Consider the following 72089-nt stretch of genomic DNA (forward strand, 5'->3'; position numbering starts at 1 on the left):
TGCTTTTACTGAGTACAGGGAGACCCTACGTCATTTTTTCCCTGTACTTAGTCAACCAGACCTGAGTTTCAGCAGTCCGGGGCTGGTTCTATTTTGGGGGGAGACCTCACGTTTTTATTTTTTTATTTTAACTCTTTAGTCACTTTTTCCAGGCAGATACATGCAGGCATCTCACTGATGTCTGCATGTATCTGTGTGAGAACGAACTGCTCATGCTGAAAGTGAAAGCATGAAGCAGTTCTAACGTGTCAGGGATTTGCAGTACGTTTTGAAGTGTGATTTGCCGTTCGATTTGGACATGAACATGCCAAATCGAACATCAAATCACTGTTTAAAACCGACTCAAACGGAATTTGTTTTGCAAATCACAAAACAAATCGAATAATAGTAAATGCAGTGAAAAAACGGTTTTCACTGCATTCGATTTCAGTCGATTTCAGAATAGCTAAATCACTCCTCAAATCGACCTGCAAATCGACCTTGAGTAAATTTACCCCTAGATTTCTATCCAACGCTGCAGAAAACCCAATATCTTCAACTTAAACCACAATTCTTTCAAATCTTTCACATTTTATTTGTATTAAGGCGTACAATATTAAGGGGTCTATTTACTAAGCAGTGTTAGGAGAAGTGAAAAGTGAAGAGTGAAAAGTGATAAGGTCCCAGCCAATCAGCTCCTAACTGCCATCTCACAGGCTGTGTTTGAAAAATGACAGTTGGGAGCTGATTGGCTGGTACCTTATCACTCTTCACTTCTCCTAACACTGCTTAGTAAATAGACCTCTAAGTTATTAAATAATTGAAAAAAAACTTTTAATGGTTTAGATACAGTAGATGATAAAATGAAACTTTTGATTGTTTGAGAAAGTAGAACGGTCAAGGTCATCTATACCTCTATAAAACAGAAGGAACTGTTATGTAAGCTATTTTGACATTGAAAGATCATGTATGCCCTTTCAGCCAGTATCAAATATGGCTGCCTGTGCTTCTCATACATGCCTTCTCCTACTGACAGCCTATGCCATTGCAGTGACTTATCCACGTCATCCCCTGGCGTCGGAAGTAAGCGGCGTGCTTTTTACACTGGTAGCAGTGTGTGAGTGTGGTCGGTGTGGCTGTCGGGAGCTGGGGAACATGACAGCTTATGTGCGGCTGTGGAGTAGCAGCCGATGTCTCGGACGGTGCAGGCTCGGGTCGCTCGGTGCCGCCAGAGAGACGGAGGCTAACTCGGTGATCAGAGGCAGGCTGTACTCAGTGGGAAGGGAGAGCGGTACCCGCACAGCTTACACTGCGGTTGCATCAACCGGGACTCCCCTGAGCCGCAGCATACGTGCTGCTTGCACCGCTCCCCCGCTGCAGCGCCCCGGTCACTGGCGAGCGCTACATGGCTATGGTAATCGGGGCAGCGGCGCCTTCTCTGGGGACGATGGTGCGCAGAGCGGGGCAGCAGACGGGGAGGATGAAGGGGACAGAGGGGAAGGGGGCGGCGGCGGTGTGGGTGATACGGTGTATGAAGCGCCCGTTGTGACCGCTCTCGCCCCGCTCACAGTGCCCGAACTATTCCCTAATGTCCCGGTCATACCCGTGTCCAGGAACCCCGTGTTCCCCAGGTTCGTCAAGATAATTGAGGTAAGGACCGGTGGTGTCACCAGAATACATGACTATCGCAGTCTAATGGGCTGCGATCACTAATGTGCATATGTACAGTATACTGGAATAAGATGCACAAGTGCATAGTTAGTAACATCGTAAACTAAACCTTGTGATATGTTTATCTCATTAAGTTTTAATGTGGTTTTTATAATTTTGAAATACTCCTCATCAATAACAGCCCAGACAGTTAGTGTAGTGTGTGAGAATGTCATCAAAATACACAAAGCACACACAGACATACAGTATTAGTGCATGGGAAAAGGTAAACCTATTCTCATGGGGATATGTGTAATGGGTTACAGGGTGTGTGGTGCACAAGGGCTCCAGGGTCCAGGGGTGTTCACTCTGCACAAATACCATATATTTACCTCTACAGAGTTTGGCCCTGCAGATATCAATGTGAAAATGGCACTGTCATTATTTTCCAGAAGTTTTTCACATGCTTTAGAGAAATCATTGGGGACATGCCATGGGCAGTAGACTGGCACAGTGCCACTGGCAACAGAGGGGTGGCACGCATGGAGACTGCACATGGGCCCCCTCCTTTCTCCACCCACACAGGCATCTCACAACCACAAACTGTGTTCTTCACATCCAATAGAATTGCACAGAAGATCTGCAATGTTGCTGCACCAGAGATGTCCACAGCCACACATCATTGAATAACCCATGCAGAGTGAATATTAATTATATAGATATATATATATATATCTATCTATCTATCTCAGACAGAATGTAGATGTACAAGTAAACATCCTGGAGGCATATTGGTCCAAAGTTTCAGAGCCATATATAGCATCAGTTATATTACAGAGCGCTATACAGATAATGAACCTTTGCATCAGTCACAGCTCCATAGGAGCTTACAGTATGGGGTCATTTTCTGGTTCAGTTTTTGCAACCTATTATGATTGACTTGCAAAGTTACTATGTGCAAAAAAAAAATTAAAATTAGCTTAATTCCCCCTGTTAATGACTTGTCATTTTTGGGTCGAAAATGTAAAAAGTGTTGGAAAATATAATTTTTCAACACTTATGCAAATATGCATATAACAGCCCTTTGACTCAATTTAAGAACACAATATACTATTATTAAGGCTATTAATACACTTCTATATGGATTTCCAGGTCAGTTAGGCTATTTTATGGCGATGTCCCTAAAATATTCTGTACGTTTCGCCATTCACATTTTTCGCACAAATGTGTTTTCACCTGTTTTGCAATTGAATAGGGCGAAAAGCAGGAGCGCGCATTGTGAAAGTACGCGAAAAGTATGCTTCAGAACTGGCGAATAAGGCGAAAAGATCGCATCGGCGAACGTTTTCGCCAATCGTGACTTTTCGCTCTTAATTGAATTCGGCCCTTAGGGGTTTATGTAGTAAGCCTTGTGGCTTGATTCAATTCAACGCGTATTGAATAGCGCTGGGAGGGAGCTCCCGTAGCTATTCAACTCAGCACGCTGTTAACCCCGACCTAAGGATTTCTTCTCGCATACCTCCTGGGGTGCGAGCAGATATCCGACAAAACTCCTGGCGCAATGCTGTTTTTTGCCTTTAGCACCGCGGACACAGCATCGCACTGGGCAGTTCAGTCGTAGAGTATCGGTTCTCGCAACTAAACACCATGTTTAAGGCGCAAGAAATGGCATTCTCTGATAAAACAGTACGCTGAATTGAGCTTCCTCCCGGCGCTATTCAGTTCGCATTGAATCGAATCGAGCCCTTGGAGAGAGATAAAGTGGACATAGAAAAAAGTACCAACTAATCAGCTCCTCACTATAACTTTTCAGACTGTTTGAAAACTGAGTTAGGAGATGATTGGGTGGTACTTGACCGCCTTCCGCTTTCTCTTTCTCCAAGGCTTAGTACACAGACACGTGTGTGACTGGCAGCCATACTTTTCTGTCTTGCAGAGAGATTTTTAATTGGATATAATGACTTGTAGGAGGACATGCATAAAATGTATTTAAAGTAAATAGAAAAGCATCTATTGGAGTTTGTTGCTTTAACTGTCTGATGACATGTTTTCATAGCTAACTAACCTCACTAAGTCACTTGTGACATTTAGCCTTGGTGGGACGACCTTGGCATTTGATCAAACCATCACAGATGCTCTTTGCCTATGTGTGCAGTATGTTATTGCTGGACACTGAATGTGTTTTCTGTTTCTGATTAGACTAATTTAGCGAAAAATAGATTTTTAATTTTCTAGAAATCATAGGTAGTTTCTACAATCAATCACGTTTCCTCACATCTGGCCACATGCTGACATTTTACACCACTTAGTAAATATATTGCATATTGAAAACAATAGAAAGTAAAAAAGGATGGAGAAAGTGTAGCGTCTGCATATCTTAGACAATGTAATATTGGGTACTGACATCTGTGGTACGTCAAGAGTGGAATCTGTGATATTGCACAATGTTTGCATGAATGGTAACATTGATTATTTGATTTTCAATGGACTTTTATTGTATACTGGAAAAGTAATTAAAAGCAGCTGATAGTTGAAAATACAAATAACATTTTAATGTCACTTAATTAATACTAAACATTTTATCTTTTATTTTCTAATCCAAGGTGAAGAATCCAAACTTAATAGCCCTCCTAAGGCGTAAAGTAAGGCTGGCACAGCCGTATGCGGGCGTTTTCCTCAAGAGAGATGATAAGTAAGAGATGGTTTTGTCCTCCAGAGTCTTTATTTTTTTTTAATTAAATTAAGTCTTAAGGCGTGTATCCACTACCCGACAGTGACAAGACTGAACGATAACAATATCGTTCAGTCGTTCACTACACTGCAGGGTGCCAACACTGAACGATATGTTCTACAGTGCAGGCAGAATCGATCATCTGCAAACATGCTGAACCGTTATCGTCAGGTTGACCAGCATGTTTGCCCAATGATAGATGTCTAAAAGACCTAATTTTCAAATGATGATCGAACGATATCGTCGCTCATTTTAATCATCTAGTGGACAGGCACCTTTACACTGGAATACTGATCTGTTAGTAGATGTCTGTGTTTGTTTAATGTGGCAGGGTGTATTGATTTTGCAGAGCAGATTTTTTTTTTTTTTTTTTGGAGTATGCTAGCACAAAGGTGTAGCATTATATGCAGTGAACCACATATGGTATATATATTCTGCTATTAATGACTCTCATTGTATTTGTCTCTGTCAAAACATATATTTTTTTCTCTTTATTTCCCCATTACACGATAGTAATGAGTCAGATTTGGTTGGAAGCCTGGATGAAATCTACCACACAGGAACCTTTGTACAGATACATGAGATGCAGGACATGGACGACAAGCTGCGTATGATCGTCATGGGTCACAGGAGGTACTTTGAGAAAGTGGTGCAGACAATAACCTTTGTGATTACAATTTAAGCCAGTTAATAAAGGGAGCTTCATAAGTACACATTAAAGGGATTGTCCATTTAGACCAGGGGCGTCCAACCAAGGGGGGTACAAAATGTGGCCCGCCACCTGCTGTAATCTGCACCACTGATCTGACTGCAGATTGGACATTGTAGTGGTGTTTCCATCGGTAGGTGAGCACTTAGAGGAGATTACTAAAGCTGGGTACACACTTGTCCAATCTTCAGGAGATCCGACTCCCGACTGAGCGGTCTGCCCGAAATTGGACATGTGTCGCCACCCTCCGACCGACCGACCCGCACACCTGATCTTTGTCGCGTGTCTGATCTCCTGGTTTTTAATCATGCTTCAAAACTAGGAGACCCGACTGCCAACCAGGTGACCGATTTTTGTAGTGTGTAGTTTACGGAGACCGGAGGTGGCGACCGGTCCCGGAAGCCCAACACACCATCAGTGTGGCGGCAGTGTAGGGTCCCGCACCATCCGCCACTGCTGCGGGTCATGGCAGTGGGAGGTGGCAATAGACGATGGCGCGGCTTCCCATTTCAAAAATGGCATTGCGGCTGGATGGGCGTTTGCCATGTAAGAGAGCTTAAAGGTCGCCATCCTCCAGATGAAGACTCCGTGGAGGTCCTGGGCAAGGCAGCAGCCATGTAAAAGAGCTTAACAGTCACTACCTCCCAGGTGAAGGTGCAGCAAAATGAATTAAAACATTCAGTGTTTTGTTTTTATTTTCATATTTCTTTTACAGGGGTAATATAGGTACCAGCGGGTCCTTAATACCCCGCCTTATTTGTGGTTCTCCAAGTACGAGCATGCGGGGGAGGCCTGCTTGAACATGTAGTTACACCTATAAAAGACAATATTAAACTTTTACTAATGAACTATTAACTCTGCACCCACAGCCCAGGGGTGCTGGGCATAGCCCCGGGGGACCCCTACTACTTTGTTTACTCCTCCTATTATTAGAACCAGTGCCAGCTCCAAGAGCCTGGTGCTGGTTCATCAATTATGGGGGACCCCTACACGTTTTGTTCCCTGTATTTTTTGAACAAGGGCCAGCTCAAAGAGACCGGGGTTGGTTAAGCCTCTGTGGGGGGAACCCCACGCCCTTGTGTTTAGTGTTTATAATGAATTAAATTCCTCATTAATAAATCTCCTTACCTGAATGTATTTTTTCAGCAGACAGATTGGAGGTCTGCTGAAATTTTGGACAAGTGAGTAGCGAGAATTGGATGTAGAATCTGCAGTAGGATTGTATAAACAGTCTGATCTGCCGTGGATTGGATAAGTATGTACCCAGCGTTTAAGAGCAGCAGAAAGGGGGTGGCCTGCTAGTGGCGCGAGTGACAGAGCCGCAGACTGTTATTGCAGTCGTGAGCAAGATTTAAGCTGGGTACACAATAGACGATATGTTGTCCGATCCGGCGGGTCAGAGGAATATATCGGGCACATCGTCTAGTGTGTACCCACTTGTCGCTGACGAACCGCGCTCCCGCATGCATTTCCGACAGGTGATATCGTTAGCTGGGGCCATGCTGCTGAAAAAACCATTGCCGGCGCTGCCAGCATCGGCAAGTGTGTACACACTTGCCGGTGCCGGCACCCCGCTGCGTCCCTTCGCCAACAAGGTCGGTACATACTAGACATTGTCTAGAGTGTACCGAGCTTTACAGCTCAAGATTGAAATCAGTGCAGCGCCATAGCAGGTATCAGTCTCCACTACCCACTCTCCTATTCATACTTCCACCTCTCCTGTCTCTAATGCCCATTCTCCTCTCCCTTCTTACAGCTCTCCTATCCATACTGCCTACTAGGAGATATCTGTGCATGAGGGAAGTTAAAACTGGTCACTTCATTGGGCCTCTGCTGGTACCTGTTGCTATGATCCAGATTGTGCAATTTATTAGGAGACAGCCAATGCTGCTGTCCATGTTAGATGATACCCTGGAAAGTTAGTAGATATATTGTCAAAGGACGGTTATCAGAAATGTGTATTCATTACATCACATGATAAAAGCTCATAGACAGTACTAAATATAAGAGTCTGATTCATTCTTATGTTACGCAATTTGCAGGATCCGTATCAACAAGCAGCTTGACATTGAAAGTGATGATGGTAAAACTGAGGAGAAAGTAGAAGGGAAAAAGAGGAGAAGAAATTTGGCCGCCCGGCACATTAATGATGTGGAAAAGAAAACGCAAGAAGTGGTCAGTTCAACCCCAACCCCTGAGGTTCTCATGGTCGAAGTGGACAACGTGGCTCATGAAGAATTCCAAATAACCGAGGAGGTCAAAGTAAGAACAAGCTCATTGTCTGTAGGGTTTTCCATTCTCCTTTGTCCCACTTAGGGTACTTTGTGGCTCTGGAACTGTTGCTGGACTCCAATGTCATTTTTGCTGATTTGATCTCACTATACTGTGCAGTGGATGAGGAACTTACAATTTGATAACCGTATAAAAATTCAACTAGTTATTGTTCTTTTTAGGCTCTCACTGCTGAAATAGTAAAGACCATCCGTGACATTATTGCACTAAACCCCCTGTACAGGTATGTGTACCTTTCTGAAAGTTTATGTAGAATCTTCAGTTTATTACATTTCTACATTTCTTTTGTTACTTTTTCTAGACTGTTGTTTTTGGGGGTTTTCGTGTAATGGTTTCTGTTGCTTTTGTTATTCATGAAAGGGAATCTGTAATGCAGATGATGCAGGCTGGACAGAGAGTGGTTGACAATCCTATTTATTTGAGTGACATGGGCGCAGCACTAACTGGAGCAGATTCCCAGGAGCTTCAAGATGTCTTAGAGGAAACAAATGTAAGTCACATGGGCTCTGTGGAGTGACTTTGACTAGGAGTGATTTCTGTATTTGAAGGAGTACTTATTGCTTATATGGGATAAACCAGGGGTCTTCAACCCCTGGCCCGCGGGCCATGGGTGGCCCGGTAGTTGTTCCCCGTGGCCTGCCGTTGGTGTGCAGGCACACCCTAAAGTCACCCCCTCCAGGTCCATTTCAGTAAGTGTAGTGCGGACCGCAGTGAGTGCCGTCCGCACTACACAGTAACAAACACATCGCTGGCGGCAGCAGTGTGTTTGTTTTGGCAGCCAATGAGAATCGGACAAATTCTCATTGGCTGTTGCACCGACGGCCGGAGCCTGGCTGGAGCACACTCATAAACTCCACCTTCCGGCTCCCGCAGTGGGTGATGGGAGAGACGTCATGACGCATCACCCATACTTCAGAGCGGACCGGGAGGACAGAGGAGTGGACGGCGGCGGGTGCAGGGATTCAGGTAAGTGTTTTGTTTGGGGGTTTTTTTTGGGGGGGGGGGGGGGGGTTGTGTCTTTGTCCTATATATGTAAGTGGCACTGACACTACCAGGGGCACTGCATAGGAGGACCACTACTGGGGGCACTGCATAGGGAGAACCATTACTGGGGGCACTACGTAGGGGGGACTACTGCTGGGGGTACTGCATAGGGGGGGGACTACTACTGGAGACACTATATAAGGGGGACCACTACTTGGGGGCACTGCAGAGGAGGGCAGTTATGGAACATAATTGTTTGAGGATGGGGCAACTGTCTGACATAATTAATGGAGGAGGGACATAATTATAATTGTGGGTTTAATGCTGCATACACACGTAAAGATTTTCTGTCCAACCATCCAACTAGTTGATTGATTGGAATGAAAATCTGGTAACGTATGGGAGTAACTGATGTTCAGCAATTTGCTCCTAAATGCCAGAAAACAGATGAAAATGGTCGTTCAGACAAGTTTGTTAAATGTTTGATCTAAACAATTTGTTCAAACAACAGTTTTTGTCCATTTTCCGGCGTTTGGGAGCAAATTGCTGATTGTCATTTGCTTTCATACCTTACCAGATTTTCATTCCAACCAATCAACTAGTTGGATGGTTGAACAGAAAATCTTTACGTGTGTATGCAGCTTTAGGGTGCCATTCTGGGACCTAATTAAAATTGTAGGAGGGGGCAGTTATGGGACATAATTGTGTGAGGAAGGGGCAGAGTCTAAATACCGCAGTATAGCTTAGTGGCCCTCGGGCTTCGTTGAGTTTTTTAATGTGGTCCACACTGTCTTAAAGGTGGAAGACCCCTGGGATATACTAAGCTATGAGACTTTACTGTCATGCCTACAATTACCTTCAGATGGATATGGTTGGTGTACAATCCCTGCAGTGACTTCTCTTCTCCTTTTTAACAGATCCCAAAGCGCCTGTACAAATCACTGTCATTATTAAAGAAAGAGTACGAACTCAGCAAGCTGCAACAGCGTTTGGGTCGAGAGGTAATCTAAGATGTCATAATATTTTTTAAGTGGTTATTAAAGTTGGAAAAAAATAATACAAACGTCCATGAATTCCAACCATCTTTAATATGGGTTAGCAGCAGTGATCCAGGAGACTTAGAGCAAACCCCAGCGAGGCAGCTATCAATACATCATTTCATCACAAAATCAAAGCCCTCCTTCCCTACCCCCTAAATAGCGATTTGATTAGTTTCCTGGAACAACCTCCCTTATAATAAGCTCTAATAATTAGCTAGATATAAAATTTCTTGTGAAAAGGAGATCAAATCCATATTTAGATCCATGTAACGTATTGGCCATCACCACATCCTTTGGGAGCATCCCGTAGTCTGATTACCCTTACAGTGAAGAACCCCGTACTGGGCTGATGGTGAAAACGTCTTTCTTCTAGATGTAGTGGATGTCCCCTTATCACCTGGACCGTTCTAGGTATGAAGAGATTGGCAGACATATCTTTGCATTGACCATTGATTTATTTACACCTGTTAATTAGGTCACCTATAAGGCACTTTTCTACTTCAGGGTCCATAGGGGGTCCACAGGGTTGACCTTGGGGTATAGGTTGGGAACCAAATCCGGGCACCACGCAGTTAAAGCTTTTAGCTCCCAGGATGCACTGGGTCCACTCTCCCTATAACCCCACCCCCAAGCCAGAGGCACCTCAGTTTAAGTTGGTGCCCGGCCGGAGTCGGGTCACCGTTAGCGCAGGGGGAGCTGATTAGCAGCCCCTAAGCTTATTTTATTTTTTTAGGGACAAAGTTTTTTCCATGGACTTTGGACTCTTCAGAGCGGCAGCGTCGGACTGTCCATAGGACGTCTAAGCTGCTGCTCCGTCACCCCGCTGGCGCTGAGACGCCAGTACAGATCTGGGGATCTCAGCGGGACCCCAGAGTCTGTACTAGCCGGACTCTGTGGGCGCCCAGGACTGCTGCCGGATCCACGGGGAGCAGGTAAGGTCGCGGATCACCGCTTGCGGTGATCCGCGCATTTCAAATGCAGTCCTGTGCCTCCGGTCTCAGGGGACAGACCGGAGGCGCCGGCAGTGGCGGCGGGCCCCCCATACCCCGTGTGTCCACTAGACCACCAGGGACTTAACGATCGGTGCAGGGAGCCGGCGTCCCGGGGGTTAATAGCCGGCCAGGGGAGGCAGCCTTCCCTGTTACAGCGGCTCCTCCCCTCAGCTCAGCGCGCCTTTCAGTATCCATAGTCTGGCGTCGCTGAGCTGCTTCCTCCGCGGGCCACGCTTCTTCTGAGGTCTCCAGCGGCCATTTTATCTCTGTGGTGCAGCAGAAATCTCTCAGGATGGCAGTGAGTCCAGTCCCCCTGCGTACCTCACCATCAGGTCAGTGTACACAGCGCTGTAGCCTTCCCAGACACTGAATCTGGGCAGTTGAATGCAGTGTAATAGTGCAGTATATTATATGACATGTTTATGTATATATGTATATATCTGCATTGTATGTGACTTATGCTAGTGCTGACTGTACTTTATTCTCTCACCTGTCAGTGTATATCTATCCCTTTTCTTTATCTGCCCTAATACAGCTGTACTTAGGGTGGTTCTGAGACCTCACATTTATATACTTGTTAATATTTGTGTGGTTTGTCACATACTGTTGCGTGCTGCACGTTGCCATATTTTAGATGGAACTGTGTGTTGCATACGCTGAAAATGGGTCCCTGCAGCTAATTTTTGGCATCAGTCAGGACCAGTATAGCGCTGCTTAATATTTCCGCCAAGATTGGTCAGATATGTCTGACCAGGAGATAGAGCGTTATACTGCACCCATTTTTACTATCCTGCAAGTCATGTGCTGCAGGTGTTAGTGCGGAGGATTTGACTCATAAAGGGTTCTGTATGTGGCGTCATCTGGTGCTGGCCTCTTTCACGACCCCCTTGGGCGGTTTGTTTTCTCGGGATCCTCTCAATTGCGGATCGCCGGGCGGGCCCCATTGTTGTACCTCACTTGGGGTTACTTCACCATACTGCCCTTTTCATCTCAGGGTATCTCGCAGCTTCTTGCACTCTTCCCCTGTGACACAGACTACCGCTCCCTGCAGGGGTTTTTCGCAGTATATGAATTCCCCCTGGTGCCACAATAGTCTGTCATTCCCCTTGCAGGGATTACCACAACAGCCACCCTGGGTGGATGTCGTTTTCTACGAAACGCTAATTGGCGTGGTTGACGCCCTGTGGTTACTTCCCAGTTGGCTCTGCCGTGAACTGGGTACTGTTCGGGGCTCTTTCCCTCTTACACGGGGGGAAGCCTATTTCAGGTATTATTATCCCTGCTTTAGGGCTGGTAGCAGGTCCATTCTGGTTAGAGTGAATGTTGACCTGCACCTGTATCATACACCCTCAGTATTGCGTGCCTTCGGGTTCCCTGTTGCTGACTAGCGGGTGGATCGCATAGCGGGACTCTGGCTGTTGCCAGATAGGAGGTGTTACAACAGTGTTTGGCCTCCTGTCCCAAATTCCCTGAGGGTCATCACGAGCCCCTCCTGGGGGGGATGGGCGTGTTACTCGTCTGATTACAGACGTTACTACGCCTCCCATTCCTGCGTGGTCGGATTCTTCGGATCCGTAGGTGGTAACTCTGCCTGAAATCAGTATACTTGCTTTCAGGAGTTGTTACCCATCCTACCATGGCTATAGCATGGTTGGTTAATACTATTGCATATTGGGTTGATGCATTTGTAACGTTTTTTCCCCTCCAACACGTCGGGGGTTCAAATGTATTTGGTCGCTCACGTAATATATGCTGTTGTCATAGGTGGAAATGCCTATATTGGATACCAGTCTCCTAACTTTCAGAGTTCCGGCTGCGACTGTATCCTCCGTAATACCCTATGGCTGCGCTCTGGGAATGCAGAGGTGCAGATACCATCTTTAGGGTTGATATTGTTTGGTCCTGACCTTGACAAGATTGTAGTAACATTGGCAGTATTACTAACGACAAGTTTACCGCTTTCAGCTATGCCCACTACAAGGCCTCAGACTAAGTCTGTTAAGTCTTTTTTGTCCTCTGGGTCAGCCTAAAGGTCTGTTTCTTCGTAGACTGTCGGCATCTACAAGGGCCGACATATCCAGTACCGAGCAGGCCTGGACTGCCAGCCGATCCTGCTTCTGAACCTACGGATATCTCTTCAGCCTGACGGGACAGGCCTACAACTGGGAGATACCGATTTTCTCAGTTCGCCCGGTATTAGTGTCAAGTTGCCGCGGCTACGTGGGTAGGAGGGTACGCCCTCTTTACAAGGGCCTTACAGATCCAGAAAGCTATGCAGTTGTTGCGGTAAGCGGAGCTAATTAGGCCATCCCCACTATCTCAGTGAGGGACTGGTTGTTCTGCTTTCTTTCTGGTGCGGTGGCTGAATGGTCCTCTTTGGCCTATTCTCTGTCTCAATTCCCTGAACCAGTTCCTAAAGCTACCTGGGCTCAGGAGGAAATCCCTATGCTCCATCATACGATGTTTGGAACCTGGGGACTTTATGGTATCATTGGATATACAGGACGCGTGCCTACGGGTACTTACAGAGACCTTTCCTCAGCATGGGCTGAGGTTTGCTGTATCACAGCAACACTTACAATTTTTCGGGCTCTGCCTGTTGGGACTGTCCTCAGCCCCACAGGGGTTTACCAGCGTTTTGGATTTTCTGACAGTTCTTCTGTTCAGTATATCCCAATGCTCCTGTACCTGGACGGCCTCCTGCTCTTAGCGGGATCACCGGGGTACTTTACGGCCAGGTCAGGATGACTGTGGCTTCTTCAGGGTGCAGACGTTTAATCAACGGGGAAAAAGTCCTCCCTGCATCCCTCTCTGGGTATTCTTCATCTAGGATCCCTGCTGGATTCTCAGAATCTGAGAATTCTTCTGGCGTAAGACGGAATCTCCTCTCTTCCATTAGGAGTACATGGTTGTCTGCGCAGTCGACAGATGTCTTTACACTCTGGGATGCATGGTGGAATGGGCTCAGTTCCATTCCAGGCCTTTCCATAATTGGCTCATCTCCAGATGGAATGAGTTTTTTCTGTCGGATAACTGTTCAAACGATGATGCTCTCTCCGGAGGCAAGTCGGTCCCTGTCCGGGTGGCTATGGCCATCTCGTCCAGGGTTTTCTTTGCTATGTACAGTGTCTGGATCGAATCCTTTTCAGTGCAGTTGGACGTCTGTCGATTCCACCCTGTCAATTAACTTACTCTGGCATAACTCTTGTTTCCCGGTGAACCTGAAAAGGTTCAGTCCGACAGGGTCAGGACAGTGGCTTCCTTTTTAGCAACACTGTTCGTTGGGTGGCAATGACAGGTATGTCACATATTCGGACATAGTCCGAGGGTCTCCTCCCGACCATCTCGGCAGCGTTCATTTCAGGAGCTCTCCATTGGGAAGCGGGAGTCCTCAGCCGTCACGACGTGCATCCCGGGGACTAGTCTCTTCCCCAAGAGAGGTTTCATCTCCTGGTGAGCAGGGGGGGCCCCCCTGAGGTGACCCTCATGGCCTTCTGACTTTATCACACTATGGTGTTACAGTTCAGCTTTGGGGATTCTGAAGCAACCTTCAGCGACTCTTTGTCGGTGAAGTGGTCCTTCCACTTTGTGTACCTGTGTTCTCCGGTCTCCCTTCTTCCTCAAGGTCTTTGGAAGTGTTTTCAATCGAGACGGAGATGCTTTCCTGCTGGTGGCTCCTGATTGCCCCAGATGTCAGGGGTACTTGGATCTTCGGAGTCTCTACATCGATACTCCATCCCTGATGCTTCACTGCCCGGACCTGTTGTCTCAGGGTCTTTGGTTTTGCCTTGGACCTGGGTCGTTTGTCTTTGACTGTGTCCTTACAGTGGTCTTACGGCTTCCCTGGCTTTGTCATCGTTGGAATGATTAGAGCACATGGATCAGCTTTTGCTGGGACCTACCACAAACTGTGGCAGCCATAAATCTTATGGTATTGTACCTGTCGATACAATCCTCCGGTGTCCAGGATTTCCAGATATTCTGGCATTCCTTCCGGCTGGCTTGGGTTTCACACTTGGCCTGGTCTTCCTGACAGTGCGGATCTCTACACTGTCAGTATGGTTAAGATATGGAATTGCTCCACTCTGGTATCCAGTTCATCCTTTGGAGTGTTTTCTTGATTATGCCTCCATTTGTCCTCCCTAGGGACTCCTGGGGAGTAAGTAGTGGTTCTTCGTTACCTCCGGGGACAGTCAATGGAACCGCTGGTTGTGATAGCCATTACATGGTCTATTGCTTAGGCTCTCTCTTTCTCTCAGGGTGTTTATATCAACCAGGAGAGTGTCTGAATTGGGAGCGTTCTCATGTGGCTCCCTCTTCTGGAGGGCATCATGTCAGGGTGGGAGTTGCTCTCGCCCTGTGTTGCTTCTTAGTGGTTTTCAGGTTCCATATTGTTCTGGAACTTATGGTACGGCCATTCTGTCCCCAGTCCTCTCGGCTGGTGTGGCCTCATTGACTGTGGTCTGGCCTCTTTGGATTTTTGTGATCCGTTCAGGTTCCTTACGGAAATCGGACTCCTTATTGGTGGTCTGAGATTTCTGGTTTTCACAGGAAAGGATGGCCGGCCTATAACCAAATGTTGGCTGGATGGCCTCGTAGGTCTTCCTCAGGGGCCTACCCATGGGTAGGCCTTCCTGTTGTTGATGCTTGTTTTTTCTCGGGCCATGTGTGCGGCTCGCTGTGGCGCCTCGGCTGTTTTACCTTACTAGGTGGCCACGTGGTCTTCTGTCCACACCTTTTTAAGGTTCTAGGCATTGGTTTCCTTTGCCTCTCAGGATGCTTCCTTTTTGGCGACGGATTCTCCTCTCAGCACAGGAGCGTCCCCACCCTTGGTTGAACTGCTTTGGGACATCCCCAAGGTCAACCCTGTGGACCCCCTATGGACCCTGAAGTAGAAAACAAGAGATATGGTAAGAACTTACCTTTGTTATCTCTGTTTCTACGAAGTCCATAGGGTCCACAGGGCGCCCGCCCTGACGCACCTGGCTTCATATGGGCTGTGTGGCTGGTCACCGGTTTTCCGTCTCCCATTTCGGTGAGTATGGTTATTGAGTGTTCCAGTTTTCTCTCTCTTTTTCTCTCCTCCTCCGGCCTTTGGCTACTTACAAACTGAGGTGCCTCTGGCTTGGGGGTGGGGTTATAGGGAGAGTGGACCCAGTGCATCCTGGGAGCTAAAAGCTTTAACTGCGTGGTGCCCGGATTTGGTTCCCAACCTATACCCCAAGGTCAACCCTGTGGACCCTATGGACTTCGTAGAAACAGAGATAACAAAGGTAAGTTCTTACCATATCTCTTGTTTTTCCAATTTAAGAATAGTCCAGTTTTGTCCAGTCTTTCATTATAATATAAGCCCTCTATTCCCTTTACTTAATAATGTTGGCTTCATGTCAACTTCTAATATGTCCTTACAGGCTGTATGTATCCCAGATGCAGGATGTGTTCTGACAAGTCATTTATACATTGGTAAAGTTAAATTTGTAGCATGTGCACTTCTTGTTTCTCAGCATTGTATTTGCTTTAGCCTGAGTGCAGTTATTCAGTTTACCCTCTACTAGTATTCCTATTTCCCTTCTCATCAAATATTTCCCTTATTGTATCTAATTTAGAGTGTAAGTAGCATTGCTCTTTCCACGGCTCAGTGGCATAACCTGAACTTTATCTGTGTTTAATTTCATCTGCCATTTTCCTGATACTATTCATTACTGTGTTTATAGCCCTATATAGTTTAATGTAATCTGCAAGTATGAACATTTACAAGGTCGTTAATAAATCCATTCAAATGAGCAGGGACAAATACTGATTACTGTTGTACTCCACTGATGTAATCCAGGTGTAAAGCAGCAATCCCACAGGGTTTTAATTTATTTATTTATTTATTTTTCTTCAAATAGCAAGTCAAATATATTTTTTAAGCTTACAGCTATTATTTTTCATAAGTATTCTTCTATATAACAGTATCTCCATTAAAAATTTCTCTGGATGCAAAACAACTATAGTTACCAGACAGACACAGACTGCTGCAGAGACTTAGGCTGGCTGGTATCCAATTATCCCCGAACATAGTTTGGGCGCTAATGGATAGCCGCGATCGGCGAAAAACGGGGATTATCGCCAATGTTTTTTTTTTTTTTTTCATCCTATTATTTTGATCTAAATAATACGATAATTCTCACGAAAACACATAGGACCCGCAATAAGTTCGCAGTCCTATGTGTTTTTGCCATTTAGGTGGTGAAAAAACTGCACATATCGTGGATTATATTTCGGGACACATCAGGTCTCAAAAAATATCCACGATGAGTGCCGGCGTCGGGTGGCACTTCTGGGCTAATGGGATAGCCCCGCCATGATCAATTAGCAGCGCTACTTTTCATTGGATTGCTGTTTTAATATGTTCCATTTCTAAATCCCACTGTTCTTTGTCTTTAAGCTAGTAATATGCAAAGGTAATATTTTCCCCCTAATCTTAGAATTCTCAACTATGTATCAATGTGTTATGTGGGACGTAACCAGATTTAGAAAAAAAAAAAAAATCCAAATCGATTACATCTTCTTCACTGTAGTAGACAGTGATTTGGCAAGACAAGTCCTTTATGAGCTTCATTACATGTTTCTACATTTTTATGAGCATTCCTTAAATATTTAACCTAAAACTGATTGACCCATAACTTCTTGGCTCTGACTAATGCCCGAAGCCGTGATGCAGTTATAGCTTGTACACATCTTTGGTAGTGTAGCTTACTGGCAAGTAAAAGCCACTATACGATATTAATTTATAGCATGTGTGAAAGGGGTATGAGCAAGCATAGAATGAGGGACTACTTTTCAAACTTGCTCTGCAGAAAAGCAACAAAGCAACATTGTGTTTATGGATTTCATTACACAACTCTTCTAAAGATGTGGAGCGTCAGCTGTTTCTCCTTCATCCACTAGGGGACACTGGAGTTCAAGACAGTGGGGTATAGACGGTGGTAGAGCAGAGCCTGGCACTTTAAATAATTCTGAAGTGTGACTGGCTCCTCCCCCTCTATGCCCCATCAGCCCCAGTTTTTAGAATGTGCCCGAGAGAGCCGGTCACATAGGGCTGAGCTCCAGCCCACACTTAGTATTTTTTCTTTTATTTCAACTTTACTTTAATTTCTAGCTTTCACAAAGCATTGAGGACAGGCTGACAGAGTGCTGCGTCTGTCAGCCTGCTACATGGAGGCATCAGGAGACCCGCCACCACTAAATAAGAGTGTGTGTCGGAGTCCAAGGCACCCTGGCAGTAGCTCAGGGAGGACACGCCACAGCTTAATATAGAGGCTGTGTCCGTGCTTCCGAATGCCTAGCCGCAGCCCTGATGCCAGCAGCTGGTATGTATAGCTCTGTTCCCCTTATGGGGAACGGAGTTTAATCTGCGGCCCCTCTGCCCCCTCCCAGGCTCAGGTGGTATACACTGTAGTATAACCCCTCCTGGAATCCTGTTAAAACGCCGCTAGCGTTATTACAAGGGGCAGAGCTACCGCGCATAGAGCGCGGATTCATGTACAGGGAGACTGTTCAGACAGTCTGTAATGTTGCTGCCTAGCAGCGAGCCCTGATATCCTGCTACTGAGCGCTGTCTGACTTAATAGAGCTGACAGCGCTCTGTTTGTCAGCTCTCACGAGAGCCGAATCCTCCCTCTTCTCTATCCCCACGGGGAGGGAGCCTGCGCGTCCCGCTACTCCCATAAGGGAGTCTACATTGCGCAGCAGCGCGGCTGTTCCCTGCCGCGCTGGTGCTTGAAGAAGCACTGGCGCTGGCTTCTGCAGGGGGAGGAGCACAGCCGCCGGAGAGCGACTGTTATTCACAGCGCTCTTGGCTGCTGGTTGCGGCGCCGGTGCTTGTATGAAGATTGCACAGGCGCTGCCTACAATTGGCCGCATGGCGGGGCTTAGGAAGCTGCTCAGAGCGGCTGTTCCCTGCCGCGCTGGTGCTTGTAGAAGCGCTGGCTTCTGCACACAGCCGCCGGAGAGCGAGGCTGTTATTCAGCGCTCTCGGCTGCTGGTTGCGGCGCCGGTGCTTGTATGAAGATGCACCGGCGCTGGCTATTACGTTCCCGCTCCCCCACTCGCGCTGCTATACCAGCCATTGTGTGCGCCCCGCCCGCTTATTGATAAGGGGCGGAGTCTAGTCCATGCTGGCGTGCACAGATGCCGCCATTACCTCCAGCGAGTATTTTAAAACAGCATATGCACCTGCCTTAAAAGGAGCTGGGGCTTATTGCCAGCATCTCCTGCATCCTCACTCTGGAGTTCTGTGGGGGGTGCAACCCTTAAAAGGGTTGTGGGTTTTATTCCCAGAACGGCCCTAGCTGTTGGGAGTTTGTATGTTCTCCCTGTGCTTGCATATGGCCTCTCCCGTTTTTTTCTTTACTTAAACCTACAGCACTGGTCTTATTAGGTTTAACGACACAACTGTGGAGTTTGTAATTTAATCTGCAGTCTTTATATAGATCTGGCTCTGCCTCATCTCTGTTATATTGCACGTCGGTAGTTCCCCTACGGAACTGGGCAGTGTACTGGTTTAATATTATATTTAAAAAAAAAAAAAAAAAATGAAGCACAGGGAGGAACATGCCACAGCCTAATATAGAGGTTGTGTCCATGCCACTTTGCCCACCACATATCTATCAGCGCCTATGGCCACACGCCCGATCTCGTCTGATCTTGGACGCTAAGCAGCGCCAGGCCTGGGTAGTACTTGGATGGGAGACCGCCTGGGTATACCAGGTGCGGCAGGCTTATTATATTGAACATCTGGGGCAAATATGCTTGATGTGTAACAGAATAATGCAGTGTGTTTCTTGCATCTATAGCTGCCAGAGATCACTCTGCCTAAATGTGTATGGTATGCATAGTCGGGGCCACTGTTCTGGCTGCTGCCAGAAATTACGGTTATTGAATATCTTTAACTCAAGGTTACAAAAAGGGTGCGTCCCATCCTCAGGCTTATGCCTCACATTGGCTCACCTTAAGAATGAGCCGTACTGTTCTCATGCATATATGTGGCTGCACATATGTTAAATCTCAACAGCCTTCGGTGCTTACCTTAGAAGGTATGCATCTATATGGATTTATATCTTATTTATTCCCTTCGGCAGCACACACAACACGAAGTAGTAACATATGGCCGTTGTGGTGGTTGGCATTGCTGTCTCGCATCACTGAGGTCATCTTTTGATTTCCATCATCTGGGGCACACCTGATAAGGCGAGTACACCGGTAACGGAAGGGTCCCAGGATCGCAATCAGTCTGGGATAGTACGTTGCTAACATTTCCTGCCCCAACGCCGTAGCAGAATGACGGCCACACGCGGCACATGAGCAGTCTCCCTGCGTGGAGGTAAGCCACATGTATGTATATACTTGTATTTTATACTAAACCCGGCGTTAAGACCTGGGGCTCAGTTCCTTCCATGGCTCTAACTATTGCCCTTGTTATATTTTTCAAATTATATCGTCACCTACTAATCTTGTATGTAGGTATGCGTAGGCATGTGGGGATTTGTATGTGTATATATATATGTATGTTGTGTGTGTATATATATGTATGTATGTGTATATATATATATATATATATATGTGTGTATATATATATTGCTTCTTATCCTTACCATTAAAGCAGGGGTAGGATATGTTCTTCTCAGTTTTATGTCTGATACCTAGCATATTTAAAGAGGATGCTGCGATGAGAGGCTGGACTCTCCTGATCCGGTAGTTTGTTCTATAACTCCGCTTACACCATCTCTCCCTAGGGATTGGGTGGTGTGTGTGTATATGTATATAATTATGGATATGTGTAGGTATGCCTATACTTCCACAATCATTAAGGTACATATTATTCCACGTCTGGAACGCTGCCAGGGTTTACCAGAAGCTGTCTGTTATATACATACATATTATATGGTGGCTCTATAGACTAGAGTCATGTTCTGCAGCTTACATAGGATAGTCAGAGGCTCCTACGGCATTGCTTCTAGTATGGACTCTATACATGTCCTGGGGCCTTCCTGTATGTCCACACATGTATATAAGGATATGTACTTACACCCGCCTCGGGTTATAGTCCTGTTTCCATCAGTCTATATCTACGGCGTCCACTTCGGGGGACCTATTAATTACAAGTACACTCTAGGGCGCACTTAGTAACCAACTTGTAAGACAATAGGAATGCAGTGTGTGTATATATAGATATAGCATGCTGATCTCCTATTGTGGGATATATATGTGTGTGTGTGTGTATATATGTATATGTATGTAGCATGCTGATCTCCTGGTGCAGGAGTTTGACAAATGACTTACTATGTCGGTACTAACTCTTCCTTTCAAAGAGTTTGTCTTTTCATGCAGCTATGTTTATGTGTGTGTGTATGTGTATATATACTGATATATTCCCGTTCCTTGTATGAATTTTCCTAATAATTGGAGAAATCTGTTTTTGGCCCTGACTGGCGTTATCACTACATATATATATATATATATATATATATATATATATATATAATCTCTCTCTTCTTACTTGGGATAATTAACGCATTCTATGTCTATGTACAGGTACCTTTCCCAGCATCGATTCTGGTACTTTATATTATTGTCTTGTTGCATATCTCAATAAAATGGGTATCTGATGGTCCCTTGGGTACATTTCCTATCAGTACATAGAGAATCCTGGATCTATTCCATCCTCATGGCTTATTTAGTTAATTTACATGAGGCCTAGGGCCACCCGCCGATATAGGCAGGGTCTGGCCTGGGTTGTATCAGATTGTGGGCGTAATACACACTTCACCATTATAAGTGTTAATGTAAGGATACACTAGCAGACCGTTTTTGGGGTATGTGTAATCTCTATATGGATACATATCCCTAATGGAACAGGCTCAGGTATAGCGTCCTGTTGTACGGCCTTCTTGTCTCCACTAACAATTTGCTAGTTTCTACAGTATTTTCTTCTGCAGCATCTCCAGACTGAAGTCCGTGCTGTAGAGCATTGATCTTTGCCCACTGAGGCTACTCTCTGTACCTGTCGTGGTGGGTTGCTGTGAGATGAATAAGGTCAGTGACATTCTACATAGCGTCCAGAGGGCTTCTGGTCGCTCACAGGTAAGCGGGCTTACCCCACTAATGCCTCGGAAGATGCTTCCTTTTCATGCATCCTGACATAGCTGTTATTCTCTCTTGCGCACCCTAGCTGCTGTCCTAGCAGCCTTCAGTTCTTTTAAATCAGTTGGCTGTACACTTTAGAGCTTTCCTGGTGTGTAGGTGCATAGTTGTAACATTGAGATTTGTGACCCTATTCTACTGGAATCTGTTGGGTTTATGGACTGAAGCGCATCTATGGGCTAATGCACATCTTTACTATAAAGTGTGACAGTCTCTATGTTCCATACAGAGGGCCTGGTTAGTTTCCTGTTCAGTATCTGTTGATAAATTCAGCACACTGACAGGTACCTGAACGGTACCTTCATAGTTGTCCTAGTGCTTTAGCCTTGCGGATGGGATACTTCCCTATATTGGTAACTCTCCCTGGGTGGAGGTGGCATCCGTGCTCTTTTTCTGCTAAGGGTATCCTGGGTGTTTTCATACTATGTTCAGGCCAGTAGTTGGTACTGATTACACTCTACCATCATGTAGGAAGTTGTCTGCTGTTTGACAGGAGGGGTGGTACTGCCGTCTGACCCACTGGAAGGAATTGTAGTCTCAATCCTCTCGTATCTGTCTCATGCCCAGTGGGATCGCCACTCGTTGACAACTTCTATGGTCTAAACCTTCCACTGGTTACCAACCCTTTAGTAGTTATAGTTGGACCTCGAGAATGGTTCAGGGCGACTTTTAGGTCGTGACTCTTGCCTCCTTGTTTGCTTCGTTAAGAGTCTGTGGACGGGTTCAGCTCCGTCTCTGTATATTGGTATCATTATACTTTTATCTATATGATTGATGTCCCGCAGTGCTGGGATTCTGCTGTCTGAGACTGTTGCAGCTTCCTGTAGTTGTCGCTGGTACGGTTTTCTCGAGTTTTGTTCTCATGTTACTGCCATTCTATGGATTCTAGTTGGGGTTTTCTGCTCCCAGCGGTCTTGCTTGGTCTGTTTTTGGCTGAGCTTACGGTGTTCTGATGCTTCTCATCTGCGGCTACTCTCTAGCCGTATTCCATTGAATTTACGCTGTAAGTTGTGGAATGTCTGTGACTGTTCAGCAAGGAGCTCTGATTGTCTCCTGGCTCTACGACATGCCTCCAGTCTTGGGCTGTCCCTGTTTCGGTTGGCCGAAAGGTCGGCAGGTTCTCCGCGCTTCCCACCCGGGAGGTTGGCTTTGGGACGTCCCCACTGTCTTGAACTCCAGTGTCCCCTAGTGGATGAAGGAGAAAACAGGATTTTGGTACTTACCGATAAATCCCTTTCTCCGATTCCACAGGGGACACTGGACGCCCGCCCAGCGCTGCGTTCCTGCCGTTTTGTTGGGTCCTTATCTAGTTGTGTGACTGCATGTGTTCCCTGCAGTGGGTTCCTCTGTTCTCCTTCAGTCGGTATTGTTCCGTTCTGTGGTCTTCTCCTTCTCCTCATTTTCCTGTTGTCTACCGTCTCCTCTCGGGCTCAGTTCTTAAAACTGGGGCTGATGGGGCATAGAGGGGGAGGAGCCAGTCACACTTCAGAATTATTTAAAGTGCCAGGCTCTGCTCTACCACCGTCTATACCCCACTGTCTTGAACTCCAGTGTCCCCTGTGGAATCGGAGAAAGGGATTTATCGGTAAGTACAAAAATCCTGTTTTTTAGTGCAGTGGGGAGGAAATACTCAGGGACATGTCAGGTTAACACTAGACAATGTCAATATACTGATATATTTTGAATTTAAAAACTTAACTAATGGAGTTCAGTATTCCTTTATAATATATGCTTACCGCAGAGCTCCTCAAATTTTAGTTGCCAGGTCACTCAGTATGCTGCATTCCCCAGCCACCCATGCCCCCTTGAGGCATTTCAACCACTCAGAGGTCTGGCAGCCATACTCCTGAGCCTAGCAGTTTTTTTTTATTTGTTTTCAAGGGAAATTAATTTCTTTCAAATAGTCATTAGGTCTAAGGCCAGGTTCCTCCAGGTGTACTGAATAACTTGTCAGCAGCCACGTATGGTGACTGTCATTCAGCTGTCTGTCCAGGGAATGCATGTTTTAATATTTGAAATGGGGCTGGTGGTTTGCAGGTAGAGGAAAAGATCAAGCAGACACATAGGAAGTACCTGCTTCAAGAGCAGCTGAAGATCATAAAGAAGGAGCTCGGCCTGGAAAAAGAAGACAAGGAGGCTATTGAGGAGAAGTTCCGAGAGCGCTTAAAGGAGCTCACAGTCCCTAAGCATGTTATGGATGTTATTGATGAGGAGCTCGGCAAGTTGGGACTACTTGACAACCATTCATCTGAATTCAGGTGATACACATCTATAATGCTATTTTATTTCTTTGTTTGTGTTTGGCGTTTTACTCTAGAGTAGCTGTAACTTTGTTCTATGGGGAGAGATTAATAGTATGGTGTATTCTTTGAGAAAAGAGCAATGTCAAATATAAATTCCGTTAGTGGAACACGTGTACCTCTAGGTGGGTTAATCTTTACTTAGAACTTTAAGGGCACTTTAAGAATAGACTTCCTCCAATACTAGATTAACCCTGCAACAGCCAGGCATGGATAGAGTGCACAAGAGTTTGTGGACATTTGGTCTAAAATTTGTCTTTGAGACTCGCCTTGGTTTTAACATCCACCATCCGCCATTTATGCACATTCTGCTCCCATTATCTTTTCTCATAGGCACTGAAGTGCTTTAGTCTGTGCATGTTACTTACTGGCAGACATGTCTCTGGTATACTGTATTTAATTTTACAGTCCTGCAGGGATTTCCAATATCCTATACAGTTAAAAAGGCCAAGTAACGAGTGTACACTTTTTACATTCTGGAGGGAAACGTAAAAAAAAAAAAGGCACTCCAAAAATCTTGAAGTTATGTTTGAATATTTATATACATACAGTATAGCATTCAGCAAGTGCTTAATAATGCGTCATGACATAAAGGTACCTTCACATTAATATGAGCTGCTACTTACTTGTAGTACTGCTTTTCTATTATCAGTGTTACAAGAAATTATCTAGACTGGCTAACATCCATACCCTGGGGCAAGTACAGTCCAGAGAACTTGGATCTGCAGAGAGCAGAGGAAGTTTTGGAAGAAGACCACTATGGGATGGAGGATGTCAAGAAGAGAATACTTGTATGTATTGTTAAAGTCCATAATAATAAAGCAAATATACTAATGACAATTTAATAACTATTTCAGTTAATAACTCTACAATAAACTGGTATAGTTAGTTTACTTTTTACTATATTTGTTCAAAATATCACATGGACAATTATATTTAGATCAAGAAAGATTGCATACGATATAGCTTCATTTAAGATACTGTGTATTTTCAATATTATAATACACTGCAGTGCCAAAAGTCATGGGATAGATGCTTAGTGTCATGTAAGACCCCTCTTGCCCGGTGAAGTGCAGCAACTCGGTGTGGCAATGATTCCACAAGTGAACGAAAGACCTCTGGAGAGATGTTGGCTCATGCCGTCTGGATAGCTTCCCACAGCTCCATACTATTTATAGGTGCAGGATCTTGGATGCAAATGGACCTCTCCACCATGTCCCATAAATGTGCGATTGGGTTCATGTCGGGTGAATGTGGTGGCCACACCATTCTTTGGAATTCTCCAGAAATCTCCTTAAACCAATTTTAGAGAACTTGTATCTGATGACACAGTGCATTATCCTGCTGTGATATTTCATCGTTTTGGGTATACATGAAGTCCATGAAGGGCTGCAAATGGTCATCAAGCATTGCAATGTTGCGGTTACATGTTGAGGTGTGTTCAGCGGACCCAACTTATGCCATGTGAACATATTCCACACACTTATGGAACCTCCACCAGCCTTGTTGACAACTGGGGTCCATGGCCTCATGGGGTATGCTCCACACCCAAGCCCTACTTTTCAGCCCAAAACAACTGGAACCATGACTCATCAAACCACACCACATGATCCCAGTTCTCCAGGGTCCAATTAATAACGTCACGAGGTGAGACACTATGTCCATTGTCTCAGGGGAACTCTGATGGGTCTTTTGCTCCCATATCCCATGGAAGCTAAAGAACGCTGCACTGACCTGCTGGATATGTGTCTGGTACCTTCTGCATTGGATGTGGTGTGAGCAAGTGTCGCTTCTTTGTTACGACGGACAATTCTGGCCAGACGCCGCTTGTCACGATCCCTAAGCAGCCGTGGTCAGCCACTGCTTTGTCCACGGTCGGTTGTAATGCCTTCCATGAGGTATATCCGGTGCACATGTTACACCATAGAGCGAGGAAAGTTGAATGTCTGCACAATTTCGGAAATGGAATGTCCCATCCGTCGGGCACCCACTATCATGACCAGTTCAAATTCTGATAATTCACGTTGCCTTTCCATGAGCAGCCTAACCGGTGTTCGAGCTGACTCGCGCGATGCCAGATTACAACTGATGCAAGTCTGGGCATTTCCAAGATGTCACAGTACAGTGACGCCACCTACCATTACTTTTACATACTGCTATCCCATGACTTTTTGGCACTTCAGTGTATGTCAACAATGTTTTTTTGTCTTTAACTGTTATTAATTCCTTAAATGAAAGTTGAAATATTATATGCAGCACTGGTGCAATCTCTGATTATACGGCTACATCTTATCGGAATAGTCTGCCGTTGTTGTTTTTTTTGTAATTATAATAGACCTGCTGTAGGTGTATTTTGTCGTTGAACTGCCTAGCTAGCTTGCATCATTGGTCTCTCAAACTCCTTTCAAGCATATTTAACAGTATAATAGAGAAAAAGCTGGAAATGTGCGCAAATAAACTGGAAGTGCAGCTTAGTCAGTGCAACCCGAGTAAAAACATCCAATGTTACTCAAATGAAACACGATAAATAAAATAGTGAGTACACTAAGAACATAGCGTAACCGTAAATATATTTGCGTATAAGATAAAAGTTCCAGAGTGTCTAATTAAACACCTTTTGTGTTAATCACACTACTACTGGAAAATAAATAGTCACCGTAAATACTCTTTCAAATAACACAGCACAGGATTGTTCAATGTAATCTTGATTGGGACAATCCCTTTATAATAAATTGGTTGTAATTTAGATGTATTCTTCCTTCATTCCTCCGCAATCTGAAAGACAGTGCCTCCCTTCTCTTTGTACCTCGCAGTAACATTAATCAGGGAAGACATGTAAAAAGACAATAGTGCAGAAATCCTTTCTAAGACAAGAATTTAATAGTAACACATTGCACTTACAACAAAGTTGACATATAAAGCATATGTGACTCCTCAGTGGCACACAGCTCCCAGACGGATGGTTCCTGAAGTCCCAAGATGTCATTTTAGGGTGGTGGGATAATGGCTCCGGATACCAAAGTCCACACAAACCGGTACACCCCACTACCCAGAGTCTGGTCACTGGAGTCCTTCAGCCCATAGAAGCCAAAACTTGTAGCTTAACATGTTTCTGACCAAGTGGTCCTTCCTCAGAAGCATAAGTCCTGGCTCCTGACAGACGCAGCTGAGCTTCCTATGGCCTGCAGTGTGCTGTGCTGATATGCCTGACAGCCTTTTCAGATCCTGCTTCCTGCTGCTGTTACAGTTCAAACGGCCTCCCATTTTTTAAAACTGTGGGGGAAAATGATTCGCGTTGAATAGAGTTTAAAGAAAGCTATCCATAAGTGCATTTAGCCTTTAATTTACTTTTTCCAGTGATTGCATACGCGAAAAAGTAAAACTTAGAAAACTAAATTCGGAAATGTTGCTTTAAAGGACATACTTATGTAAAATGTCTGTGCTTGTTGGACATATATATAATCCGACCTGTGATGTCTTATACAGGAGTTTATAGCTGTGAGCCAGCTCAGGGGAAGTACCCAGGGAAAGATTCTCTGTTTCTTCGGTCCACCAGGAGTGGGGAAAACAAGTATTGCCCGCTCTATTGCTCGTGCCCTGAACAGGGAGTACTTCAGGTTCAGTGTGGGTGGAATGACTGACGTGGCTGAGATTAAGGGTCACAGGTGAGTACATTTTGTAGAAGTGGCTGATGGCATTTTGCGAACAGTTACCTCCAATGCTTCTATCCATTCTTATATGAAATTACTTCAATTCATGAGGTGTATTATTGCTAAATTCTCTGCGTTTAACTTATTCATGAAGATGGAATATACTTTTTTTTTTTTTTTTTGTTAACTTGTAACAAGTCAGGCTTACTTTCCATTCTGTCAGGTGTTTACAGATGAGTTTTGCCTGCCATCTGTACCCAGCTGTTAGTGGCTTTTCTTACTGGTGCCACTTTGCCAAGCAAGCCCTTGTTGTATGTGTGCCCCCAATTATAGGACCATCGTTACGGTCACCACTAGGCTCCTACATGGGCACCTCAGTCTACTTGCTTCTAAGGGGTTGGGTATGGGATGTCAGCGGTCAGAATCCCGATGCCGGCATCCCGACAGGGTTAGGATATCGACATCTGATGGTAAGTACCCTTGCGCGCAGCAGCCTCACCTTCCCCCTGGTGTCTAGCCCCTAACCCTCTCCCTAACCTCAATATTCACCGTCTTGATGCTGGCACCGGCATTCTGAGCGCCGGTATCCTGACCTCCGGGATCTCAACTACATCCTTTTCTGAGTGGTATGTTACTTCTGCACAACCCCTTTGCTGGTTATTCATAGCTTACATTGCATCAAGAGTGATGGGAGCAGGCAGTGTGTGCTCAGGATAGAGGTCACAGGACAAAGTCATTGTATTAATGTGTGTTGGTTTCTGCTCTTCATGGATTGGGTACCTGTATATGTGTGTGCTCCGCTTCTCTTACTCAGTTTCCTCTCCATTTCATGTTACTTTCACCATTAATACAATAAAATAGAACATTGGTTTAACTTTCTCTTGACCACTCTACCCAGGCATTTTACTATTTCTTTTCTTATATAGTTTAGCTAAAATAAAATTCTTCTGTGAGATGCGGGTAATTAAAATTGTTACTGCAACACATCTCTGGTTGTATACACATTGTATGGTCTGCCAGCTAAGAGTACAGTTCTTACATTAATTTTCTTCACCATGCAGTCAACATTTGCAGTAGGATCTTGAAATCGCAATAATTGATATTCCATGATAACCTCGACCTGTGGACATTAATGTTCAGATCATGTGTATATAGAATAACCACGTACAGTAACCATTGCACTGGTGCCTCTCATTCCTTCTGCAGGAGGACATATGTTGGCGCCATGCCCGGAAAAATCATTCAATGCCTGAAGAAGACAAAGACCGAGAATCCTCTTGTTCTTATTGATGAGGTTTGTGATCTCTTACAATTATTTATTAACTTATTTATATAGAGCATACATATACCGCAGCCCCATTCACTTAAGTCCCTGTCCTAGTGGTGCTTACTATTTATATTCCCTACCACATGTACACACACTAAGGTTCATTTCTACTTCAGGGTCCATAGGGGGTCCACAGGGTTGACCTTGGGGTATAGCTTGGATCTGGATCCACGGGCACCATACAGTTAAAGCTTGAGCTCCCAGGATGCACTTGGGTCCTCCTCTATACCCCGCCCCCGAGCCACAGGCACCTCAGTTTCAGTTTGGTGCCGGCCGAAGTCGGTTGCACTGTGCAGTGGGGCTGCAGGAGCAGCCCCTAAGCTTTATTTTTACAGAAGAAGTGTTTTTTATTTTTTCTCTTGTTTTACACTTAATGCAGCAGCATAGGACTGTCCTTCTGGACGTCCATGCTGCCGCTTCAACACCCCGCTGGCGCTGCGACGCCAGTACTGATCTGGCGATCGCAGCGGGACCCCGGAGTTAGTCCTAGCATGGCTCCGGGACCTCCCTCTGACTGCTGCCGGACTCTACGGGGAACAGGTAAGCCGCGAGCAGCGCTCTTAGCGCCGCTCGCCGGGGTAAATGCAGTCAGTTGCCGCCGGTCTCTGGGTACAGACCGGCGCCGCTAGTAGCGGCGGCGGGCTCCCCCTCATGCAGGCATACCCCGCGCTCCGCTGGACCACCAGGATATAAGTTCCGGAGGGGAACCGGCATCCCTGGGGTTAAATACTAGCCAGGGGAGGCAGCCTTCCCTGGTTTAGCGGCTCCTCAGCTCAGCGCGCCTTTTCTCACGTGTACTGGCGTCGCTGAGCTGCTCCTCTGCTGGCCACTCCTCCTCAGAGCTCTCTGGCTATAACGCAGGCTCCCAGGCAGGTGCATGGTCAGGTCCCCCTGTGTACCTCTCCCCTACCTAAAGGACAGTGTACACAGCGCTATAACTCCCCCCAGACACTGAATCTGGGTGGTTGAGGGCAGCGATTGGTGCAGTAAGTACAATCTTCCTGCATTGTTGCTGTCTGTACTCATTTTCTACTTGCTGTCAGCTTATATCTATCCCTTTGCTTCTCCTACAGCCCAAAGGTGTGTGGGGAAGGGGCTTTTTTTTCTATTAACCTCACTTTTATAAATCATGTATTTGTGAGGTCAGTCACATACTGTTGTGTGCTACACAGTACCATATTTTTGGGCCTGTTTGTGTTGCATGCTGGTGAGTGCGAGGGTGTTAACACCGTATGTCCTCTGCTGATAAGTATTTATTGTATAATTACTGTATCATGTCTGATGAGGAGACTGAGCACTCCGGGGCTCCTGTGTTGCTTTCCTGCAGACGCTGTTCTGCTGGTGTTAATGGGAGGATTTATCTCAGGATGGTCTTTGCGGGCAGTGCCAGCTGGCACCAGGCCCCTCTATACCCCCTATGCAGCAGGACCCCCCTTGGGCGATGTTTTCACAAGTGCTGACATCTATTGCAGATTTCGATCCCTACAGTGACCCCTTCTGGGGCATTGTCCCAGCACTCTATCTCCCATTCCCCGGATATTCCGCAGGTATTGCGGTCTCCCTCCGGGGCCCAGACTGTGAGACAGTATTCGGGGCTGCCTGTGTATGTCCAGCTTCCCCCTGTATCACAACAGTCTGTAGTGCCTTTTCAGGGCTTCCCTCAGTCTTCTCTTCCGCCTTGGGTGGATGTTCTCTCCAACTCGGTACAGAGTTTGGCGGCTTCATCCTCCGGCTTTTCAGTAATTTTTGCAGGGTGATGTGCCACAGAAGGCGACTAAGTGGCCTGTTGTGAGTTTACTCACTGCGCAGGTATCAGAATCGGATCCCTCTTCAGATGATGGAGAGGTCCATGAGGATTCTGATTTGGATGCTGTGGGACAGGAGGTTGAGCCTAGGTCCTCCATTAATGTTCCAGCATTAGTTAGGGCGGTGCGGGCTATTCTCAATATAGAAGAGGAGGCACCGGTCCCTAAGTCGAAGTTTCCTGACTTCAAGAAAGCAAAGGTTACTTCTAATGTGTTCCCTCTGTCCGATCAGTTGGCGGATCATATGGCGGCGGCCTGGCAATTACCCAGCAATGAGATTCCAACCGCAGAAAGGGTTGGCTTCTCATTATCCCTTTCCTGAGGATCATTGCAGGAAATGGGAGACTCCACCGGCGGTGGATTCACATGTCACTCGCTTGGTTAAAACCGCTATGCTACCATTGCCGTCTATTTCCTCTTTAAAGGATTCAACGGACAGGAAAGTGGAGATTTGTTTGAAGTCGCTCTCCGGAGCGGTGGCGCGCCCGTCCATGGCCATTTCCTGTGTGGCTAAAGCCATTGAGAACTGGGCCAAAGCCTTGGAGGATTCTCTTACGGACGGTGTTCCGGATGTTCAGAGAGCATTAGTGGCACAAATGAGGGATGCCGATTCCTATATTGGACGCAAGCATGTTAACCATGTTAACAGCTGCGGCTGTGTCTGCTCGGACATCCTTGTGGCTGCGGTCCTGGAGGGCTGATGCGGACTCTAAAAAGGGTCTGGAGGCTCTCCCCTTTAATGGAAATTTGCTATTTGGTCCAGATTTGGACAAAATAGTGGATACCTTGGCTAAGTCCAAGTCGGCTTTCCTCCCTTCGGCTTCTGCGCCGGCTAGGGTGAGGAGCACTGCCGTTCGGTCCTTTCGGGTTCAGGGTAAGGCCAAGGGCCAGTCCTTCCCGAGACATTCAGCGACCAAAGCCTCATCCAAACCCAAGAAGCATATGGAATGCTTGGCGCCCCTCTTCCAAACAGGAGGATAAACCTGCTGCCTGACGGGACGGGCCTCTCCCTGGGGGACCCCAGAGTGGGAGGCCGACTTCTCAGATTCGCCCAGTGTTGGTTCAGTACCACCACGGATGCTTGGGTTCGAGAAGTAGTCTCTCAAGGGTACGCCCTGTCGTTTCGGTGCAGGCCGCCCCACCAATTTTTTTGCACGAGTCCTTCGCTGGACGAGTCCAAAGCTTCGCATCTCTGTTTCTGGTGCAGAGACCCAATGGGTCTATTCGCCCTATTCTGAGTTTAAGGTCTCTGAACAAGTACCTCAGAGTTCCCAATTTCAGGATGGAAACATTGCGGTCCATCATCCTGGCGATGGAACCGGGGGACTTCATGGTCTCCCTCGATATCCAGGACGCCTATCTCCATGTGCCCGTGGCACCGGCATATCAGCGGTACCTGAGGTTTGCTATCCTAAACCATCACTACCAATTTCGGGCGTTGCCTTTCGTTCTTTCCACGGCTCCGAGGGTTTTCACCAAGGTGATGGCAGTCATGGCTGCCCACCTTCGGGGTCAGGGTATACGGCTGCTGCCGTACCTGGACGATCTGCTGCTGCTGGCGAGCTCCCCGGAGGTGCTTCTTCATCATCTCCACCTGACAATTGCTTGTCTTCAAGCACATGGGTGGTTAATAAATTGGAAGAAGTCGTCTCTGATCCCATCTCATCGGATGGTCCATCTGGGAGCACTTCTGGACTCCAGTCAACAAAGGATTTTCTTGACTCTGGAAAAGGTATCCTCCCTACAACTGAGGATACACGGTTGCCTAAGCAGTGGCAGGGTGTCAATACATTCGGCAATGAGTCCTGGGGTCCATGGTGTCGGCATTCGACATGGTGGAGTTCGCCCAGTTCCATTCCAGACCCCTGCAGGGGCAGATTCTTGTGGAATGGAACGGGTTGTCCCGCCGGATACGATCCCAGATACTGGTATTGTCCCCGGAAGTGCGCCGGTCCTTGGCGTGGTGGCTGCAGTCAGCTCATCTCAGCCAGGGTCGCCCCTTTTGGATTCCGGACTGGGTTCTGCTCACGACAGATGCCAGTCTCCGGGGTTGAGGGGCAGTGACCGGCTCGTTATCTCTTCAGGGCCGTTGGTCGGCCGGAGGCGGCCGTCCTTCCCATAAACATTCTAGAGCTACGGGCAGTGTACCGTGCTCTTCTGGCGTCAGGCACCGTTCTTCTCGGAAGAGCAGTTCAGGTGCAATCAGACAACGCCACCACGGTGGCATACATAAATCACCAGGGAGGAACTCGCAGTCGAGCTGCGATGTTGGAAGTGTCCCAAATCCTGACTTGGGCGGAGTGCCACCTTCCAGCAATATCGGCAGTCTTCGTCCCGGGAGTCCTCAATTGGGAGGCAGACTTCCTCAGCCGTCACGACGTGCATCCCGGGGAATGGTCGCTTCACCCAGAGGTGTTTCAACTTCTCGTGGACAGGTGGGGACTGCCGGAATTGGACCTGATGGCCTCTCGTCACAATTACAAGTTGCCCATATATGGCTCAAGGACAAGGGACGCAGGCGCAAGCCTAGTGGATGCGTTGTCAGTGAAATGGTCGTTTCACCTAGCGTATCTGTTTCCTCCAATCTCCCTGCTCCCTCGGGTACTCAGAAAGATCTAACAGGACGGAGGCACGTTTCTGCTGGTGGCTCCAGCTTGGCCCAGTCGTCCTTGGTACTCCGATCTCAGGGGCCTGTCTGTAGACGCTCCGTACCTTCTGCCTCAACGTCGGGATCTGCTGTCTCAGGGTCCCTGCCTTTACCCGGATCTGGGTCGACTGTCTTTGACGGCGTGGCTCTTGAGACAGCCGTCTTAAGGTCCCGGGGCTTTTCAAGCTCTGTCAACAGTACCATGCTTAGGGCACGTAAATCTGCTTCTGCACGGATTTACCACAGAGTGTGGCACACTTACTTTCAGTGGTGCGAGTCTAGAAGCTATGACCCTCGGGTGTTCAGAGTTTTCTAGGATTTTGGCATTTCTGCAGTCAGGTCTTGACCTGGGCTTACGGCTTGCTTCCCTAAGAGTTTATGTATCGGCCCTGTCAGTGTGGTTCCAACGAAGGATTGCCACACTGCCTGACGTTCACACTTTGTTCCAAGGTGTTCTGAGGATCCAGCCTCCCTTTGTGCCTCCAGTGGCTCCGTGGGACTTGGCGGTGGTTCTTCGGGTCCTGCAGGGACCTCCTTTTGAGCCTCTTGAGTCGGTTGACCTCAAGTGGTTAACACTTAAGACTGTGTTTCTCCTGGCTCTTGCTTCGGCCAGGAGGGTATCCGAGTTGGGGGCACTTTCCTGTATCCCCCCCCTTCCTGCGTTTTTGCCTAAAGTGGTTGCTAAGTTCCACATAGATCAGGAACTTGTGGTGCCAGCTTTTCAGGCTCCGGGTCTTACGGCTGGCGAGGCTTCGCTGGACGTGGTCCGAGCTCTCAGAATTTATGTTGAACGGACGGCCTCTGTTAGGAAGTCCGATTCGTTGTTCATCCTCTTTGGTTTCCATAAGAGGGGTTGGCCTGCCAACAAACAAACTTTAGCCCGTTGGCTTTGTTCTGTTATTAGGGAGGCTTATATACAGGAACGTTTGCCTGTTCCAGCCTCGGTTAAGGCTCATTCCACTCGGTCTGTAGGCCCTTCTTGGGCTGCTAGACGTGGTGCCTCCGCTGTTCAGCTGTGCAAGGCAGCCACTTGGTCTTCAATTCAGACATTTTTGAGGTTTTATGCGTTTGACACCTTTGCCTCTCAGGATGCATCCTTCGGGCGCAGGATTCTCCTTTCTGCTCAGGAGCGTCCCCGCCCTTGGTTGAACTGCTTTGGGACATCCCCAAGGTCAACCCTGTGGACCCCTATGGACCCTGAAGTAGAAAACAAGAGATATGGTAAGAACTTACCTTTGTTATCTCTGTTTCTACGAAGTCCATAGGGTCCACAGGGCGCCCGCCCTGACGCACCTGGCTTCAAATGGGCTGTGTGGCTGGTCACCGGTGTTTCCGTCTCCCATTTCTGTGAGTATGGTTTCTTGTGTGTTCCAGTCTTCCTTCTCTCTGTTTTAGTCTCCTTCGGCCTAGGCTACTTACCAACTGAGGTGCCTGTGGCTCGGGGGCGGGGTATAGAGGAGGACCCAAGTGCATCCTGGGAGCTAAAGCTTTAACTGTATGGTGCCCGTGGATCCAGATCCAAGCTATACCCCAAGGTCAACCCTGTGGACCCTATGGACTTCGTAGAAACAGAGATAACAAAGGTAAGTTCTTACCATATCTCTTGTTTTTTGTCAGGAGCCAATTAACCTACCAATATATTTTTTGGAGTGCACAGAGTAAGCCCACCTAAGCAAGTACTGGGGGAATATACCAACTCCACACAGTTAGGGCTGTGGTGATAATTGATCCCAAGACCTTGGTGCTCTGAGGCAGAAACGCAAACCATTACACCAACCGTGCTGCAGTGTAGTGAGGAGTTGGTGATATGATCTTCGTTTTAAACACAATCGCATTGCATCACAGACACAATATGTGAAAGGAGGGATACACAGGAAGTTGCATTAAGTGACTATTTGTGGATATAGAGGAGCATCTAACTATTGTATAGATATGATTTTATTGGTAACTGTGATCGCTTTCTATTTCATCAAAATTTCTCCTTCCTTATTATATGACCGTTAAAACCTTTTACTTCCCTGTTGTAGCATTTATACATGGTCCTGTCTGAATGAATGTTTTTGTGTCTATCTGTTTGTTCTACTCATGGTTATATTGGGGGTGGGGTTGAGTCTAAATAGAAGGGATGTTCATTCTGGATTTGACTATACATGCTTTTATTCTTAGCATTTTGTTCTACTTAAAATATGTATATGAATCAGTAGTTCAATATTGCAGAGCCAATTGTCATTTTCAACAACCTACACAATATTTAGTTTGCAATCCAGCTGTACATGACCTGACTTGTGAATGATATATACATAAGTGTCTCTCTGGCTGACAGGTGGACAAACTCGGGCGTGGGTATCAAGGCGACCCATCTTCTGCTCTCCTAGAACTCCTGGATCCAGAGCAGAACTCTTACTTCCTGGACCATTATTTGGATGTACCTGTAGACTTATCTAAGGTAAGATGTTTGCAGCCTAAATGTGTACTGGTATGATACCTTTTGCAGAATGGTTGTGACTTGGTTTTCCAGATATTGGGGTCCTAACTAAATCTATTAAAACAGTCCAAAAAGTATAAAGAATTCTGCCATCATCATGAATACGTTTTGGCTGGTTAATTGCAGGTGATGTATATTATTTCTGTAGATCATGTCAGCATTTATATGTAAGACACTTTTGAGACCAGAATTGACATTGTATACAGTGAAAGTTCTTATCCTTTTATTGTCAGGCCCCACAGTAAAAAAAATAGTGCCAGATTTGAGATCTTTGATGTTTGATTTAATATAGAATTTTGTTAAATAAAAGTGCACCATGTTTTTTCCTGTTTTTCTTTTTGCTGGAAAATAGCATTGCTTCATATCAATGCATTTTGTATTGTTTGCATTTTGAATGTGTGTTTGTGTTGCCTTGAGCACCAAGGGAGTTTTGTGACACGATTGCCATTACATCATTAGATAATTGTGATCATATGCAGCATATATTTTTAAAGCTGTGGAAGTTCTTCCTTTTATCATTTGTCCTTTTATCCAGGAGGAACACAGACTAACACTTAAGCAGCACACTCATACTCACATGAGAAAGAGGCTTCTCCTTTCCTCTTTTTAATCTCCAGAAGGTTAGGGCCACTGACATGCCACACTTTGTATAGTTTTTTATTAAATTAATATTATTATTTAGGGAAGCTAAAATGCGCCTGAAAAGCATTTTATACAAATGTACCCATTTGGAGGGCACACAGATCTTGTCTGCATGTCCTCCTGTCGGAATTGGTATGAAATACCGACAGTCGGGATCCTGACGGTCAGAATCCTGATGCCAGGATCCCGACCCGGTTAACATACCGACACTTGTTGGTCGGTATGCTAACCCTCTCTCCTCAAATTCTAAGCTAATACCATTTTTTCGGACCAAACCATTCGTTCTCTAAAACCTTCTAGTTGTAATAAATTGCTGCTCAGTTTGGAGGTAGTCAGGATTGTGAGATTTATTTTAATTTGTGTATTTTTAAGTTTTGTCTCTTTGAATCATTTTGGTTATGCAGCCAGGGGATTTTATGGCATATCTATAATGGGGGCAGAGTGTGCGGTGCACTCGGGCCTCTGGGTCCAGGGGGGACCACACCACACACCCTGCACCCATATATGGTTGTACTTACCTTTCCGCTGTCTCCAGAGTGCTGCGCTATAAAGAGCAGTAAAAATCGCAGGGAAAATGGCAGTGGACATTTCCCAGTGACTTGCGCATGCGCAGTAGAGATGTCCCTGTGAATAGAGGCAGGCACATTTTCTGAGACCCGCGCATGCGCAGTAGAGAAGTCCCTGGGAACAGGGGTGGGCACATTTCCCGACTGTCTAATCCCGGCAAGGGTTAAATGACAGGCGTCGAAATCCCGACGCCCGGCTTACCGATCGAAGGACAGCCGTGGCTTGGGGGTGGGGGGTGGGGAGGGTTAGGTTTAGGTTTCCCAGGGGGACTTAGTTAGGCTAGGAGAAGGGAGGGTTAAGGTTAGGCACCCCCCTGGGGGACTTGGGTTTAGGCGGCGGGGTAGGGGGGATTAGGGTTAGGCACCCCTAAGGGAGGGTTAGGGTTAGTGGGTAGAATAGGGTTAGGATATACTTACCTTGGACGATCGGGATCTTCACCCCTGCCGGGCAGCCGCTGTCGGGATTTGAACATCGGTAAATCATACCGAACCAGTTTTCAGCATGATTAGTTTCTAAAGCAATTGCATATATGACTGATTAAAGGTGATACTGATTAGTCAGCTACTATTGTCCTACCATGGTTGCTCTACTAAGTTCTTTAACTCCATCCATCTCCTTCAGGTCCTCTTCATCTGCACTGCCAATGTAACAGAGACCATTCCAGAGCCTCTGAGGGATCGTATGGAGATGATCAATATTTCTGGATATGTGGCCCAGGAGAAATTGGCCATAGCTGAGGTGAAGCTTTTTTTGATCCCTTTATTATTACTACTTCTGAAGTTAATTTCTAAATGTTTATTTTATCTATGGTCCCTAAAGTGTGTTTTGCTATTAAGAAGGGACAGGAAAATGTCTCTAAAAAAGTTGGTATTAGGAAACATTTTATCCATCCTACAACACTGGGAAACCCTGAGATCTGCATGGCAAATCTTGTGTCTGTTTATTTGCAGAGGTATCTAGTACCACAGGCTCTTACTATGTGTGGGTTAGATGAAGGAAAGACTCGCATCACATCGGAGGCCCTCACTGTGCTCATAAAACAGTATTGCAGGGAGAGTGGAGTGCGGAACTTGCAGAAGCAAGTGGAAAAGGTGGGTGACATAAGAAGTTGGAATGATATTAATAGGGTAAAAGTGTAATTAGGCATAAGTGGAAAATGATGCAAGAAGCAGGTACTGTATAGGCAGGTTATATAAAGAACCAATCTTCCCTTTTGTCAAGGTTCTACGCAAGTCTGCCTACAAAATTGTTAATGGAGATACCCAGTATGTGGAAGTGACCCCATCCAACCTGCAGGACTTTGTTGGAAAGCCAATCTTCACTGTGGACAGGATGTATGATGTCACCCCACCTGGTGTGGTGATGGGCTTAGCTTGGACTGCTATGGGTGAGAAGCCAAAAGGCTGTTCTGATCATATGTATTTGTATAGCTTCGCCATTTGGCAATAAGGAATTGAAATGTATGCCAGTAGTGTATGGTTGTCAGTCATAGACACAAAGTATGAACCAGTCCCTGCATAAATCTTAAAACTGTGATCTGTTGGCAACTGTAGTTGGCCTTCACCATTTATAATAACTGGGTGTGCTTTCTCTGCTGGTTCTAGAGAAAGCTGTGGTGCTTCACAAATACACCGTTTATCTACCATTTACAGGCTGCAGATCAATTCCCTACTTCCTAAATACTGCTTCCACTGGTGACTTTCTCCTTCTGAAATACAGGGAACTACAGACATTCCTCACTTAACAACCTACTCGTTTAACAACCGTTCGGACTTACGACCAGCACTCTGACCAGCTGTAAAAAAGCAGTTACAGTATCAAGTTTGAATTTCCTTTAGACCTTTCTACTTCAGGGTCCATAGGGTATCCACAGGATACCTTGGGGTATAGGTGATGACGTCAGTCTTCAGGCACCACAGAGTTAAAGTTTTCAGCCTCCCAGGATGCATCTGGGTCCCTCTCCTATACCCCGCCCCCGGGCCAAGGCATCTCAGTTTCGTCGGTGCCTGGCCGGAGTCGGAGGCACTGTGCAGAGGGGGCTGTGAAGAGCCCCTGAAGTTTCTTTTAAAGGCAGCGCTGGCTGCACATCTGGGAGTACAGCATGGACAGTCAGTACTGACGTCCATGCCGTCTCCCCTACACCCCGCCGGTACCAGAACGCTGGTACTGATCCGGGGATGCTGGTAGACATCTGGGGTCACGGCTAGCGGTGTCCCCAGATGTTTTGGACCATGGCCGGATCCAAGGGGATAGCAGGTAAGCAGCGGGGTCCCGCGGTGGGTCCCCGCTGGTCACATGGTCCTGAGTCCCCAGGCAGGGGGCTCCCTGGGGACTGGCTGCAGCGTGGAGCCAGGCGACCAACCTGCGCTTTCACTACCCCCTGGGACAGCGGGCCGCTGCTGAGCGGCATGCGCTGCGGCGTCCCAGGGCTTAAATGCATGCCAGGGGAGCGCGCTTTCCCTGTCTCACAGCCGGCGCCTCCCCTGCTGCACACAGCCTCTCTGCTCTGCCTGATTGGCCACAGTGTGTCAGCTGTCCTCCCCAGGCCGGCCTCCTTCATCCTCTGCTCCTCGGTGGCCATCTTTAAAGCATGGTGAACGCTGCTGGAAGCCTGTGAGCGGTGGCATTGCGGTCTGTGTCCCCCAGCATACCTCTCCTCTGTTTGTTACAGGTCAGTGTATGCAGCGCTGAGTCCTACCAGCCTGAGGATCTGAGTAGTTGAGAACCAGCGCTAATAGTGCAGGGATTTGTTTCTTCTGCATTGTATGTGACTAATCTGCTAGCCTGCTGTCTGTACTTTTCACTTTCTACTGTCAGCTATATTACTGTCCCTGATCTTGCTCTGCTCAAAGCCCTTGCGGTGCGCGGTGTGCAGGGTGTTATTCACACTATACCAATACGTATAGGTGTGAGTGTCACATACTTACCATCATGTCTGAGACTGACTTTCCTCTCCAGCTCATGTGTACTAAATGTAAGGTACCAATAGCGGAGGGAGAGGGTAACGCGGAGGGGTTATGTCCCCAGTGCCTGGCACTGTCACGGCCGATTATGGTCACGGTCCCGGTACAGGAACCTCCCTGGGCTTGTTTCGCTAAGGCGCTTACAACCCTTGTGGACCAGCTAGCTCCGCCACCTGCGTTTACCCAGACGGGTTTGTCCCAGCAGTCAGTGGTGTCGTCAACCATGCGGGAGTTCCCGAGACAATTGATGGTACCCCACAGTCTCCCTGTCCCTTCCCAGGTTTCTCCGGAGCCTGCGTGGGTTAATACTCTAACTACATCGGTTCAGCATTTGTCCGATGTTTTACAGGGGGAGTCTGTGTTGCGGCCTCATAACGGCCGGTGGCGTCTTTATCTGCTCCTTATGGGGATGACGATGAGACGTCAGATGATGGGGAGATTCTGGATCTATCTGACCAAGAACCTCTCCGTAGCAAAGAGCCGGACGCGAAGTCCAAGGTGTATATCCCTGGCTTATTCGAGCGGTCCGCTCGGCTTTAGTTATTGAGGATATTGATCCTTTGGTGGCCACATTCATATATGCCTTTTTAAGGATATTAAGGGTGAGGCTACGGTGTTCCCTCTTTCTGATCAATTAGTGGATCATTTAGAGGAGGCGTGGAAAAATCCAGGTAAACGGTTTCAGCCCCAGAGGCGCTTAGCCGTGGCTTATCCGTTTGCAGTCAATTATTTTTCGAAGCGGAAATCCCCTACGCAAGTGGATTCACATGTCACACGCCTAGTCAAAAGTGCCATGTTGCCTATGCCTTCGATGTCATCCTTGAAGGATGTCACTGACCGCAAGGTGGAGATCTGCCTCAAATCCGTTTATTCCATTCCAGGGAAGCATCCAGACCGGCTCTGGCCGTGTGTTGGGTAGCCAGAGCTATGGAGCGCTGGGCGGATAATTTGGAGGCGTCTTTGGACTCTGACTGTTCGGCTGAACAGACCGAGTTGGTGGGCAATCTCGGCCACTTACATTAATGAAGCGGCCTTAGATATTTGTATGCTCACCTCTAGGATCTCCTCTGCAGCCGTGGCTGCTCGTCGCACCTTATGGTTGCGTTCTTGGAAAGCGGACGCGGATTCCATAAAGGGATTAGAAGGTCTGGACAGGTACTAATTGGTCCAGATCTGGACAAAATTGTAGTTACGTTGGCAGCAGCAAAATCTGCATGTCTTCCGTCTGCTACGATTCCTTCTAGTGCTGGTGGGTCGTCCTTTCGGCCTCACAGGGCCCAAGGTAGGCCTAAAGTACAGTTCTTTCCATGGCAGGCTGGGACCAAGAAATTGTCCAAGCCCAAGAAACAGGTCTGGAGTACCAGACGTCCGGCTCCTAGGTCAGATAAACCTGCGGCCTGACGGTCCAGGCCTCCTTTTGGGGGACCCCAAAGTGGGGGGCGCCTGCTTCAGTTCGCCCAGTGCTGGTCGAGGACTACGACAGACACTTGGGTTCAGGAGGTGGTCTCTCACGGGTATGCCCTTCCTTTCGGGAAAGGCCTTCCGCTAGACCAGAGCAAAGCCTCGGAACTGCGGAAGGTCTTGCACATTATGCTCCGGGCCGGAGTTTCAGTGCATGTTCCAATTTCCCAGAGGGGCCTGGGTGCTATTCCATTCAATTTTTGGTGCAGAAACCCAATGGGTCTTACCGTTCAATACTAAACCTAAAGGCCCTCAACAAGTCCTTGAGGGTGCCTCTGTTTCGGATGGAGACCCTGCGGTCCATTATTCTGGCACTGGAACCTGGGGACTACATGGTGTCATTGGACATCCAGGACGCTTACCTGCATGTCCCTATTCTTTTGCGCCATCAGCAGTTCCTCAGATTGGCAATCTGCAACGAACATTTCCAATTCCGGGCACTGCCTTTTGGCCTGGTGACTGCTCCACGGGTATTCACCAAGGTCATGGCGGCTCTCCTGCGGACGCAGGGAGTCCGACTGTTGCCTTATCTGGACGACCTCCTGTTGATAGCGGAGTCTCCAGACCTTCTTTTACACCATCTGGATCTGACGATTGCGGTACTGCAACGTCATGGCTGGTTGACAAACTGGCAGAGGTCCACTCTCACCCCGTCTCAGAGGATCCTGCACCTCGGGGCCTTATTGGACTCCAGGCAGCAGTGGATCTTTGTGACGGAGGAAAAGATCCTTGCTTTGTAGTTGAGGGTGCGCAGTTGTCTGCAGTGTCGTCGAGTGTCGCTACACTTGGCAAAGAGGTTATTGGGCTCAATGGTGTCGGTATTCGACATGGTGGAGTACGCCCAATTTCACTCCAAACCTCTTCTGCTATTGATCCGGTCCAGATGGAATGGATTGCCTCAGTGTCTCAAGTCCCAGACGATGGGGCTCACTCCGGATGTTCGCCTGTCTCTAACCTGGTGTTTGCAGACGACCCACCTCAACAAGGGTCGCCCGTTCTGGACGGCGAACTGGGTCCTGTTAACAACGGACGCCAGTCTCCGGTGCTGGGGAGCTGTCACAGGTCCACACTTGTTTCAGGGCAGGTGGACTCGGGCGGTAGTGGAGCTTCCAATAAACATATTGGAGCTCCATGCGGTGTCAAGAGCTCTCCAGCGGGCACAGCCGGTTCTCCAGGGTCACCCTGTGCAGGTCCCGTCGGACAACGCCACCACGGTGGCCTATTTAAACCAGCAAGGAGGAACCGGGAGAGTGGTCTTTACACCAGGACGTCTTTCGGAGTCTGGTGGACAATTGGGGTCTTCCAGAGATAGACCTCATGGTGTCCCGGCACAACAACAAGTTGCCGGTGTACGGGTCTCGAACATGAGACGAAAAGGCGTCTCTGGTGTATGCCCTGTCCGTCTAGTAGACGTTCCAGTTTGCCTACCTTTTCCCTCCGTTTTCCCTTCTTCCGCAGGTATTACGGAAATTTATATCAAGAAGGAGGTACGCTACTGTTGATAGCTCCCGAGTGGCCCAGACGGCACTGGTTCTCCGACCTCCAGAGTCTGTCAGTAGAAGTTCCTCTGAGGTTACCATTACGACCGAATCTGCTGTCACAGGGTCCTTGTCTTCACCCGGACCTGACTCGGTGTGGCTGTTGAAACGGTCATGCTAAGGTCCAGAGGGTTTTTCTGGCTCCGTGGTGCAAACCATACTAAGAGCTCGTATACCTTCCTCGGCAAGAATCTACCATCGTGTGTGGCATACTTTCTTCCGGTGGTGTAGACCTAGAGGGTATTCCCTTAGGGAGTTCCGCCTGTCTGGGGTGTTGGCTTTCCTACAGGCTGGACTGGATCATGGGCTTCGCCTGGCTTCTCTGAAAGTGCAGGTGTCTACCCTGTCAGTCTGGTTTCATCGTAGGATTGCTGCGCTCTCTGATGTGCACACCTTTATGCGAGGTGTTCTTCGCATTCAGCCACCTTTTGTTCCACCGGTGGTGCCTTGGAATTGGGCTGTGGTCCTGAGAGTTCTCCAGGGACCGCCGTTTGAACCACTGGACTCAGTGGACTTTAAATGGCTTACAGCTAAAACCATATTCCTTCTGGCCATTGCCTCGGCCAGAAGGGTTTCGGATTTAGGGGTTCTCTCTTGTAGACCCCCTTTTCTGATTTTTCATAGGAATAGGGCGGTGCTTCGCACTCGTCCGGGATTCCTTCCCGAAGTGGTATCCAGTTTTCACATCAATGAAGAAATTGTTGTGCCGGCTTTCAATTCACCTGGACTTTCAGTGGGTGACGCCACTTGGGATGTTGTGCGGGCATTGAGAATTTATGTTGACCGCACTTCTTTTTTTTAGGAAGTCGGACGCCTTGTTTGTCCTCTATGGCTTCCGTAAAAAGGGTTGGCCTGCTTAAAAGTAGACTTTGGCAGGCTGGATTCGTATGGCAATTTCAGAAGCTTATCTTCATGAAGGTCTTCCAGTTCCCTCCTTGGTGAGGGCTCATTCCACTAGGTCTGTGGGTCCTTCGTTTGCAGCTAGACGTGGTGCCTCTGCAGTTCAGATCTGCAAGGCTGCTACGTAGTCTTCTGTCTATACCTTTTGTGAGGTATTACGCTTTTGACACCTTTGCCTCTCAGGATGCTTCCTTCGGGCGGCGGATTCTCCTCTCAGCACAGGAGCGTCCCCACCCTTAAAGGATACTGCTTTGGGACATCCCCCAAGGTATCCTGTGGATACCCTATGGACCCTGAAGTAGAAAATGAGATATGGTAAGAACTTACCCTTGTTATCTCTATTTCTACGAAGTCCATAGGGTTCCACAGGACTCCCGCCCTGTTGCACCTGTACTGCAGATGGGCTTTATTCTGGTCACCGGTTTTTCCGTCTCCCTATGGTGAGAATGTGATTCTTGTGAGTGTCCAGATTTTGTCTTCTCTCTCTTTCTTCTCCTCCTCCGGCCTATGGCTTGTGACTTAACTGAGATGCCTTGGCCCGGGGTATAGGAGAGGGACCCAGATGCATCCTGGGAGGCTGAAAAGCTTAACTCTATGGTGCCTGAAGACTGACGTCATCACCTATACCCCAAGGTATCCTGTGGAACCCTATGGACTTCGTAGAAATAGAGATAACAAGGGTAAGTTCTTACCATATCTCATATTTTTTCTTTATTCAGAATACATAAAAATGATTACCTCCTGGCTCCTCGTTTAACGACCTAGTCGTAGGAACGGAACTCGGTAGTGAAGTGAGGAATGTCTGTACTGACTAATGATTTATTACATGTACCACAATATTGTAGTCTCGCTTTTATGAAGACATGGCCTTTACATTATCAAATGGGCCCTTTTCAGGTGGTTCCACCTTATTTATTGAGACCTCCCTTCGACGTCCACTCGACAAAGAAAATAAGGATGGTTCCCTGGAAGTGACAGGTCAACTTGGGGATGTTATGAAAGAGAGTGCAAAAATTGCCTACACATTTGCTCGTGCTTTCTTAATGAGAAAACAGCCAGATAATAAAATGCTTGTGACTTCACACATTCACTTACATGTTCCAGAGGTGAGTGGTATGACTTTAAGTATTAAACAAGGGTCCGGTGTTTTCATATTCTGCATTCATACTTTGTCTACTGGGGTTGGTTAATAAAGGGTAAATGCCAAAGGTTCTTTCTACTCCAACAGCTTTATTATTCTAAAAACTCAATAGTACTTTGCTGGAAACCTCTGCTACAGCATTTGATGGCTGAATATTAGGAACCTGTCGGTAATCCCTTTTTGGTATGACACCTATAGCTGAGGTATGCCCTGACAGAAATCTAAAAAAATTGCGTCTTCTGGATTGAATGTTCTTCTACACCAAACTCAAACAATAGACCTAGAGGTTTATTTTGCAAATATAACATCTTTGTTAGCTGTGTTTTCTGTAAAGACTGTAGTAGAATTTATGTAGTATTTACTTATCCTGAAAGGGCTATTATTTTCAGTGAGCTGGCTGCACGAGGTGCATGGATGCCTGCCTCCACCAAGTCCCATACCTAATGTTCATTAGCTTTGCAGATCGATGTGTTGCTTTATTCTGTTCCTATCCAATGGCATTAGTAAGGTGAGGCAGTGAAGGGGGCAGTTGTACATATGACTACCTACAGTCCGCTAACTTAAGGTAACATAAGTTTCAGTACAAGCAAGTACAAATTACTCGTCATTCTGGGGAGTGTATACAGACATACTACTTCCTCTTGGCCAAACACTTCCCTTGATCCTATAAAGATGCTGCTGACACCTCGATTAAGCTCTACATTACTTTATCCATTCCTTATAAGTTTCATCTTCTACTTCTGTATAATCTTTGATCATCCACTGCCTCCAAGTTCTGTGAAAAGGGGAATCCTTTTCAAAGGGAGAGACATGGGATATCAGTTTTTCTCTTTCTTTATATTCTTATGTTATTTTGACCCAAAAAACGGGACTGCTTGGTAATTATTTGGCTTAGGGGTGCCTTGAAAAAATTATGGAGACCCTAAAGGCCAGTACAAACTAGACTGTCTACTGTGTACCGACCTCGTTAGCAATGCGTGCCGGCATCGGCAAGTGCACACACACACACAACGGTGCGAGAGTGGGAACCATGCTGCATTCGGCAGTATGGCCCCCGCTAACTGTCGCATGTCGGACCTGCATGCAGGTCCGACATCGATGTTGCTGACTATGCGTGAGCGCGCTCATGATCAGTGACATTGAGGGTGCACACTAGACTATGTACCCAATATGTTGTCCGATCCGGCCTGGGGAGGGGGCTGTTGGGAGGCCAGGGGGCTGCAGGTGCGGTAAGGCGGCAGCTGCTGCCGGGGGGCTCACGCACACACACACAGGGGTACCGGCACTCACATACTTAAACACACTCACACAACATACTTACACACTGCAGGAGACCGGGTCCTGACTCTGGTGGGAGAAGACAACACTTGGAAGGTGAGTAATTAATGACCAAGCTAATTGGAAACTTCCAGTTGCTTAATTAGTCATTAGGAAGGGTGCCACCGGGGTTCCAGAGCATTTCCTGACCTTGTTTCCTAAAAATATGAATTTGGGGAAAAATTGGTCGTGCTCTGGAGGTGTGCACTCAAAAAATAACACCCACAACTAATTGAATAGGAAAAACCCTGCAGGTGTGTGATTTATCCTAATCTCGCACCTAATTTAATGTGCGCCTTAAGGCCCTCCTTGGTGGCAAAGTTTTGGCAGGCCTCTCGCGCTCCAGAGGCCTTTCTTCTCCCCCATCCCCTTTCCTTTCTTACACTTCCTTTAGACCCCTTTGCTAGGGGGTAAGGGAAAGTAAATTAAACAACAACCCAACTACATTTCCCAAGTGCAGATTTTATTTTTACTTGTTGCTTCTTCCATGCATGTTTTGTACTGTTACTTGTCTTATGTATCTGCCATATGGTTTCACATATGTTGTATGTTTGTCTGTGACTTGTTGTTGTCTTTGTATTGCCTCATTATTCTTACACGTTACTTATTTTTTTACGTGTTTGAATGAAACCTAAGTGTAGAATCCTGCTTTTTGTTGTGGATTATTGCTGAAGCAAGAACTGAAATTGACACATTGTTTTAGTTCACTTTCTTAAAATTACAATATAAAAACACACTTTGACCATTTTGGGTAGATTGTCTTTGACAAATAAGCATACTAATACTATTTTTAGGAAACTTAACTCCCTTTTTTTCAGAAGACTTTATTTGGGTTTAGAACTGCATAAATAAGTACTAATTATGATGTTGGAATGTGACCAGAACAAAGTGACAAAACGGGCTCAACAGCGAAGGGGTTAAATGCATTTTTTTTTTTCCAAACTCTTTGTTGTTTTAGGGTGCTACACCAAAAGATGGTCCTAGTGCTGGCTGCACCATCGTCACTGCTTTACTTTCCCTTGCATTGGGGCGACCGGTTCGCCAAAATGTGGCAATGACTGGGGAGGTGTCTTTGACTGGTAAAATCCTGCCTGTAGGAGGCATCAAAGAAAAAACTATAGCTGTGAGTATACAAAAAATATAAAACTAATGAGCAGATTTACAAACACTGAAAAAATACTAAATTTGGACCTTACCTTTTCTGAAGGCTGTTGTGCAAAAATAGGTTGTAATACCTGGAAAAGTAGAACACAGCAATTCTATACAGGCCTGCCATCTAGTTAATGAGGGCTGGGAATTATTTATTACCAGTTATTTATATAGCGCACACATAATCCGCAGCGCTTTACAGAGCATATTTGGCCACTCGGATCAGTCCCAGCCCCAGTGGAGCTTGTTATATTTCCTACCACATGTACATGCGCACACATACAAACTAGAGTTAAGATTTTTGGAGAATATACAAACTCCGCACAGTTAGGGCCATGGTGGGAATCGAACCCACGACCTCAGTGCTGTGAGGCAGTAATGCTAACCATTACACAATCTGTGATGCCCGGGAATGTAGTGTTCTGACTGTCAAACACACTCCCTTATATTAGCGCAGTTCATGGAGGACACTGTTACACTAATCTGGGAATGCTATGAAAGTATAAGGTATATGTGGGAAAGAATGTTTTTGAAACTGACCATATTATTCAAATTGCAGAAACATAATGCTAATAAGAGTATTTTTGTTCATGACACCCTTCCCTAGTCAGGATATGAGAACAGACCTTTTATTAAACCCATATAACACTTCTTTCTATTTACAGGCTAAAAGGGCAGGTGTTACCTGTATCATCCTCCCATCAGAAAATAATAAAGATTACTATGATCTGGCCACGTTCATTACTGAAGGGCTGGAAGTGCATTTTGTTGAACATTATGAAGAGATTTACAACATTGTGTTGCCATCTCCCTGACCCCTTCCCGTTCCGCCCATCAGAGTGATCCTTTGTTTCGGTGTCAGGCACTGGAATGGCGTTCTTATTATTGCTGCTGCGCAGCCACATTTATTCATTATGGCTAAATTCAGATTTGCCTTTTAGATATGGTACTCATTTAGTAATGTCATTATTCAAATAAATGGATTTTAATTTTAACTTGTATGTTTGAAATGCATATAGCATATAAAGTATTGGTTGTCAAGCGCACAGAGTGGCACATAGGACACATGGGATACAATAGAGTACCACCCCACCTTACAGACCTAGTAGGTGTGATGCGGTAGACTGCGGCCACCCCTCTCCTATATCCCATGGTAGCTGCAAGACTGCAGTATTGTGTAGTCCTGTCACTGCTTGGACTCTCCTGTGATTGTGTCTCTACGTTTCTATGATCATGACTCTGGGAAGGAAAGTCAGTCAATTTTGTACTATTAAGGGCTTGACCCAGTTAGGTGCGAGGTTGTCGCACCCACGAGTAAGTGCAGCTGTATGCCGCACTTACTGTACCTCCGGACTCACACAGAGCTGTGAGGAAAGTGTATGAGATCAAGCGCAATGGGGGAGAATTGCCGTGCCGTTGTTTTTTTTTATCCTATTGCAAAAGCAATTCTTCCCTTCACACCTAATTGTATTGACCCCTATGTCAAAACTGTCTGCAAGCTACACTGCATTTATAAAAGGTACAGAAATACAATTACATATTTCAGAGCGCTTAATAGGAGTGTTGCAAAATGAACACAATAATTTACTGCAAGCAGTTATATATTGTATTCATATGGTAAAATAAAGTAAAAAAAAAAAAAGATGTAACAAAAGGTATCCTGATCCTGGGGAAAGGGCGGGGCTATTTTTGAATTAAAACAACTCTTAAAGGAGAAACTTGGATAACTGATTACATTGCAGTGATGTGATGAGAGGCAGGTATTGGCCAGGTTGTAAATATAGGTTTATCCCCCTTGATACCATCTATCAACATTAATGTGCTATTTGTCATGTACTGTAGGACTTAAAATATAAAAAATTGTGTTACGTTCTCTTAAATGTTAATACACAAAATGGTGGTTGCACAAATCAATTTACAAGTCCATTACAGCTGTATGTAAGGCAGGGATTAATATAGAAAAGAACAGACAAAAAAATTCCCCCAGGATACTGCACATAGGCCAGTAAAGATATTTGCATACTATTTAATAGTAATTGCAGAGATCTCAGTGCATAAGCCAAACCACGGCATAAACGTATGACCCAAAGTCGGTGCTATTATCGTGTAGCGTTAGAACCACCAAAAAGCAGAGACGCTGTGGTGTGGCTAAACCATATGTTTGCAAAACAAGAGATATGGTAAGAACTTACCTTTGTTATCTCTGTTTCTACGAAGTCCACAGGGTTGACCTTGGGGTATAGCTGGATCTGGATCCATGGGCACCACGCAGTTAAAGCTTTAGCTGTTCCCAGGATGCACTTGGGTCCGTCATCCTCTATACCCCGCCCCCGAGCCACAGCACCTCAGTTGGTAAGCAGCCAAGGCCGGAGGAGGAGACTAAACAGAGAGAAGGAAGACTGGAAACACACAAGAAACCATACTCACAGAAATGGGAGACGGAAAACCGGTGACCAGCCACACAGCCCATTTGAAGCCAGGTGCGTCAGGGCGGGCGCCCTGTGGACCCTATGGACTTCGTAGAAACAGAGATAACAAAGGTAAGTTCTTACCATATCTCTTGTTTTCTACTTCAGGGTCCATAGGGGTCCACAGGGTTGACCTTGGGGATGTCCCAAAGCAGTTCAACTAAGGGCGGGGACGCTCCTGTGCTGAAAGGAGTACCCGGCGCCCAAAGGATGCATCCTGAGAGGCGAAGGTGTCAAACGCATAGAACCTCAAAAACGTTTGAATTGAAGACCAAGTGGCCGCCTTACACAGCTGAACAGCAGAGGCGCCACGTCTAGCAGCCCAAGAGGGACCCACAGAACGAGTGGAATGAGCCTTAACAGAGGCTGGCACAGGAAAACCCTATTGTGCATAAGCCTCACAAATAACGGAACGAAGCCAACGGGCTAACGTTTGTTTGTTGGCAGGCCAACCCCTCTTGTGAAAACCAAAGAGGATAAACAAGGAATCAGACTTCCTAACCGAAGCCGTCCGGTCCACATCTAAGGAAGTCTCACCAGCTGAAAGATCAGGGGACTGAAAAGCTGGCACAACAAGTTCCTGATTAATGTGGAACTTCGAGACCACTTTGGCCAAAAAATCAGGACGAGTGCGGAGCACTGCTCTGTTCTGGTGAAAAATGAGGAAAGGAGGGCGACAGGAAAGCGCCCCCAATTCAGACACCCTCCTGGCCGAAGCAATTGCCAGGAGAAAAACAGTCTTAAATGTTAGCCACTTGAGCTCCACCGACTCAAGAGGCTCAAACGGAGGACCCTGCAGGACCCGTAGAACCACCGCCAAGTCCCAAGGAGCCACAGGAGGCACAAAGGGAGGCTGAATCCTGAGAACACCTTGGAAAAAGGTGTGAACATCCAGCAGTATTGCAATCCGCCGTTGAAAACACAAGGACAAGGCGGACACATGAACCTTCAGAGATGCAAGGCGCAAGTCGAGGTCCAATCCTGATTGAGGAAATTCCAAGATCCTAGAAACTCGGAACACCTGAGGATCATAATGTCTGGACTCACACCACTGAAAGTAAGTGTGCCACACCCTGTGATAAATCCGTGCTGAAGCAGGCTTGCGTGCCCTGAGCATGGTACCAATAACCGAACTGGAGAAGCCCCGAGACCTCAAGACGGCTGTCTCAAGAGCCACGCCGTCAAAGACAGCCGACCCAGATCCGGGTAAAGGCAGGGCCCCTGAGACAACAGGTCCCGACGTTGAGGAAGAAGGTACAGAGCGTCGATGGAGAGGCTCCTGAGATCGGAGTACCAAGGACGTCTGGGCCACGCCGGAGCCACCAGCACGAGCGTGCCGCCGTCCTGCTTGAATTTCCGCAGAACCCGAGGAAGTAGGGATATCTGAGGAAACAGATACGCCAGGTGAAACGTCCATTTCACCGACAGCGCGTCCACCAGACTTGCGCCTGCGTCTCTTGTCCTTGACCTGTAAACGGGCAACTTGTGATTGTGACGGGAGGCCATCGAGTCCAGCTCCGGCAGTCCCCACCTGTCCATGAGTAGCTGAAACACCTCTGGGTGAAGCGACCATTCCCCGGGATGCACGTCGTGACGGCTGAGGAAGTCCGCTTCCCAATTGAGGACTCCGTGGATGAAGACCGCCGAGATCGCTGGAATGTGACCCTCTGCCCAAGTCAGGATGCGAGACACCTCCGACATCGCTGCCCGACTGCGAGTTCCTCCTTGGTGGTTGATATACGCCACTGTGGTGGCATTGTCGGACTGCACCTGTACCGCCCTTCCGTGAAGAGCGGGGCCGGACGACTGCAGGGCCCTGTATACTGCCCGCAGTTCCAGGATGTTGATGGGAAGAAGTGCTTATTCCGCAGACCAACGACCCTGGAGAGACAATGAGCCGGTCACTGCCCCCCAACCCCGGAGACTGGCATCCGTTGTGAGCAGGACCTCGACCTCGACCAGATGAGCTGTCTGAAGCCACCAAGCCAAAGATTGACGAACGTCCGGAGACAACACCAGCACCTGAGAGCGGATCCGGTGAGGTAACCCGTTCCATTCCGATAGAATCAGCCCCTGCAGGGGCCGGGAATGGAACTGGGCAAATTCCACCATGTCGAATGTCGACACCATGGACCCCAGAACTCTCATAGCCGAATGGACCGACAGGCGCCAACTGCGTATCCGCAGCTGTAGGGAGGCGACCTTCTCCGGAGTCAGGAAGATCCTTTGCTGACGCGAATCCAGCATGGCTCCCAAATGAACCATCCGCTGTGATGGAATCAGGGAGGACTTTTTCCAATTTATCAACCACCCGTGTGCTTGCAGGCAAGCGATCGTCAGGTGGAGATGTTGAAGCAGTACCTCTGGGGAGCTCGCCAGCAACAGGAGGTCGTCCAGATACGGCAGCAGCCATACATTCTGGTTCCGAAGATGTGCAGCCATGACTGCCATAATCTTTGTGAACACCCTCGGTGCCGTGGAGAGACCAAAGGGTAGCGCCCGGAACTGATAGTGGTGTTGAAGGATAGCGAGCCTCAGATACCGCTGGTGCGAAGGTGTTATCGGAACATGGAGGTAGGCGTCCTGGATATCCAGGGACACCATGTAATCCCCCGGTTCCATCGCCAGAATGATGGAACATAACGTTTCCATCCTGAACTTGGGAACTCTGAGGAATTTGTTCAGAGACTTCAAGTTGAGGATAGGGCGATGAGAACCATTGGGTTTCTGCACCAGAAACAGAGACAAATAATAACCCGTCCCTCGTTGTGATAGAGGAACGGGAACAATGACCCCTGCTTTCAGCAAGGACTCTATAGCCTCCTGAACCTGTAACGCCTTGGTCTTGTCCTGAGAAGGACTCGTGCAGAAAAACTGGTGGGGTGGTCTGTGCCGAAAAGACAGGGCGTACCCCTGGGAGACCACTTCTCGAACCCAGGCATCCATGGTGGTATTGTGCCAGCACTGGGCAAATAGAAGAAGTCGGCCTCCCACTCTGAGGTCCCCCAGAGGGAGGCCCGTCCCATCTGCTTGGAAGAAGGGCGCCGAGCACTCCAGGCTTGCTTCTTGGGTTTAGAGGCAGTTTTACTCGCCGACTGTCTCGGGAAGGACTGACCTTTTGCCTTACCCTGACCGCGAAAGGAACGAAAAGCCGAACTCCGAACCTTAGCAGGCAGTGCCGCCGAAGGGAGGAAAGCCGACTTGGATTTAGCCAGGGTATCCACTATTTTGTCCAAGTCCGGACCAAATAGTAATTCCCCATTGAAAGGTAAGGCCTCCAGGCCTTTCTTTGAATGAGAGTCCGCTCTCCAGGACCGCAACCATAAGGATCGGCGGGCAGACACCGCTGAAGCCGATACCCGCGAAGTCAGCAAACTAGCATCTAAAGAGGCTTCCCCAATGTAAGAAGCAGTCTCCCTCATCTGACCCAACAACGCCCGCTGGACATCCGGAGCGTCGTCCGGGAAGGTATCTTCCAATGCATTGGCCCACCCCTCAATGGCCTTGGCCACCCAGGAGATGGCCATGGACGGTCGGGCCACCGCCCCGAAGAGGGAGTAAATTGACTTTAAGCAAGTCTCAACTTTCCTGTCCGTGGGATCCTTCAGCGAGGATATAGACGGTAATGGCAAAGTAGAGCTCCTTATTAAACGGGTGACATGGGAATCCACCGCCGGTGGAGTTTCCAATTTTTTACAATGTGCCTTAGGGAAGGGATAATTAGAAGCCAACCGCTTCTGAGGAAGGAATCTCTTACTGGGCGCCTGCTAAGCTACCACCATATGATCCGTCAACTGATCCGACAGGGGAAACACCGCAGAAGCCACCTTAGTTTTTTTTTAAACTAGGATACTTCGACTTAGGAGCCGGTGCCTCATCCTCTATAAGAAGAATGGCTCGCACCGCCCTAACCAGTGCTTGCACATTAATGGACGACTTGGTATCCATTTCCTGGACCGAGGCGTCCGAGTCAGTGTCATCAGGGACCTCCCCATCATCTGAGGAACCCTCTGAGTCCGATACCTGAGCCGCCCGCGCCATGAGTGGGCGATTTGAAACCCTAGAAGACATGTCAGTCTGCAACATTGACTGAAAAGCCGAGGATGCGGCTGCCAAATTTTGCACGGAGTTGGAGAGCACATCCACCCAGGGTGGAGGAGTCGCCATAGGGGCCTGAAAAGGTACCGCAGGCTGCTGCGGCACAGGGGAAGTCTGTATATACATAGGCAACCCCGTATATGGACCCACAGACTGAGACCCAGGAGGACTCCGCAACAACTGCGGGACACCCGGGGAATGGTCGGCTGGAGTAACGCCCTAGTAGGGAGAGCAGTCGGGACCGACAAGACGGTCCGCAATAGACACCAGCACTTGAGAAAACATCGCCCACGGTGGTTCCTGCGTCAGAGAAGGTCTGGATGGGCCAGGAGCCACCTGGCACCGACTACACAGGCCATCCTGTGACAAATCCTCCCTATCTACTCCTGCAGAACAGCGTCCGCAGGAGGCCAACACCGGAGCCACTGAGCGCTCAACCTCCTCGTCTGACATGACAGAATATATTATATAGTCAAAAAATATTTCTGGCAACAGGGCAGAAGAAAACGCACTCACCGGTGTGCTAAACAACAGCCCACAATATGGCACTGTGTAGCACACAACTGTATGTGATGAACCTCACAAATACGTGATTTATATAGGTGAGGTCTGTAGAAACGCCTCTTCCCCACACACCTGTAGGGCTTGTAGGAGAAGTAAAGGGACAGGTATAAGCTGACAGTAAGCGGAAAATAAGCACAGACAGGCAGCACTAGCAAAAGTCACATACTATGCAGAGAAGATATACTCACTGCACCTTTCCACTACAATCAGCCTGCCCAGATTCAGTGTCTGGGAGGGCTATAGTGCTGTGTACGCTGTCCTTAAATCGGGGGAGAGGTACACAGGGGGACCGGTCCGCGTGCTCCCTGAGATCTGCGTTGCCACATGAGAAAATGGCCACCAGAGACCTCAGAGGAGTGGCCGAAGAGTCTGCAGCTCAGCGACGCCAGACTACGTGCTGAAAGGCGCGCTGAGCTGAGGAGCTGCTAAACAGGGAAGGCTTCCTCCCCTGGCTAGCCTATTAACCCCAGGGCTTGCCGGCTTCCCGCTTGCCAATATATCCCTGGTGGTCTAGTGGTCCCACGGGGTATTCCTCCTCAGAGGGGGAGCCCGCCGCCACCGCTAGCGGCCCCCGGTCTGTCCCCTAGGACCGAGGGCAAAGGACTGCATGTGCAGGCAATACCCGCGAGCCACCGCTAATCGGCGACTCGCGGCTTACCTTATCCCCGGCGACTCCGGCAGCAGTCCAGTGAGGGACCCAGAGTCCGGCTAGTACGGACTCTGGCCCCCCCGCCGCGATCCCCAGTGCAGTACTGGCGTCACGGCGCCAGCGGGGAAGGAGAGCGGCAGTGTGGGCGTCTGCATAGACAGCCCGTCGCTGCCACACTAGAGCCTCTGTTTTAAAAGAAAAATCTAACAGGCTCTTTTTTTTTTTTTTAAATAGAAAGCTTTTGGGGGCTGCTCCTGCAGCCCCGCTGCGCAGGTGACCCGACTCCGGCCGGGCACCAACTCAAACTGAGGTGCTGTGGCTCGGGGGCGGGGTATAGAGGACGGACCCAAGTGCATCCTGGGAACAGCTAAAACTTTAACTGCGTGGTGCCCATGGATCCAGATCCAGCTATACCCCAAGGTCAACCCTGTGGACCCCTATGGACCCTGAAGTAGAAATATATATAATGAGATCTCTGCTATTATTTAATAGGAAGCATTACTGGCCTGTGTGCTGGGGGAATTTATTGTCTGTCTTTTCATGTTCTTAAATGTTGCCAGATGTCTGCTTTAAGTACCAATTCATTCCTCAACATGTCCTTTAAAACAGTTATATAAAACCTACCCTGCAGAACCCACAACTCTATGGGAACCAGACCAGGTTTAAAAGGAGAACTCCGTAGCTAGCTAAATGTTCTACTTCAGGACATTACTGGCAAGAGGTTATGACTCTTGTTCTGGTTCTGGATTGTACAAGATACCTTGTTACCTGCCAAAAGCAGGATTTCAGACGCGGTTGCTGCCCTCTGGCAGCGAAGTGAATGTTGTGGATTGGTGATCAGTACAGTACTCCAAGGAACCTGTAACTACAGCCCCTTTAGGGCAGGATTGGTTAAGAGGCTCTTTGTATATTTAATCCCTTGACTCTAAATACACTGATGAGCCAAACCATTATGACCGCCTACCTAATATTCTGTTGCTCTTCCATGTGCTGCCAAAACAGCTATGACCTGCCAAGGCATGGACTCTACACAACCTGTGAAGTTGTCCTGTGGTATCTGGGACCAGCAGATTATTGAATTTGAAAGCCAGGGCAACACCTGTTTAACTCTTCATCATGTTCCTCGAACCATTCTTAAATTAGTAGTGCAGTTTTGTAGGGGGCATTATCCAGCTGAAAGAGGCCACTTCCTGTCATAGCAATGGTCTTCTGTGATGGATGTACCTGGACTGCAACAATGTTTAGGTGATACACATCAAATTAACGTCCATGTGAATGAATGGACCCAGCAGAACATTGTGAGAACAAAATAAGCCATTTTGGCAAAGGATCCTGGTACCTTCTCTTCCCTAGGCAAATGATGCACATGTACCCAGCTGTGCACATGATTAAACGGAAAATCGGATTCATCAGGCCAGGCAACTTTCTTCCATTGATGCAAGGTCCAGTACCAATGCTTATCCGACATGTAGGTCTTTTTGATAGCGGAGGAGTCAGCAAGTTTTGCACATTTTGAGAAGGTAAGATGAGGGATTTCAACCAGGGCTGTCACTCTAAACATATTGAACATGGCTACTAGCCCACTGGGCCAAAACATACTTTAATTATAAATAGATTTTTTTTTTACGCACACTGAAACTTTTAGTACTCCCCGTATACCGCTGAGTTCATCTGGGGGACACTGCAGACATTGGCTTTACAGAAGAGGCTGAATAGTTGACACTAGATTAAATATTGGAGCTGAATACCCATTACCCCCCCACATCCTCCTCCAAGCCCTACCACCACCTCCAGTAACTCAATATATCTAACATATCTTAAGAACACAACTTTACACTGCATTCCCTTGTTTATGCCTGTTTCGAGGACTATCAGAAGGAAGAAAAGCCGGTAACATGATCTCTCGTTACAGATGAAACTGGGAAACAACTTTGGTCTTGAAAGTCTGTTGAGGTGCGTAGCACTGCCCAGTGAGACAGGAACTAGCAGACAGGGCTGCCAACTCCAAGACATTACTAGCAGAAGCAATGGCTAACAAACACCACCTTCCAAGTAAGGACAAATGACTCCAGAAGATCAAAATGAGCCAGCTAAAGCACCCCAATACAAAATTTATTTCCAAAGGTGGAACGTATGGAAGCTGTACATGCAGCATACCCTGCATAAATGTCTGAACATCCAGAAGAAAGGCCAGACGTTTCTCAAACAGGACAAACAAGGCAGAAAAACTGACCCTGAAAGAAGAAAGCCATAGACTCTGAGTCAACCCTGTCTGTAAAAAGGAAAGGAGAAGCAGAGGCACTCATACCAACTAATGTAAGTTTTCCCCGGGGGTAAATGGCCACCGTGGCTGGCTTACCAGCCTGAAACATAGTCCACGTCACAGCCACAGAAAATCAATTAGACCTCAAGGTCCTGGTCTCAAATGCCATCTCTGCAAAGCCAGTCAAGGCAAATCGGGGTGCAGGAACAGGCTTCAACTTAGCAGATCATCTCGCAGTGTAACCACCACGGTGGTTCAACCAAAAGATACAGAATGTCTGTATACCACGGCCTCGACGCGTGTTGTACGCAGATCTAGGCCTGTCCATAGACGCCCCTCTACGGCTTCCATTGCGGCCGGATCTGTTGTCTCAGGGTCCATGTCTACATCCGGACCTGGCCAGACTCACTTTGACGGGGTGGCTCTTGATAATAATAATTTTATTTATGTAGCGCTTTTCTCATAAAGGACTCAAAGTGCTTTACATTTGACTTTACAGTACAAAACACAAAATAAGCTTAAACAAGGGACATTAGTGAAATGCTTAGGTTTTGAGACATCCATCCTAAGAGGAAAGGGATTCTCTAGACTAGTTGTTCGGACCATGCTGCTGGCCAGAAAGCCTTCTTTTGCACGTATTTATCACAGGATTTGGTGTACGTACTTTTACATGATGTTTTCGACCAGGGGTTTTAAACCCAGGTCTTTTAGTCTTTCCCAGATCCTTTCCTTTCTACAGTCAGGTCTGGACTTGGGCCTTCGACTTTTGTCCTTAAAGGTCCAGGTTTCAGCTTTGTTCTTTTTCAAAGACTAATTGCTCTGCTTCCTGAAGTGAGAATGTTTTTCCAGGGTGTGCTTCATGTGCAGCTGCCATTTGTTTCTACTGTGGCTCCTTTGGGATCTTTTCCTGGTGCTCCAGGCTACTCCTTTTGAACCACTGGGGACGGTCGATTTGTATTGGCTCACATGGAAAACGGTTTCTGTTGGCCATCACGTCGGGTCTGTCGCTCTCCATTTCTTTTGTTCCATTCCGACGGGGCTGTCTTAAAAGATTCGCTAAGGCTACCTTCCCAAGGTAGTGTCCTGGTTTCATATTAATCAAGAAATAGTGGTTCCCGCATTTCAATCTTCAGATCCATCTCAACATGAGGTGATGTTGTGAGGGCTCTCCGTTTGTATGTCAAATGGACTAAGGTTTCTTAAGTCTGACTCTTATTGTATTGTATGATTTTCACAAGGGATGGCCAGCTACTAAGCAGACCTTAGCTTGCTGGCTTCAATTTACCATTCGCCAGGCTTACTCCTTGGCGAACCTACCTGCCCCTGCTGTGGGGACAGCCCATTCCACCCGGTCAGTGGTGACTTCATGGGCAGCACGCTGTGGGGCTTCTGCGGAACAGCTCTGTAAAGCTGCCACATGGTCATGTGCGAATACTTCTGTAAAATTTTACACTCTTGACCGCTTTTGCATCCTCAGACTCTGCCTTCTGTGCTCACTGCAGCTCAGAAGTGTCCCCGTCCACAGGGGACAGCCATAGGACATCCCAGAGGGGGGGTTTCCTTGGTCATGAGATGTATGGTTTTGTATGTATGCCAGCCTTCCTCCTTCTTCTGTGCCTCGTTCCTTAAGGTCCAGTGCCTAGGATCGGGGTATAGAGGAGAAGAGCCCTGGGCTTGTGGGTAAATTGATTTAACCATGTGGTGCCCAGTCTCCTCTCCAGGCTATACCCTGAGTAGTCCCAGTGCCGCCTATGGAGTCAAAGAAAAAGACTTAATAGGTAAGACACAAGGCACCGGACACACTAATACCCCTTTTCCACCTAAATTCCGGGTCTGACCCGGAGTTGGAACAAAGTTCCTATCCGGATCAGACCCGGAATTTTGCCGGCGCTGACTCGGGATATTCCCGAGTCAGCGCCGCTCACACCGCAGTCGGGTCTGCATAGACCCGGCTTTTGCGGAGTGAAAGTGGACGCTTGGAGATGACGTCCTCTCCAAGCGCCACTGAAGCCGGACCAATCGGCCGGCTAGCAGCGCACTCCAGGTCATCGTGACCCGGAGTGCGCTGTTCCCATAGCAGGGTTTCACGGGCTACGCCCGTGTTAAACCCTGCTAGTTACCTTGGTTGGATTGCCGGGTCACTCGACGCGGCGATCCAACCCTCTGCCCTTTTACACCAGGGAGCTGCCCGGGTTAACCCTTCAAAAACCCGGGTTTTAGCTCCGCTGTAAAAGGGATATTACAGTGCATGTTTTCCAAATACACTTGCTGGAGCACAGGTGTATTAATTACTGACATGCACTATTAGGGTTCCCTTAGGACTATATTTGAAAAGCACTGCAGTACAATATTGAACACAAAGTAACTCAAACATCAGCAAAAGCATATTAAGTCTCACGCTTTCAAAACAGGTCAGTAAATGCCAGCATCAATAATGGCAATTGAAAAGAGAAATTACAATAAGATGGGGCAATAGGTTCAGGGCCCTCCATCAAAGAGGCATTCTGCATTCTTAAATTAACATTGGCCCCTAAGGGCCTAAATAACTCAGTAAAGCTTAATATTGAATATAAATGATTAAATGTGTAGTTTGAAAGTGACCAATATACAATACCGGTTTTGAAATGACATCATATTTATGTATTTTATTGTCTGTATAACTAACTAGCTCCAATAGTTAATTTGATTATTACAACATTGGGATAATCATGTGGTTCAGAGATTTGGTTGTAAGATTATAGGCCATATTCAATTAGTGGCGAAATCGGACATTTTTCGCCAAAAAAACAGGTGAAAAGTTCTTTGACCAGGAGTAAAAAAAAAAGCAAAATCCCTTTTTTTGCCTAAAAATGTGAATTCTTTCGTAATCCTTTGGACACCCCTCCATAAGTGATAAATGAATCTAATAATTTTGCGTAAATTGTGTACTTTGGTGAAAAATAAATGGTCAAATTTTGGGTGAAAAAAAAAAAACACTTATTGAAAATGGGCTTAACTTCTGGTCTGTTTTTTCAGGGGGCAAAAATAAGGATTTTGCATTTTCTTTCTACTGGTCTGACATGGAGAAAACTTCTCGCCGTTTGTCTATCCTGCTATTGAGAGTGCGATATTAGCAAAAAAAAAAAAATCGGCCGATATTATTGCCACTAATAGAATATGGCCCTCTGTAGGAGATGTATCAAGCCTTGGAGAGAGATAATATGAGATATGGTAAGAACTTACCCTTGTTATCTCTATTTCTACGAAGTCCATAGGGTTCCACAGGATACCTTGGGGTATAGGTGTGACGTCAGTCGCTGGGCACCATAGAGTTAAGCTTTTCAGCCTCCCAGGATGCACTAGGGTCCCCCTCCTATACCCCGCCCCCGCGCCAAGGCACCTCAGTTAGTTATCAAGCCATAGGCCGGCGAAGGAGAAGGAAGAGAGAGAAAAAAGATCTGGACACATACAAGAATCACATTCTCACCAGAGGGAGACGGAAAACCGGTGACCAGAGCAAAGCCCATCTGCAGCACAGGTGCGACAGGGCGGGAGTCCTGTGGAACCCTATGGACTTCGTAGAAATAGAGATAACAAGGGTAAGTTCTTACCATATCTCATATTTTCTACTTCAGGGTCCATAGGGTATCCACAGGATACCTTGGGGATGTCCCAAAGCAGTATCCTTTAAGGGTGGGGACGCTCCTGTGCAGAAAGGAGAATCCGCCGCCCGAAGGAAGCATCCTGAGAGGCGAAGGTGTCAAACCTGTAATACCTCACGAAGGTATGGACAGAGGACCACGTAGCAGCCTTGCAGATCTGAACTGCCGAGGCACCACGTCGAGCTGCCCACGAAGGACCCACAGACCTAGTGGAATGAGCCTTCAGAGAAGGAGGGACCGGTAGGCCTTCATGAAGATAAGCTTCAGAAATAGCCATACGGATCCAGGCTGCCAAAGTTTGCTTTGAAGCAGGCCAACCCTTTTTACGGAAGCCATAGAGGACAAACAAAGCGTCCAACTTCCTAAACGAAGAAGTGCGGTCAACATAAGTCCTTAAGGCCCGCACAACATCCAAAGAGGCCTCACCCACGGAAAGACCCGGTGAGTTAAAGGCCGGAACAACTATTTCCTCGTTAACATGAAACTGGGAAACAACTTTGGGAAGAAACTCGGGCCGAGTGCGGAGCACTGCCCTGTTCCCATTAAAAACCAAGAAAGGGGGTCTACAAGAAAGAGCCTCTAACTCAGAAACACGTCTGGCCGAAGCAATGGCCAGAAGGAAAACAGTCTTAGCCGTTAGCCATTTAAGATCCACTGAGCCCAGTGGTTCAAACGGCGGTCCTTGGAGAGCCCTCAGGACCACAGCCAAATCCCAAGGCGCCACAGGTGGAACAAAGGGCGGCTGAATGCGGAGAACACCTTGCATAAAGGTGCGCACATCCGGGATTGTAGCAATCCTACGGTGAAACCAGACAGACAGGACCGAAACCTGTACCTTCAAAGAAGCAAGGCGAAGCCCATGATCTAGTCCCGCTTGCAGGAAGGCGAGAATCCGAGACAGACGAAACTCCCGCGGTGCATAACCTCTCGGTCGACACCACTGGAAGAACGTATGCCACACGCGATGGTATATCCTCGCGGAAGACGGTTTCCGAGCTCGTAACATGGTACGCACCACAGAGCTGGAAAACCCCCGGGACCTCAGCATGGCCGTCTCAACAGCCACGCCGTCAAAGACAGCCAAGTCAGGTCCGGGTGAAGGCAAGGACCCTGAGACAGAAGGTCCGGTCGTAGCGGGAACCGCAGAGGACTGTCCACGGACAGACCCTGAAGGTCTGAGAACCAGTGCCGTCTGGGCCACGCGGGAGCTATCAACAGGAGCGTCCCTCCTTCCTGTTTGAATTTCCGGATTACCTGTGGAAGAAGGGAGACCGGTGGGAACAGGTATGCGAACCGGAACGTCCACCGGACGGACAGAGCATCCACCAGAGACGCCCCTTCGTCTCTTGTGCGAGACCCGTACACCGGCAACTTGTTGTTGTGCTGGGACGCCATGAGGTCGATCTCTGGAAGACCCCATCTGTCCACCAGCAGTTGAAAAACGTCCGGGTGCAGGGACCATTCCCCCGGATGAACGTCCTGGCGACTTAGAAAGTCCGCCTCCCAATTTAGCACTCCCGGGATGAAGACCGCTGATATGGCCGGAAGATTGCGCTCCGCCCAAACCAGGATCCGAGAGACCTCTACGAGAGCCACCCGACTGCGAGTTCCTCCTTGCCTGTTTATGTAGGCCACGGTGGTAGCGTTGTCCGACTGGACCTGCACCGGGTGACTCTGGAGAAACCGCTGTGCCTGCAGGAGAGCATTGAAGACCGCACGGAGTTCAAAGATATTTATTGGAAGCTCCGCTTCTGTCGGCGTCCACCTGCCCTGGAACAAGTGTGGACCCGAAACTGCTCCCCAGCCCCGAAGACTGGCGTCCGTTGTCAATAGGACCCAATTTGGAACCCATAACGGACGTCCCTTGTTGAGGTGGGTCGTCTTTAACCACCACGCAAGGGACAGGCGAACCTCCGGGGTGAGCACAATCGTCTGGAACTTCAGAGACTGAGGCAGCCCGTTCCACTTGGACAGGATCAGGTGCTGCCGAGGTCTGGAGTGAAACTGGGCGTATTCCACCATGTCGAACACCGACACCATGGAGCCCAGTAACCTCATCGCCGAGTGTAAGGACACACGGCGGCTGTGCAGACAACTGCGCACCCTTGACTGTAAAGCAGAGATCTTGTCCTCCGTCACAAAGATCCTTTGCTGTCCCGAGTCCAATAAGGCTCCAAGATGCAGAATCCTCCGAGACGGGATTAGAGTGGACTTCTGCCAGTTGATTAGCCAGCCGTGCCGTTGCAGCAGTGCAATGGTCAGGTCCAAGTGGTGTAACAGGAGCTCTGGAGATCCTGCCACCAATAACAGGTCGTCCAAATACGGCAACATGCGGACTCCCTGCAGCCGCAGAGAAGCCGCCATGACCGCCATCACCTTGGTGAAAACACGTGGTGCTGTTGCCAGGCCAAAAGGTAACGCCCGAAACTGGTCGCTGTGGATTGCAAACCTGAGGAACTGTTGATGGCGCAAAAGAATAGGGACATACAGGTAAGCGTCCTGTATGTCCAATGACACCATGTAGTCCCCAGGTTCCAGCGCCAGAATGATGGACCGTAGGGTCTCCATCCGAAACTTCGGGACCCGCGAAGACTTGTTGAGTGCTTTGAGGTTGAGAATCGGACGATATGACCCATTGGGTTTCTGTACCAAAAATAGATTTGAATAGAAACCCTGGCCCCTCTGGGAGAATGGAACAGGCACTATAACTCCAGCCTGGAGCATAGTGTGCAATACCTTCCGCAGCTCCGTAGCCTTGTTCCGGTCTGATGGTAGACCCGTGGTGAAGAATCGAGCCGGGGGTCTGTGCCGGAAGGAGAGGGCGTATCCGTGGGAAACCACCTCCAGAACCCAAGTGTCTGTCGTAGTGGTCGACCAACACTGGGCAAACTGTAGCAGGCGGCCTCCCACCCTGGGATCCCCCAAAGGGAGGCCCGGACCGTCAGGCCGCAGGCTTGTCATCTGGCTTGGGGGCCGGACGTCTGGTACTCCATGCCTGTTTCCGGGGCTTGACCGATTTCTTAGGGCCAGCCTGTCGAGGAAACGACTGTGGTTTGGGCCTGCCCTGGGCCCTAGATGACCGAAAGGACGATGGTCCAGAACCAGAAGGAGCAGCGGCCGACGGAAGACAAGCAGATTTGGCTGCCGCCAGCGTGGCCACAATCTTATCCAGATCCGGACCGAAGAGAACTTCTCCGGTAAACGGCAACGCTTCCAGACCTTTCTTGGAATCTGCGTCCGCCTTCCAGGATCGCAGCCACACGGTGCGACGAGCAGCTACCGCTGCTGAAGAAATTCTAGACACCAGAGTACTAATGTCTAGAGCCGCCTCGTTGATGTAGGTGGCCGAATCACGGAGATTGCCAATCAACTCCGCCTGTTCGGCCGGACAGTCGGATTCAAAAGAAGCCTCTAATGAATCCGCCCAGCGCTCCATCGCTCTGGCAACCCAGCAAATGGCCATAGCCGGCCGTGCTGCCCCCCCTGCAAGGGAATAAGCGGACTTCAGGCAGATTTCTACCTTGCGGTCCGTAGCATCCTTAAGGGAGGACATGGATGGCATCGGCAATGTGGCACTACGGACAAGACGGGTCACGTGAGAATCCACCTGTGGAGGGGATTCCCACTTAGCAAAATAATTATCCGCGAACGGATAAGCCACCGCCAGGCGTCTCTGCGGCTGGTATCTTTTGCAAGGTTGTTTCCACACCTCCTCTAAATGGTCCACCAACTGACCCGAAAGAGGAAAGACTGTGGCATCGCCCTTCACATCTTTGAAAAAGGCATACTTTGATTTAGCCGCTGGGGGAACTTCGTCCTCAATCACCAAGGCTGTGCGGACCGCCCGAATAAGTCCAGGAATATATACTTTGGACTTAGCATCAGCGTCCTTAGTATGGAGAGGTTCCTGATCGTAAGGATCCAGAATCTCCCCATCATCAGACGTCCCTTCGTCATCCTCATAAGGAGCGGACAGAGACGCCACCGGCCTTTTATGAGGCCGCATCACAGACTCCCCTTGCAACACATCCGATAAGTGCTGTACAGAACTCGTCAGGGAGTTAACCCACGCTGGCTCCTGAGAACCCGGGAGCGGGGAAATAGGGAGACTGTGGGGTACCACCAATTGTCGTGGGAACCCTGCATGGGTGACGACAACACAGACTGCTGGGACAAACCCATCGGAGTAAACGCGGGCTGCGGAGCTAACTGGCCCACTAAAGCTGTTAACGCCAGAGCGAAACAAGCCCAGGGCGGCTCCTGTACCGGTGCTGTAACCGTAATAGGCCGCGCCATGGACAAACACTGCCGGCAAAGGCCCTCCGCGCTACCCTCCCCCTCCGCTAACGGTACTTTGCACGTGGTACCCTGTAGCCTGAGGGGAAAATCACTTTCAGACATGATGGCACCACGTATGTGACCTCTCTCACCAATTAAGTATTAAATAGGCGAGAGACCACCCTGCAGCACCGCACCGCAAGGGCTTTAGCAGAAAGAACAGGGACAGTAATAAAGCTGACAGTTTAGAGAAGAAAAGTTACAGGCAGCGCTAGCACAGTCACATACAATGCAGAGAAATGACAATTCCTGCACTAACAGCGCTGATCACTCAACTACACAGACACAGGGCCTGGTAGGACATAGTGCTGCATACACAGACCTGAGCCACAGCGGAGGAGAGGTATGCGGGGGGACCCAGACCACGATGCTTCTTTCCAGACTTCCAGCAGCGTTCACCATGCGTTGCAGAGAAGATGGCCGCCGAGGAGCAGAGAGAAGCTGGCCTGGGGGAGGAGCGCTGACACAGGGCCAGTCAGCACAGTGCAGAGAGGGCTGTGTGCAGCGGGGGAGGCGCCGGCTGTGAGACAGGGAAGGCGCGCTCCCCTGGCATGCATTTAACCCCTGGGACGCCGCAGCGCTACCGTTCTGCTGCGGTCCGCTGTCCCAGGGGGTAGTGGAAAGCGCAGGTTCAGTACCTGGCTCCACGCTGCAGCCAGTCCCCAGGGAGCCCCCTGCCTGGGGACCTAGGACCATGTGACCAGCGGGGACCCACCGCGGGACCCCGCTGCTTACCTTTGTCCCTCTTGGATCCGGCCATGGTCCGGAACATCTGGGGTCACCGCTAGCTGTGACCCCAGATGCTCACCAGCATCCCCGGATCGGTACCGGCGGGGGTGTAGGGAAGACAGCATGGACGTCAGGACTGACTGTCCATGCTGTACATCCAGATGTGCAGCCACAGCTGCACTAAAGAAAGCTTCAGGGGCTCTTCTAGCCCCCACTCCGACAGGTGCACCCGACGCCAGCCGGGCACCAAACTAAACTGAGGTGCCTTGGCTCGGGGGCGGGGTATAGGAGGGGGACCCTAGTGCATCCTGGGAGGCTGAAAAGCTTAACTCTATGGTGCCCAGCGACTGACGTCACACCTATACCCCAAGGTATCCTGTGGATACCCTATGGACCCTGAAGTAGAAAAACAAAAAAAACACTTACCTATTTTTTTTTCAAGTGGTAAATATTGGGTTGTACTAGGTTCTTATAGTATTTGGGCAGCACTAAGGTAACCATTTAGATTTTATGCATTATAAATAGAACAATCTATAAAAATAGATTGCAAAGAGCAGGGGTTAAAGTGGGACGGAACTGCGTTCCATCTTTTCTATTTGGAGTTCCGCCTCTTCCAGCCCACCACCACAGGGAGGCTCCATTTGCTGGATGCCTGCTGAGATTGTTACCAGTGGGCATCTGGCTCCTTCCCCGCAGCACCAGCCAGTGGCTGGAGCTCCCTCCTGAGCTCCGGCTTCCCCCACGGCCACTATGGGAGAGACGTCATGATGTCTCTCACATAGTTCTGAAGAGCAGCCCTGCGGACCGGAAGACAGTGGACATAGGAGCAGGGCTTAAGGTATTGGGTTTTTTTTGTATGTGTGGGCAGGGCACTATTACAGGGGGCATTACCATTGGGGGAATTACCACAGGGAGCATTACTACAGAGGCATTACCACTGGGGCACTACGTATATTAGGGGCACTACTACTGTGGGCATTGTATAAAAGGGGCACTGCTGTGTCATAACATGAATAAGGGACACTACTAAGTGGTGTAATGTGAATAAGATTGTGCTACTGTGTGGCGTAATTTGAATTGGGAATACTATTTTGTGATCACATCCCTTTTGAGACCACACTCCTTTTTCGACACACGCAGTCCTTTTTGAAAAAGAGGGTGGGGGGTCTTAAAGTGGTCCACTTCTCTAGGACCACTTTAAGCACTGGCCAAGAGGAATAACATGGTGTGCTCATCATGCACTGTACGGGACCTCCAGCTAATATAACTGCAGACACATTGGGAAGGGAAAGAACACCAGGGGAAAGGAAAGACATTAATACATAGTGAGGAGAAAGACTTTGGGAGGAAGGAGAATACCAAAAAAATAAGCAAAGCCTGGTCCAAAAGCTAGTTTAAAATTGCAGAGACTTTGATAGCACTTCTATACAATATTAGTTTTACATAAAGGGTCCGGGTGCTCTCTAATCATCAGGACCACAGCAACTATTTTCCCATTTTCAGATTATTTAAAGAGCAGTGTTTCCAGATGGAATTAATATTGTATTTGTAACTTTAGGACCTAAAATATACACACATACATATAGAGAACATACCTCACATACACCCATGATTTTGCTGGAACATTTTAGGAGAATGCTGGGTACACACTATGCGATGTCTCTCGTTAAGCTGACAAACATCATATTGCATAGTACAGACGAGATGCCTGAATGGCGTCCTTTCAGACACATGTCAGCCCTGCCGATGTCGATATAGCTTGCAGATGTATCAGTGCATCTGGCTGTGTGTATGGACGACCTGCCGACCGCTCGTACAATTGCTGCAGGGACTGCCAACACGTACATCTCAACTGGGCAGGAAAGTTTAAATGCCTGCCCAGTTGTGATGTAAGCCCAGACATATCAAGCAGCAGCAGGTTGATTGGTAAGCCAATACACACTTCTCAGCCGATCGGTCAGCAGATCCATGGGTCGGCGGACAAGTAATCTGGAAATTTAAACAATAACTCTTAATCACCAACACCACCCTGCAAATCCATTCATGACTTTCAAAAAGCCTTGTGCTTAATTAACCCTCTGGGATTAATCTGCAGCTTGTGAACAGCTTCTGCCCAACAATAAAGCAAATCAACATATACTGCATCATGAGCTTTTGTGGAAATATTTATTTGTGGCAGAATTTCTTTACGGATTAATCCTTCTTGGCTGCAGCCTTTCTCTGGGCAGCCAACACATTGCTGAGTTCTTCTCTCTTTCTCTTGGCCCGAATGTGAGTACCAATCTGAGAAGAAAAAAATCTAATTAACCTAATACTGTTGTTCTAAAATATGGTCATAATGTGTATAGATCATTTATCAGTTTACACACCCATACGGACTACAGACTTTTGGTGCCCTGTTATAGGCCAAAGTTGGCATTATAAAGAGACTCCATAAAAGATCTAAAATAATCAGTTTAGATGTATACTATGAAGTGATTTTTTTTTTTTTTTTTTTTAAGATGTGTAACAATTTTAGCCAAACAAAAATGCTGTGTCCAAGTCACCATTGCAACATTACCTCCCACACTCCAGTGGCAATAAATCAACACTCACAGGGTGGCGTAAGTGCTCAGAACTGAGGTTCCATTTTCACCACATTCTGAGGTGCACAATCTATACATCACTGCCGGGGAGGGGCCGACAAGAAGGAAATAAGTTTTGCACATGTGCAAAATGGATTTGATCTTTAAATGCCAGGGGACAGAGTAGGATGGAAGGGAAAGCTCAGCTTGCTATGGTTGTATCCCACTTGACACCAGTTAAGTGGTTAATGTACAATTGTGCAGACACTATTCAAGGAAGGAGGTATTATGTATATGTAATAGCCTACTGAATTTGACTTGAAGAATTGACACTTAAAACTAGAAGCTAAATAGTTGACATCCCATGGCTGTCTGCAAAACAGGATATCACATATACCCCTAAGCAATTCAGGAATTAAAGTTGATACCCATTAATACACCTCTTAGGTTTCTAAGGTTTCCTATGTTATATATTTCTCATCTATCCACTTATAGCACCCATGATTAAGAATCTGTGATAGCCTGGGCTAATGGTGAGCCACATAAGTTATAGTGTTGGATAAGTGGGGGGAGCTTCAGAAATGCTATGGACTGGAATGTGTTTGGACAGGGAGCACACTTATTGCCATCTAGCTTCTTCCTAATCATGAATCATGTTGCTTATTATCTGGTAACCAAACTACTACAACTGGGGATGTTATTCATGGGTTTGTATCATTAGCACTCTTCAATATACACCAGTTGTACAGCGAGGTTTTATACCATTTTTACAATCAGGAGGGGTATTTATGTAAAGGGTAAATATTGTATTGTTCATACCTAGATTATAGCTAATTTTTTCACTGCATTTAACAAAATAAACAACAAGTCAATCCTGGATTGGTTGAAATGTGCAACATTTTTCTTTTGAACTAGTTTCTATAAATTTCCCATTTAAAACTATTTTGCACCACCACTAATTATTGCTTAACAGTTACTCCCGCCTGATATCAGGGACAAGAAACACTGACATAACTACAGATCACGTGGAAATGCAAGGGGCATAATGTAGTCCCAATTGCTTCCTTACCCTTTTCTTGATAAATTTAAGAGCTCGTTTGTCCTTGGACACTTTCAGCAACTCCATGGCACGTCTCTCATATGGAGCAAAACCACAAACTTCACGGATCATGTCACGGACAAACTTGGTGTGCTTGGTCAAGCGCTGCAAGGACATAAGCGTAAATTACATAATGTTTCAAGACCACATCAAAGAAAGTATTTGCTAAGCTCAAATGAGAGCTATTAAAAACCCTCAGTGTTATCATGGATGGGGTACAGAGCTCAAGGTTATTCAAACAGTGCTACACTGTACATAAATCCAACTAATACATGCCCACAGGTTAAAGATAAACCTGGATGACTAGCCAAATATTTTAGTTATTTTACCCCATTTCTAGGAATGCAAATAAGCCACTGCAATTCTGGGTACACATTGCATGATATATTGTTCGTACTGCCGACGAACGATAAATCGTTCAGTGCATCTGACCAAGTGTAGAAACGATATATATCTGAACGATGCCTTTCACAGATGCATCATATTGGCCGTGCTGCATGGCAGATGCAATATACGCACACGACCGACCCTAATGCGCCACAGGAGCCAGTGATAATGACATCACAGCTGGTCCCTGTGGCCAGGCATATTGTGTGGCCGACTGGTAAATGTGTATTCTTACCAAATTTGGTGGTTCGATCGGTGATCCGTCGGCCAAGTGTGTAGCCCCCATGAAAGACTAAAATAAACATCCCACAAGCAACTCAACCTTAAAATATGAAAGTCTCACTTGTGTTCTGACTATATATTCTTGCATACTCACCCCTCTCCTGCGAGAGTGTCTGGGCTTTGTAACATTCTTTGTCACTCGATGGCCTTTATTGAGGCCCACAGCCATAGGGTACCTGATAGCCATTCTGCAAAGCATAAAACAAGAAATGTGATAAGTAAATGAATTATAACAATTCTCCATTGTTAACGACACCCGTTCACTTTAGCACTGTTCATCAAGTGTAGGTCTCAGTCACAAAAGTTGAGATATTGAAAATGTAAAACAGTTACGCAATATGCTTTTTATTATGGGTCTTAAGTTAATGCTATATAGGCCCTTTGGGCTCCACTTTATTTCAGCCTTAAGCTGGCCACACACTAGACCAACTTTCATCCAACTAGTTGATTGGTTGGAATGAAAATCTGGTAAGGAATGAAAGCAAATGGCAATCAGCAATTTGCTCCCAAATGCCGGAAATGGACAAAAACTGTTTAAACAAATTGTTTAGATCAAATATTTAACAAACTTGTCTAAATGACTATTTTCATCTGTTTTCTGGCATTTAGGAGCAAATTGCTGATCATTTACTCCCATCCCTTACCAGATTTTCATTCCAACCAATCAACAAGTTGGATGGTTGGATGCAAGTTGGTCTAGTGTGTGGCCAGCTTTAGAAAACTGCAGCCTATACACACTATATGGCTGATTCAATTGCAGTTGATGCCTGCGATCTAGTGCCTGTATATGCCATACTTAAGGTCCTCACACACGGTATGATTTTCAAACGATCCAATCACGTTTGCGATTTCCCGTGAACTCCTGAACACTCCCGGACAATCGATAATGTGCCTACACATGGAACGATTGTACAAAAGATATGACTGGAGATCATTAACGATTTATCGCTTGTAGCAAACAAACTCACGATGCTGGAATTTAATTAATGGGAGGAAAAGTGACAACATATCTTCCACAGTGTTCATCGTGCACACACGAGACGACGTGTGCTAAATCGTGAAAGATAGGTAATCCTCTTTCTGCAGGTTCAATTGATCAGTCGAAAACGGGCAAATCGTTTTTGTTTTTTTTTTAAATCGCACTGTGTGGGGGGACCTTTACATTAGCTCAGAGATTGTGCACCCTTATGGGGCAGATAAATATATGCGACTTCAGAGAGAATTGGGGGCAATGTGGTGTACCAAAAATCACAGGCATTTCCTGCAATTGAATTGACCCCTATGAGCCTACACATAAGAGGCAGTGTAAGCATCAAGGTCCTGTCACATGAACACTGCAGGTAGCGTCAGTGCTTGCTTAAAGAGTCACTACTCTTACACTGCAGTAGTGTATGGCTTCCTTTCCGTAGATGTACCTGGAAGTGACGTGGAGTGAGGGTGGAAGTGCGGTTCCATGGCCATAAAGGCCACCGAAATAATAAACGTGTCCCCTCGAGGGCTCTCTGCTCGCCACTCTTCAGGCACGGAGGCTCGCTTCACTCGCCACAGGTT

General features: G+C 47.5%; 2 protein-coding genes across 2 annotated transcripts in view; one reads left to right on the top strand and one right to left on the bottom strand.

The window, feature by feature from the left end:
• Nucleotides 1-1039: 1039 nt before the first annotated feature.
• LONP1 (lon peptidase 1, mitochondrial) lies at nt 1040-48451 on the top strand. Its single transcript, XM_088448362.1, has 18 exons — nt 1040-1629; nt 4233-4321; nt 4874-4993; nt 7112-7331; nt 7523-7584; nt 7722-7851; nt 9263-9346; nt 23602-23822; nt 24517-24655; nt 27351-27529; nt 28721-28808; nt 35617-35739; nt 37609-37725; nt 37938-38078; nt 38209-38374; nt 44747-44955; nt 47266-47430; nt 48122-48451. The coding sequence occupies exons 1-18, from the start codon at nt 1135-1137 to the stop codon at nt 48269-48271; spliced, it is 2898 nt and encodes a 965-aa protein (XP_088304488.1). The 5' UTR covers nt 1040-1134; the 3' UTR covers nt 48272-48451.
• A 19902-nt stretch (nt 48452-68353) lies between these two features.
• The window catches only part of RPL36 (ribosomal protein L36), a 5016-nt gene continuing 1280 nt past the window's right edge, over nt 68354-72089 (bottom strand). Inside the window, exons 2-4 of the mRNA XM_088448254.1 lie at nt 70633-70726; nt 69840-69974; nt 68354-68489 (exon numbers count right to left, since the gene is read on the bottom strand). Coding sequence (XP_088304380.1) covers nt 68400-68489; nt 69840-69974; nt 70633-70725 — 318 coding nt within the window. The 5' untranslated portion in view covers nt 70726 and the 3' untranslated portion in view covers nt 68354-68399. The remainder of the gene's footprint in view (nt 68490-69839; nt 69975-70632; nt 70727-72089) is intronic.

The sequence above is a fragment of the Taudactylus pleione genome, unplaced genomic scaffold, assembly GCF_031769625.1.
Source record: "Taudactylus pleione unplaced genomic scaffold, aTauple2 ptg000454l, whole genome shotgun sequence".
Lineage (NCBI taxonomy): Eukaryota > Metazoa > Chordata > Amphibia > Anura > Myobatrachidae > Taudactylus > Taudactylus pleione.

What these genes read in the sequence shown, in the direction of transcription:
- LONP1 (XM_088448362.1), top strand. Translation starts at nt 1,135, where the DNA reads ATGACAGCTTATGTGCGGCTGTGGAGTAGCAGCCGATGTCTCGGACGG. An exon ending in AACCATTCATCTGAATTCAG is followed by an intron (nt 23,823 to 24,516) that starts GTGATACACATC and finishes TTCTATTATCAG; the next exon opens with TGTTACAAGAAATTATCTAG. An exon ending in AGAAATTGGCCATAGCTGAG is followed by an intron (nt 37,726 to 37,937) that starts GTGAAGCTTTTT and finishes GTTTATTTGCAG; the next exon opens with AGGTATCTAGTACCACAGGC.